Below are 53498 nucleotides of genomic sequence, written 5' to 3'. Positions count from 1 at the left end.
GCATTAGGAGTGAGTGGGTCCTGAGGACCAGCCAAGTCTCGGATGAGGTGGGGCCTTGTCCAAATTGAGGGGGGTGGGCAGCATGCACAGCAAGCTCTTTGCACCAGAGGCCAGGAATTAAATGTGAGAATCGAGAAGGGGAAAAACGATGCTAGAAATCGTTTTTATTCAGCATTGAAGGGGCTGTCTGATGATCTCCCCCTTACTGTCGCATGACCTAAAGCCCTTAGATCCTGGCTCTTTGCACTGAGCTGTTACTCTTTGCAGCTGTGGGGTCTCAGCAGGTGAGTCTCCCAGTGGACACAATGGTATTTCCAGGTCCTGATGCTCTTGGGGAACTTCGTCCTCCAAGCAGGTCGCCCTCTCTGGGAACCCGGTGAGGTCTGGTGCCATCTTGACGTCAGGATAGGAGGCAACGGTTGTGTCACTGGGGTCCGAGGTCAGAACAAACGTGGCCTTCATCCTCCTGGAAATCTACCTCTCAGGACATACGCCCTTGGATCCCAGCCGCCATGTTGTAAGGAAGCCCAGGCCACACGCAGTGGTTCCAGGCACCCGCATCTGCCTCCCAACACACATGGGCAGGGGGTGCTGCAGACGCTGGGAGCTGTGCCCTGAGTCGGGCTGGCTGCTGGACTTGGGAAGTGTGAGCAGATGGACATCCCCATTGCCTGACGCCACTGGGGGGTACCCACCTGAGTGGCCTTTGCCCCTGTGCTCTGCCGTGCCGTGCCCTCACGGGGCCTCCTCTCCACCGTGTCGGGCACCATGGACCCAAGAGAAGAGCGAGTCATGTTAGTCTTGATGCTGGCTCTGGATCCAGTCACTAGCCTTCCCCGATGTTGGTGCTGGGCCCCAGAAAGGCACCAAAAGGGCTGGGGTGCCCATGACCCATCTTGCCAGGCACCTCGCTCCTCCAGCAGACACCTGCCTCATCCAGGGTGTGAAGCTTACCTTTGACCCTGCGGTGCCGTCTTGAGCCTGACTAGGCCACGGGGGACATGCCACAAGGTGGCTCTGCCTCCCGCCCCCTCTCCCTCCCGACTTGGTAACTCACCCCTCACCTGTCAAGAGTGTACCTGGCCACGCACTGCCTTCACTGAGGCTGCAGGAGGCCCAGCGCTGCCTGAGATGCTGGTGATGTGACAGAGGCGGCCGACGGGCAGGGGACTTCCACACCGGCCACCCGGGCAGCACAGTGATGGAGGCTGGGTGTGCTACGCAGGGCAGGGCAAGTATGCTCCTGCAGGAGACAGTGGGCCGGGTGGGAAGCCACCAGGCCGCCTCCACGGAGGGACCGACCACCCTCTGACTCAGCTCTGAACCTGCTCCCCCGGCCCCTCCCCTGACTTGGAGAGCTTTTCCCACCCCAGGGCCTTTGCACCGGCTGTGCCTTCAGCCTGCTGGGCCCTTACTGGGCAGTCCCGCCCATCTGTTGGGATATGCGGCCGTTCTGCCCCCTGGGGCTCTTCAACCCTTTCTTTGATTTTCCTTTCTTTGTGAAATTGTGGTTAAGTACACATATCATAACATTTACCATGAGTGCACAATTTATTTCATTTCCCGTCACCCTGACTCTGCCCCTGGCCCCCACTATTCTCACTTCCCGTCTCTGGGAAGCTGACTCCTCCAGGGGCCTCTGTGAGTGGGACCTTTCAGTGTTTGTCCTTCGGTGACCAGCTTACTTCACTTGGCATCACGTCCTGCAGGCTCATCCACGTGCTGGGATGTTCAAGTCTGAATTCTCCTCCATGTGTGCACACTGTACTTTTTATCTGTCCTCTGTTGGTCTCTAGCCCTCTCCAGGTGTTTTATTTCTTGCATGACTCCTCCCACGAGCAAGGAAGCCCCAGTACCTGATCCCTGCCGGGAGCTCAGTGCTACCTGGTGCAGGAGGGAGCATTTTAAGGCCCTTGCTGCCAGGCCACCTTCTCCAGGGATTGTCCGAGTTTGATTTCCCCTGCTCTGGAGCTGGCAGAGGCCCGCCCCCGGGAAGGGGGCGTGCATGCCCAGCACCCCTCACCACTGCTTCTCTCTTGATACTGACTAATTTGGTAGATAAATCATGTTAGTCTGCACACCTCTGCATCCATGTGGAGGCATGTGAGCCACACCAGTTTTCTAAGGAATGAAGCACTGCAGTGGTTCAGTTGCTCAGTTGTGTCCAACTCCTTGCAGCCCTATGGATAGCAGGATGCCAGGCTTCCCTGTCCATCACTGTCTCCCAGAGTCTGCTCAAACTCATGTCCACTGAATTTATGATGCCATCCAACCATCTCATCCTCTGTCGTCCCCTTTTCTTCCTGCCTTCAATCTTTCCCATCAGGGTCTTTTCCAATGAGTTGGCTCTTTGCATCAGGTGGCCCAAGTATTGGTGCTTCAGCATCAGTCCTTCCAGTGAATATTTGGGAAGGTATTTCTGCTGAAGACGGTATTTCCATGTTAATAGGGGCAGGAGTCCTCCCAGTCCCTCCCAGACTGACACGGAGGACAGCTGCTTCCTTCTCCGACTGGCTCGGCTCCGGGAAGTGTGCGTTCTCCTGGAACCCACCCTGCGCTCAGCTGTGACATAGAACGCGGGCAGGATGGAAACCCAGCCATCCCTGGCAGTGGTGGTGGAAGGGACGCGCCACCTCAGGGCTTCTGCCATGACCCCCGCAGCCCGGGGCTTGCTCAGAAGGGGGACCGCCTGGGGGCCTGACTGGCAGGAAGCTGGAGGCAGGCTCAGACTGGCCGCCCACCCACAGCGGGTCACACCGGGCATGGGGAGGCTGTCATGCTGCTGCCACCTGCGGGTGGGGCGGTGCTGCCCTCTGCACGCCAGCCAGACCCTGTGGAGAGGCTCCACATCCCCCTCCCTCCTGGTGGCCCAGGCCCTGGTCCTGGTCAGGGCGGCGAGTCTCTTCTCCAAGCATGTCGGGGCCTGCACCTAGCTGCCTGGGTTGGTGGGGGAGGGACTGCTGCTCTGGTCCAGAGGTTGGGAGGTGGACTTGGATTCCCCCCAGGATGTGAGTCATGAGATGAGGCAACCACAGCCCAGGGAGACCCCTTCCTACTGGGTACCGCCAAGCGTGACCCATGTCCACCACCCCAGCAGGAAATGCCCATCAGCTGTGTGGAATGACCATGGGTTTGGACCCAAGGTACTACACCAGCTTGCCCTCTGGGCCCCCAGTGTCCTGAGCCAGCTGTCTGTCATTTGGGGTTTCATTTTAAAGGTTTGCTGGGGTGAAGGTGTGGCAGAGACTCAAACCAGCACCCTACTTTTTTCTTCCTTAGGACTTCTTTGGAACAACACCCCTATTTTAAGCTGAACCTTTGGCCACTGAATAGATTCCACTTCCCAGCCTCCCCTGCAGCTGAAATTGGCCATGTTCCCATATTCAGGTCAGGGGGCAGGGCAGCCTCCCGTGCTGACTACTACCAGCTGTGCCCAGTGTGAGAGTTTGGAGCAGAGATGGTGGGCCTAGAGAACATACCCTCTGCTTAACCTAGTGGGTCCCCAGCACAGGGCTGTGTCCCAGGTCTGCCTCGAGAAAGGATAGTGATGGACTAATTCACCATTTTTCCAGTTTGCACAAAGGCACTGTGGCATTGTCAAGCTGTGTGTCCTCGGGCCTGTGTCTGGTAGAGGGATTGCCTTTTTCAAATTCCCCCAAAGTTGCACTTGTTGTGTTGGCAGATGGATCAACCAATAGGCTCCAAGTGGAAGTGTGACAAAGGGAAAAGGGCACCCTTCTTTATCCCCTTCTCCCTGCTCACTGGAACCTACACATAATGGCTGGTGCATTAGCAGCCCTCTGGGATCATGAGGTAGAAGCCTGTGTTGAGATTGCAAGAGTGGCAAGTTAGAAAGGTGTTGGGTTTCTGCTGATGATGGAACTGCTGACCTCTGCACTGTGATTCGGTGAGAGAGAAAGAAACTCCTCTAACTTGAATGGAGCCATTGTCATCTGGGGTTTCTATCACTTGCAGGAGAACTGAATTACAGCTGATACACAAGAGTCTTGAACCAGCTTCCTTGTGGCTCAGACAGAAGAATCTACCCACAGTGTGGGAGACCTGGGTTTGATCCCTGGGTCAGGAAGATCCCCTGGAAAAGAGAATGCAACCCACTCCAGTATTCTTGTCTAGAGAATCCCATGGACTGTAGCCTGCCAGGCTCCTCTGTCCATGGGATCCCAAAGAATTGGACATAAATGAGTGACTAACTTTTTCACTTTCACAGAGAGTCTCGATGCTCATTAGCATATTGAAGGCTCTGAGAAGTCCTGCAGAAAGAAACTTAACTGTTTTCCCAGTGCTAGCAAACAGTCAACCACAGAGCTCTTTCATCAGCCATCTCTTCACCCCTGAGGACTCCCTTTGTTCACAGGAACAGTGATTGGAGGTGACAGCTCCATACAAATTATGCTCTTAGTAATTATGTCAAAGCATGCTTTCTAAAGAACTTAATCCATGCTGATTGGTTGGAGACCCTCTGGGTTCCTGGGATCCCATTTCTCGATAATGGGTGGAAGAGGGAAACAGTCTTAGGAATAGATACAGGGAGGTTCAGGCTCTCAACTGAGTTTTAAAAATCTGTTCTCAAATAACTAGCTTTTGGAACTGCTCCCAGAAGAGTTTAAATCCAGTCCCATTGCACATTGATGGGTTGATATAAGTCTCAAGGGTGTGCAAGTCCTGGGAAACGAGTGCATGTGAGCACAGAGCCATGTCCCACGAGGCAGAGCCTGGAGAAGGAGGAGACAGGGAAGAGGGTCAAGGGAGAGGGGTGGTGCTATTACCATGCTGAGACTTACCGTGACAGTGGGTGCACCTGATCCCATTTGACTTGATTCCATACCTGTAGTGTTGATCTCATCTCCGTCTTATAGACTGGAAATCAGGGCAACCTGCCCAAGGACCCTGCAGTCAACATTCCAACCCCGCCTGAACTGGGTCCTGACCCTGCTTTCTGTCAGACCCAATGCGTGTCAGGGTGGAGCTGTCCCAACACTGGGAGGCTGTGTCGGGGGCTGTCAGGGGCTGGCTGAGTCCCCTCCAAATCCACGCTGAAGTCCTAACCCAGCACCTCAGAATGTGACCTTATCTGGAATAAGGTTGTTCTAGATGCAGTTAATTAAGATGAGGTCATTAGATTAGCCCTAACGTAATGACCTGGCTCCTTATAAAAGGGGGTGACATGGAAAGAGATACATACAGAGGGAGGAAACTGTGTGAAGATGGAGGTGGAGGTCAAAGCGATGCTTCTACACCCCAAGCAACCTCAAGAATTGCCAGCAGACCTCCAGAAGCTAGGAGAGCCAGAGACAGACCCTCCCCCTAGCCTCCAGAAGGAATCTGCTGCCCACACCCCAGCCTTGGCCCCCTTCCTCCAGAGCTGCCCCCTCCTCCTGCCTAAGCACTCCTGTGAGCAGCCCACACCCAGAATATCAGCAGCTTACACAACAGAGGGGTGAGTTTCTTTCTGTCTGGTAGAAGCACAGAGGTTAAGTCATGAGACCTAAACTGAAGGAATATAGATGAAATGCTGAGAACAGTGGCCAGTTCATAATGGTGATCCGTAAGGATCAGCCTCTGTGTTCAGAAATGTTCATGTCTGGGCTTCCCTGGAGGCTCAAGTGGTAAAGAATCCGCCTGCCAATGCGGGAGACACAAATTTGATCCTGATCCGGGAAGATCCTGCATGCCACGGGGCAGCTCAGCCCGTGTGTTGCAACTACTGAGCCTGTGCCCTAGAGCCGCAATTACTGAAGGCTGCACCCAGAGGCCTAGAGGCCACTCTCTGCAACAAGAGAAGCCAGCACAGTGAGAAGCCTGCACACCACAACTAGAGAGGGGCCCTCGCTCTCCACAACTAAAGAAAAGCCCTAATGGCAACGAAGACCCAGCACAGCCAAACATAAATAAAATTGTTTTTTTTAAAAAGTTAGTGGCGGTGCTCGCTTCGGCAGCACATATACTAAAATTGGAACGATACAGAGAAGATTAGCATGGCCCCTGCGCAAGGATGACACGCAAATTCGTGAAGTGTTCCATATTTTTAATACGTGTAAATCCATGGCTGATTCATATCAATGTATGACAAAACCCACTGAAATGTTGTGAAGTAATTAGCCTCCAACTAATTAAAAAAAAAAAAAGTTAGTGGCGGCACCAAGGGTCACAACAAAGTACTGGAGACAAAAGCCCATCAGTGTGGGTGCGCAAAGCCGCCGGATGGAAAACGACAGGGATGCGGATGAGCCGGAGCAGCACCTGTCAACACCGCCGATCTCGGAAGTGCAGAGCCGAGCGGAGAAGGACGGCTGTACCACGACACGTATGACACTGCAATGCCGTCTAGGGACACACGCGTGTGCCGTGAGAGGGCACAGGCAGGGTCCGGCTCCCTCTGTGAGGGTTTCTTTCTTCAGTGGGGTGGTTATTCTTTCCACCTTTTTGTATGTCTGAAATATTTTATTAAAAGCAGCAGAATATTGAGGACCTTCCTGGTGGTCCAGTGGCTAAGACTCCCCGATCCCAGTGCAGGGGGTCCAGATTCAATCCCTGGTCAGGAAACTAGATCCCACATGCTGTGACTAAGACCTGGGGCAGCCAAAAAAAAAAAATTTTTTTTAAATTATTTGTTAAAAAACATTCAGAAAAAGAAGATCATGACATCTGGTCCCATCACTTCATGGCAAATAGATGGGGAAACAGTGGAAACAGTGAGAGACTTTATTTTTGGGGGGCTCCAAAATCACTGCATATGGTGACTGCAACCATGAAATTAAAAGACCCTTACTCCTTGGAAGGAAAGTTATGACCAACCTAGACAGCATATTAAAAAGCAGAGACATTACTTTACCAACAAAGGTCTGTCTAGTGAAGTCTATGGTTTTTCCAGTAGTCATGTATGGATGTGAGAGTTGGACTGTGAAGAAAGCTGAGCGCTGAAGAAGTGATGCTTTTGAACTGTGGTGTTGGAGAAGACTCTTGAGAGTCCCTTGGACTGCAAGGAGATCCAACCAGTCCATCCTAAAGGAGATCAGTCCTGAATATACATTGGTAAGACTGATGCTGAAGCTGGAACTCCAATACTTTGGCCACCTGATGCGAAGAATTGACTTCTTGGAAACGACCCTGATGCTGGGAAAGATTGAAGGCGGGAGGAGAAGGGGATGACAGAGGATGAGATGGATGGCATCACTGACTCGATGGACATGAGTTTGAGCAAGCTCCAGGAGTTGGTGAAGGACAGAGAAGCCTGGCGTGCTGCAGTGGGGTGGCAAAGAGTCAGACACGAGTGAGCAACTGAACTGAACTGATTTGTTAAAAAAGGGACTTTCTTGGGGGTCCGGTGGTTAAGAATCTGCCTTGCAAAGAAGGGGATGCAGGTTTGATCCCTGGTGGGAAAGCTAACAAGCTCTTCTGCTGAGAAGCAAGCCAGAGCTAGGGAGTCTGAGTGTGGCAATGAATAATCTGCATGATGGAACGTAGATCCTACATGCTGCAACTAAGACTTAACACAGCCAAATAAATAGATAGATTTTTAAAAAGTCAGCAGAATATTGTGTTGAGTGAAAGAAGTGAAACACCCAACTGTATCCTGATGATTCCACTGACAGGAATCTGCGCTCGTCTTGGGATTGCAGAAACGAAGGATCACTGATGGGGACAGAAAGCAACGGACCGTCATCCCCCTGCAGCCAGGGAGTCACAGGGCTGTGCTCCCTGGAAAGACACGGGGTGGGGCTTCCTGCCTCTCCCGGCTTCCCAGGTCCCTGGCGGCGCTCCTTGGCGTGTGGCCGCGTCCACCTCCTGTCCACGTCTCAGACCTCCCCTTGCTTCTCCTGTAGCTGGGCCCTTGTTTCTCGGTACGTGAAGGCATTTAGGCCTGTCTGGGTGACCTGGGATCCCCCGTGCATCTCGAGCCTCAATCTGTTCGCATCTGCAAACACTTCCACCTGGGGATTTGCAAATGCTTCCACCTTGGGATCTGAAAATGCTTCCACCTGGGGATCTGCAAACACTTCCACCTGGAGACTGACAAACACTTCCACCTGGGAACATTCTCGGGTTCCAGGATTAGGACCTTGCATCTCTGGGGCACATTATTTGTCCTACCCATTCTGTTGAAAAACACTTTTAAAAAATGTTTTGCTGTTCTCAGTCAAATCGTCCATGAGCCACCCCCAAGGTCGGAGTTCATCTCCCGCCAGCTCTGGGTGGTCCCGGGGCCTGGTTGGGAAAACCTCTGCCTGCCGGCCTGTCTCTGGGCCCGAACAGCCTCGGGGGGGGATGTTGGTGTGACCTTCTTGTGGCTTTGGGAGACCCCAGGCTGCAGGACACATGGTCCTCTAGTCTTGGAGGTGAGTAGTTGATGACTAAGGGACCAGCCGCCCACACAAGGCATACCCCGCTGTACCCGGGATCCTCCCTGAGGAGCGAAGCCATGTCCACAACAGGAAGCCTTTCCCAGAAACCGCGCTGCTCTGAGAGGCAGCCCCCCGGAGATGGACGGAGGGAAGGAGGCAGCTGGGACGGGGCGGGGCAGGGGGCAGCTGTGAGCCCCCGCCGCAAAGCTCCCGAGGGACAATGGCATTGCCCACCAGGCCGTGCCCTCCGTGAGGAAGTGTTTCTTCACCAAAAGAAGAGCCACACAAAAGAAGGAAGCTGGACCCTGGACTCCCTCGAGGTACAACAATTAATTCAAGGTGGACCAATGAACTAAAGGTAAGAGCTACAATGATAAACTCTTAGAAGAAAATATGACCTTGGATTTGGCAGCGGGTTCTTAGATATAATACCAAAGCAAAAAAAATAAATTGGACTTCATCACAAACAAAACACTGCTAGGACTTCCCTGGGGGTCCAGTGGTTAAGACTCCAGGCTTCCAATGCAGGGGTCATGGGTTCAATCCCATGACCAGGGAACTGGTCAGGGAACTGAGATCCCTCATGCCGCAGGGGGAGGCCAAATAAACCAAAAACAAACAGAACAACAAAATACTGTTGTGCACCAAAGGTCACTATCAAGAAAGGGGAAAAGATACATCACAGAATGGGAGACAATGTTTGCAAATCACAGGTCTGATAAGGGCCTGGTATGCAGAACAGGCGAAGAACTTCTACAACCGAACAGAAGACAACCCAACTTGGAAGTGGGCGAGGGACTTGAACAGACACTCCTCCAAAGACGATACACAAATAACCAAAAAAGCACATGAAAAGATGCTCAACATCTGTTAGTCATTAAGGGAACGCAAATCAAAACCAGGGTGAGCTACCACAAGCAGGGAATGGCAACCCACTCCAGTATCCTTGCCTGGAGAATCCCATGGACAGAGGAGCCTGTAGAGTCCTCTGTAGACTATGGCTACAGTCCATAGGGTCGCAAAAAGTCGGACATGACTGAGTGACTGACATACACATCACACCCACTACCTCGGCTGTAAAAAACAAAAGCCAGGGACTTCCCTGGTGGTCCTGTGGCTGGAATTCCATGCTCCCCATACAGGGGGCATGGGTTTGATCCCTGGTTGGGGAACTGGATCCTGCAGGCTAGAGATCGTGCATGCCACAATGAAAAGATCCTGCATGCCTCAACTGAGACCCGGTGCAGCCAAATATACGTATAAAAAGTCAGAAAATAAAAGTGTTGGCAAAGACATGGTGCATCTGGAGCCTTTTTGAGCTGCTGGTGGGGATGTAAAATGGTGTTGCTGTGGAATACAATCTGGTGGTCCCTCACAAAAAGAATTGAAACAGAATGATCACATGGCCCAGCAATTCCAGTCCTGGGCATATAACCAAAAGAATTGAAAAGAGGTGTTCAAACAAATAACCTATCCATGAACGTTCATTGCTCTACTAGTCACAATAGTCCGAGATCAGAAACAACTCAAATATCTACCAACTGTGGTCTACCCATATAAGGAATACCATTCAGCCACAAAAAAGAAATCTTCCCTGGTGGCTCAGTTGGTAAAGAGTCTGCCTGCAACGCAGGAGACCCGGGTTCAATCCCCAGGTCAGGAAGATCCTCTGGAGAAAGAAATGGCAACCCACTCCAGTATTCTTGCCTGAAGAATCCCATGGACAGGGGAGGCTGGCGGGTTATAGTCCCTGGGGTTGCAAAGAGTCGGACACTACTGAGCCACCAACGCACAAAAAGAAATGAAGTACTGATTCATGCTACCGTGTGAATAAACCCCAAAAACATAACGTAAGATAAAATAAGCCAGACACGAGAGGTCACAGACTGTATGATTCTCTTTATATGAAATATCCAGAACAGGTAAATCCATGGGGACAGGAAGCAGAGTGGTAACTGCCAGGCGAAGCGGGGAGATGGGAGTGACAGTTTGAGAGGCGGATGAAAGGTTTTGGAATTTGACAGCGTTGGTGGCTGGACAACCTCTAACAAACACTACTGAATTACACATCTAAAAAGCAATCATTTTAGGTTAAGGGAATATCACCTCCATTAAAAAACCCCAAGCACTCCAGCCACTTCAACTGACCCAACTCCGAGTGGACTGTTGCCCCGACCCACACTTCCTGGGCAACAGGACCCCACTCTGGACTCCTTGGCAAGGCCCTCTCACCTCCACCTTCAGTCTCTCTACCCTGGTCATTCAGGGGTCTATCTGCCTGGCTGGGTTCTCTTTTGATAGATTTGCTTGCTGAAAATTTTTAAAAGAAAGTTAAAGAAAAACACATCTAATGGAATAAACCATAAATAGATTCATTTAGGGGGACAAGTGTTAAAGACGGGGAAACTACAAGATCTCTGCCGGCCCCGGGCTAAGCTGTAAGCAGTCTTGCTACTGGTCTAGACAGAGTGACACCCAGCACCAGGCAGCTAAAAATCACCCATTTGTTCGGTATTTACAAAAGCAAAAGAGAACAACCAAGCAGGCTCGCAGTGAGGAGTCAGAGCTGGGCCTCAGCCCCCGCGCCTCCGAGTTTCAAAGCACCTTCTGGCTTTGTCCTCTGGTTCCGCTCGTGGGCGGCCACGAAGTTCAGCAAGTCGATGGCAGTGACGACCCCGAACACCATCTGTCTCTTACTGGACTCCCCGTGGCAGCGGTCTGAGGAGGGACAAGGCCAAAGGTTCAGAGGGGCCTCTGCCCAGAGCAGAGCTGGGGTCACTGAGCCCATCCCCAGGCATGGGCAGGTGGGCCAGCCCTGAGGCTGCCCCATGTCCATGGGCACCTCTGTGTCTGACCACAAGTGCCCTCTCCTCCCAAGAGTATCCATACAGGTGAGGCTGTAGAGAGCAGGGCCTGACCCCTCTGAGTCACACCCATGGGGGCAAGCCTGAGGGTCAAAGTCAATGGGAGCAGCTGGTGCCCAAGGTCTGAGTCTTGGCCTGAAATCCCAGTCCCACTCACACCCACCACCACTACCAGCTCACATCTCTGGCTTACAATTCTGTGCTCAAACCCACGCCTTTCTCTCAGGCTTAGAATGAACTCGGGCTCCCTGCCCTGCAGCCCAAGGGTAGAAAGGGTGGCTGAGATGGTTAATTCAACATTTCAACCCAACTGGGCAACGGAGTGCCCCCCTATATTGGGTCGAACGTCATTCTGGGTATCTTTGGATGTGAACAACTCTTGACTGGATGGACCCAGTAAAGCAGATTGCCCTACCCAGTGTGGGTGGGCCTCGTCCAATCAGTTGAAGGCCCAAATAGAACAGAAGAGCTGACCCTCCATGAGTAGGAGGAAAGAGTCCTGCCTTTGGGCTTGGGAACATTGGATCTTGGGGTCCCAGGCCTGCCCACTCGCCCTGCAGGTCTTCTTGGGGCATGCCAGCCTGTAAGCCGATTCCTTACAGGGAATCTCTATATGCACATGTCCTGCTGGCTCTCTTTCTCAGGAGAATGCTGACTGACAGCTGTGGAGAAGCCCACAGAGGGTGGGGCAGAGCTGAGCAGTGGGTGGGAAATGACCGGGGTGCATCCCATTCCACCAGCTCCCTCCTCGGTCTGTTCCTGACAACCTTGAGGGCAGAGGTCGACAGGATGGGGGCGGGGAGGCACGGATGTGCCAGCTTGGAGCACCTCAGAAAAAAGCACAGCGGCCCAGAAGAGACCAGGGGCTTTAGGCAAAGGGGCAGCTTTGGAGGAGCACTGAGCCCTCAGCGGAGGGCAGTCGGAGTGGCCTCCAGGCCCCCTGGGGACACCGTCCAACACCAGGTCTTTAAACTTTCTGCAAAGGGCTGTTGGGTGTCTGTTGTGACCACTCAGCTCTGCCGACACAGCACAAACGCATCTGTGGCCGTGATTCCAGGAAGGGCTGCGTCCACGGAAACTACTCACAGACCCTGACACTGGATCCCCGGTCAGGGTGCGCGGGTGTTCAAACACGAGGATACGGTCAACACAGAGGAGGACCCTCCCAGCCGGGCTCAGGGTCCGGGGGACGCCCTCCCCCTGCGCTCGGAGGCTGCGGTACTGACCACAGCACCACTTCCGAGCTCCAGGGGCGGGCGGGGCGTACATACCTGCCGGCCCCCCCACCTCTCCCGACAAGGCCAGGTTCTGCGCTGTGGAGCCAAGGACGGGAGAGGGGTTAGAGCTGGCGCCCAGGCTCCTGGACCAACCCTCAGCGGGAAAGTGGGTGGGCTCCAAGGCCCCCACCCAATTCTTGGGATTTCTACAACCTTGTTGTAGCTTAGAACCTGAAGGACAGCACCAGCCTCTGGAGAGGCAGCGAGGAGGCCTGGGTTATAAAGTCCACTAGCTCATTGGTAGCCAGCACCCAGACCTGGCCCACAGCAGAGTCCCTCTGGGATCTGCATCCAAGGCAGGAAAGCTCATGTGTCGGAGGCTCGGCAGCCAGCGTCTCACAGATCTCCTGCCCCTGCCCCCCCTCCCCCAGCCCCCAGGGGACCCAGCTTACACTGGATCTGCTCATGGACCACCAGGGCGAAGTGGTCCATCTCCAGGATGTGCGAGAGCTTGCCCAGTGGGTCCGTCAGGCGGATCTGGAAGAGAAGCCATGGTCAGTGCTCGCCGGCTGGAGCCCAAGGAAAGGAGCGACAGAGAGGCTGGCGTCCCCACAGGGCTTCTTCTGGAGCCTCCTGCTGACCCAAGAGACTGAACAGGACTCGACACTTGTAAAAGGACACCTGGATGAACTGGAAGAATTGATGCTTTTGAACTGTAGTGCTGGAAGATACTGTTGAGAGTCCCTTGGACAACAAGGAGATCAAACCCATCAATCCAGATCAAACCAGTCAATCCTAGAGAAAATCAAGCCTGAATATTCATTGGAAGGACTGATGCTGAAACTGAAGCTCTAGTATTTTGGCCACCTGATGCAAAGAACTGACTCATTGGAAAAGACCTCCGGGAAAGACTGAAGGCAGGAGAAGGGGACGACAGAGGATGAGATGGCTGGATGGCATCAATGGACATGAGTTTGAGCAAGCTTCGGGAGTTGGTAATGGACAGGGAAGCCTGGCGTGCTACAGTCCATGGGGACGCAAAGAGTCGGACATGACTGGGTAACTGAACAACAGAACTGCAGAACCCAACGACTGGACCCTCAGTGAACTAGGGGCTTCAGTTATGAACAACGCAGCATCCACCGTCCATTGGCACGAATCCCACCTCAGGACAAGACGTAGTGCTGCAGGGCACAGGGAGGGGAAGGCAGCATGGGGCCCTCTGCTCTATCTGCTCGACAGACACATGCTGAGAGCCTCCAAGAGAAAGAAGGAAGCACACTTAGGGGCCATTTTCAACCCCCAAGGTGACCTCCAAAGCAGTGAGCCCCCGGAAACCCCACTGGGTACGCTTTCTAGTTTGGCTCCAGTAACAGAGGCAGGTTCCCTGGGAGAAGATGCAAGCTCCAGGGCGGGAGGAAATAGGCCAGCAGAGCTTTCACCTGTGTGAGGAGGGCCGGGCCCACCCGCCCGCTGGGCTTGTGTGCATGCTGAGGGGCACACAACACAGCCATGCTGGGCCGCAGAAGCAACTTCCCCAATGCTTGTCTCCATGAGGTCAGACGCTGGACGGTGTCAGACCACGGGGGTCAGGATTCCTCCTCCCCTCTGGGAGAACCGGGTCATCAGGGGAGCCAGAGCTCCACGGGGACCTCTTCGTATTGCTCAGTGATGGCAGCCAGCCCCCCGAGGTGGCGGTGGTGAGAAGGGGCAGCCCTGGGCAGGGAAGGTGTGCCCAGGAGACGGGACCCGCCCGGGTTTCCACAGTGCTGCATTCTTCTTGGGACACTATCTGGACAGGGACGGGGATGCGTGGGGCCACTGAAGGACCTCCTGAGTCTGCCTGCACCCACCCAGCACCTCAGTGGCAAGGCACCGAGACCCCCCGAGGATCTGAGTGGCCCTGGAGCCCAAGGTACCGGGACTTAGACACCCCCTGGAGGAAGGGTGTGGCTGCAGGCCAGCCTGGGACACTAAGGGAGGGGGACTTCAGAGGCTCAGCTCTTCCCTGAGGGAGGGGAGGGGCATGCACACATCGAAGAATCAACAGGAAAGGCCAGAGACAACGGAACTGGAATCAGGCATGGAAGGGTGGACGGTGTGCAGGCCACACCTCGGAGGGACCTTGAAACACTCTACTGCATAAAAGCAGCCAGACAAGGGCACACACATTGGAGCTGTGTGCACATGAGCCCAGAAAGGGCACAAATGGGAGGGCTGTGTGCACACACGAACTCAGGGAGGGTACACACGGGGCTGTGTGCACACGAGCCCAGGGATGGCACACATGAGCCCAGGGAGGGCACACATGGGGCTGTGTGCACGCGAGCCCAGGGATGGCACACACGGGGCTGTGTGCACACGAGCCCAGGGATGGCACACATGAGCCCAGGGAGGGCACACATGGGGCTGTGTGCACGCGAGCCCAGGGATGGCACACATGAGCCTGGGGAGGGCACACGGGGCTCTGTGTACACGAGCCCAGGGAGGGCACACATGGGGCTGTGTGCACGTGAGCCCAGGGGTGGCACACATGAGCTCGGGGAGGGCACACACAGGGCTGTGTGCACATGAGCCCAGGGATGGCACACATGAGCCCAGGGAGGGCACACACAGTGGGTCTGTGTGCACACGAGCCCAGGGATGGCACACATGAGCCTGGGGAGGGCACACATGGGGCTGTGTGCACACAAGCCCGTGGATGGCACACATGAGCCCAGGGAGGGCACACACGGGGCTGTGTGCATGCGAGCCCAGGGATGGCACACATGAACTCGGGGATGGTGCACACGGGGCTGTGTGCACACGAGCCCAGGGATGGCACACACGAGCCCAGGGAGGGCACACACGGGGCTGTGTGCACACGAGCCCAGGGATGGCACACATGAGCCTGGGGAGGGCACACATGGGGCTGTGTGCACACAAGCCCGTGGATGGCACACACGAGCCCAGGGAGGGCACACATGGGGCTATGTGCACGCGAGCCCAGGGATGGCACACATGAGCTCGGGGAGGGCACACGGGGCTGTGTGCACACGAGCCCAGGGAGGGCACACATGAGCCCAGGGAGGGCACACGGGGCTGTGTGCACACGAGCCCAGGGATGGCACACATGAGCCCAGGGAGGGCACACACGGGGCTGTGTGCACACATGAGCCTGGGGAGCATGCACTATCTGTGGGACAGGGTGCACACCTGCGGGCCGGGAGGGGAGGGGCGAGGAAGCCTTCGGGTGTGGACGTGAGTGAGACCTCGCTGATGCTGGCCTCTCCCCACCCGGGGCTTCTCACTTTGTGAAGCCAGATTTATGGATCTGATGAGGTGAGCGTCAGGGATCCGGCACCCTCGAGAGGGGACTCCCCGCCCCATCTTCCAGGACAGAGCTGGTCTCCGCACCACTTGCTTGGGTCACGCGGGGCGCGTACCTGTTTGAACTGCTTGTAGATGACTTTGCAGACCTGGTCCGATGGCTGAACCTTCCCTGCGAGCAGGGACGACAGCATGTTCCCCAGGGTCACCATTCCTAGGATCACCCTGGGGAGTGGACACAGGGCAGCAGTCAGCGCTGGCCCCTCCCCTACAATATGGCAGAATTCAGCACAGCCGCCCTCAGGGTCAAACCCGGACTCCTCTTGGAATCAACAACTATCTGCCCTGGTGGCTCAGATGCTAAAGAATCCGCCTGCAATGTGGGAGACCCGGGTTCGATCCTTGGGTTGGGAAGATCCCCTGGAGAAGGAAATGACAACCCACTCCAGTGTCCTTGCCTGGAGAACCCCATGGACAGAGAAGCCTGGCAGGCTGCAGTCCATGGGGTCGCAAAGAGCTGGACACGACTGAGCGACTCACACACTAACATTATCTGCCCAGGGTCTCCGTGTGACACAGCGGTGACCCGACGCCCCGCCCTTGGAGCTGACTGTCCGGTGCGGGCAGACAGCAAACCAGTGGGTGAATCCTTTGGGCATCGCCATTCTGACTAGTGTCAAGGGTCACCAACTGGCCCGCATCCTGGGATATGGGCCTTTTGGTGATAGAATTGGGATAGTCCTGGGAGAGTCAGACGGTAGGGCAGAGCACTGGATGGAGGCTGAGACTGACCCCGACTCATCCACCACGGGCGCCTGGTCGAAGCCCTTCTCCCGGAGGATCTCGATGGTGTGCTCACAGGTGACGGTGGGCAGCACGGTCAGTGGGGCTGAGAGGCTCAGCTCCTGAACCTGGAGATGCCACCACCTGAGGGAAGAGGGCGGGCCAGGGAGTCCGTGAACTGAGGGGCGGGTGAGAACAGGGAGCCTGCGGGGGGTGTCCAGCCAGGTAGGGGGCCACACACGTGCCGCTGGGGACCAGGCACTTGAGTCCTGAGCTCCACCCGGGGGGTCTCTGCCCAGAGCTGTCCTCACCATGGTTTCTTCACCGAGATCTCCTCCTCCTTCATGAAGCCCTTCTGCAGCATCCACTTGTCGCTCAGGAACTTGGACCTACAGCATCAGAAGCCACAGGGCTGGGCGGAGGGTCTCAATACCACCCCCACCCCCAAAGAGGGCAGAGGGGCTCAGAGAAAGCCCAGATCCTATCCTCCCCAGAACCCACAGTCCAGCACAGACCCCAAGGGGCTGGCTGGAGGCTCCATGAAGAGATCTGAGGGCTGGATGCCAGAAAGACTTCCTAGGGAATAGTGGTCAGTGTGAGTATCTGGCCAACCAGACCTGAATAAGCCCAGAGCACAGCAAAAGGTTCTGTGATGGGCTGGGACCTGGGACCCGGGACCCTCCGCTGCAATGCCTGCACCTGGACAAACATCTCTTCCAACAACAGATACAAGGAAACAAGAAGGGACTAGAAGTAACCATGGGCATGTGCGGATGGGACAAATTATGGACAAGATACTAAAAGACCCAAAACCCGACTGCCACTTCCGAGGTGTCAGGAGCAAAGGCAGGGCCTTGCTCATGCCCCCTGCACACACCACCACCCAGCAGTGGACAGACCACCCAGACCACCCTCCGGCCCGACCCCTGGACCCACCCCATGTAAGGACCCAGCTCACCACCCCCCACACTCAGGGAGCAAGTCAGGGGACCCGTTATTAATATTTGCTTTTGCTCCCGCTGCTGCAGCACAAGTCCCGGTAAAGCCCTGCCTGAACTTCCTTCTGGCCTCAGATCCATTTCTACTGATCAAAGGGTCTAAGACCCCGGTCAGTAACAGTTCTGTCCCAAACCTCGTGTCATCACAGCCCCTCAGGGCTTCTAGCAGGGGAAGCCTGTCCCACCAGGGGTCAGAGGACACCAGGCCAGACTTCAGGGGCTGCCAGGAACCTGCCCCAAAAGGCAGATGAGGGCCAACAAAGTAGGGGGCAGAGAGGCCCCCCAGGCCAAGCCCAGACGTCTGTGCCCAAGGACACAATCACTCACTCACTCCAGCCATCTCTCTCACACACACACAGGCACACGTGTGTGCCCACACAGCAGGCCAGCCAAGCACATGGGGAGATGGCCATTCTCATGCACTGTGTAGTGTGGGTGGGTAGCCAGGCTCAGGGCAACTCGGCAGTGGACACCCAGAGGTGACTCACCCCCAGCTGGAGTCCTAATTACGGATGCCCCCTGGGGGAAGCTGAGCTCACTTGAGGTGTGTAACCCATCACTCTTGGGTCAGGGAGGACACCAGAGGGTACATGCATCCATGGGGGAGGGCATTAGCCCCCTGTGACCTCCCGCCCACACTCCAACCTTGGCGCTTTCGGCCAGTGACCCGAGGTAGGGCCATGAGCCCAGAGGAGCCGGCGAGCTCCAGGTGCACATGAGGCAGGTGCAGACACTCAGAACCACTGCACTGGAAGGGGCCTAGGGGGGCACTGACCCCAGCCTGGGTTCCCCCAGTTCAGGGCCAGACGGTGAGTGAGCAATGGATCCAGTGGGTGGGGGTGGGGAGCTGCTCTCAGGGCGGCCACATCCTCATCCTCCTTGGCTGAAGGGAGGCCTTGAGAGCTCGAAGGAGTGAGGGGGCACACAGGGTCCCTTCCCTGGGGAGTCCCTCCAGGCCCCCCGGTGCTGCCACGATGAATGCACACAGACTTCCAAAGGCATCTAGGAGACCCAAGCTGGGGACAAGCCAGCCGAGAACGCGTGAATTCCAGGGACGCGGAGAGGGGCTGCAGACCCCAGGCTCCCTGGCCCCCACTGTCAGATCTGGGGGGAATGGCCAGGAGCAGAGACAGCTCAGGCACTGGAAGCTGGGGGGGTGCGGAACGGATGCCTCACATGTAGTTCCGCACCGAGTCCGGCAGGATCACCACGCAGCGCTGGCCTTCCTGCAGCTCCTGGGCGGCCTTCACGGCCACGGACATGGTGCTGCCGGAGCTGCCACCTGCCGAGAGGGCGGGAGGGGTCAGGTCCGCTTGGGGGGAGCTGCGTGTGCACCCAAGCTCGGGCACGCCCACACTTGCTCTGGAGAGATCGTTGGTGGAGGAGCTGGGCGTGGGGTGCTGGGGAACCCCACTTTTCACTGTCCATCCACACCTTGCTCCGTCTCCCATCTGCTCCGCATTGCACCACCAGAGCCTTCCACGGAACTCAGAGCCCTGGGGGGCAGGTGGCCGGGCGGCCAGAGCGAGGGCATCCCTCACACGCTGGACGGAAACCAGCAGGGGGGAGCGCGGTGTCCACTCACCACACAGAAGCCCCTCCTGAGCGATCAGCATGCGGGCGAAGGAGAAGGCCTCCTCGTCGTTGCTCTTGAACCACTTGTCCACCACCTGCGGGAAGCCGAGGGCAGTGGTCAGCACTTGGCAGTTGGGTGAGGGGTGGGGGTGGGCATGGGGCCCACGGCCCAGTTTGCAGTCTCACAGACGATGGTGGTCCAGGTGGCCGTGACCTTCAGGGAGGCGGCCCAGCATCTGTCTGGGATCCAACACTCACTCTACAGACCTAGATCGTTCCCCCTGCCCCTGCCCAAGGGTCTGGCACAGTGTGCCCACGGCGTCTAAGCCGCCCGCCAGCCCTGCACCATGGCCTCACTCTAGTCTAGGTCTCTCTGCCTGAAGCTTCCTTGAGGGTCCTTAAAAGGAGCCTTCTCTGTGCTCCTCACATCTCCCTCCTTGGCCGCTCACCTGCCCCAGCCGCTCTGCAGGGAGGTCTGTGCACAGACAGGATGTGCCGTACCCCCACCCACGGCCTCTGTGTCCACGGCAGGAGCTCACTGATCACAGTACCGCGAGTCACCACGCAAGGACCCCTGGGACGGCACCTCGTCTACCGCCTCTACACAGCTCGGAACTCACTTCTCTGCTCCCGCTGGGCCGGCCACCTGTGCCCAGCCGGACAAGGCTGAGGCTGGCCCCGTCACTGCCGCCCTGCCTACCGTGCGGTCCAGCACCGTGGGGATGAAGTCGTAGCCGATCCCTTCCACCTCGTAGGCCGTCTGCTCCGTCTGGTTCAGCTCCTCGGGCTCTGCGAGGATGGAGCCCTCGGGATCCACGCCAATGATCTGCGGAGTGGGCGTCCTTAGGGCTCCAGTCTCACGCGCCCGGCTGGCATCGGGGTGCAGCCCCGCTCCCAGGCCTCAAGACTCAAAACCCAGAAGCCCAGGCCCAGGTGCTGGGAGATCACATGTTGACTGTCCAGCTCGGGGCACTCAGGGTGGGGGCAGTGGGAGGCCGGGGGAAGTGGATTTCCGGGAAACTCCTCCCATGCAGGGCACCTGGGACAGCCCCGGAGAGACGCCAATGGACAGTGGGAGCCTGGGGTGAGGGGCAGTGCTGGGATGACCTCTCCTGGACATCAGAAACGGGCAGCAAGAGAGGATGCGTGGGCACCACCAGTGGGGTCTTTCTGAGCCCCTCCCCAGGCCCAAGTGCCCCTCCCTGATCTCAGAGCCCAGGACCTGAGCCTGAGCGCTTATGGCTCTGAGACGATCCTGGGAGGCCCCCAACAGGACTCTCCCACCCCAGTCCATCTGGGCACCTGGGTCACGCACTGCTGTCCTTTATCAGCTGGCAGGGACAGGTACACACAATCTACAAGTCAAGGCTATCTAGGCAGAAGTGACAGGAACCAGAACTTTCAGCTCTAAAGCAGAAGGCCGCTCTGGGTGCTCAAGGCCAAGCAGACTGATGGCTAAGCCTCTGGCTGCAGTTCAGGCCACAGGTGGGAAACATGCCCACGTCCAGGTCCCCATCTCCATGCAGGGCAGGGCGGGGTGTTGCCCATGCCCCTGGCAGTCCCTCACCTTACACCCAGGGCACTTCTCCTTCAGCTTCCTGGCCACGCCTGTGATGGTCCCACCCGTGCCCGCCGACGCCACCAGCATGTCCAGCCTCCCTGCGGGTGGAGAAGTGTGTCAGGGAGGACATCCCCGGGAAGGAGTGGCCGTGCCCCCCCAACTCTTCATAGGAATCAAGAACGCTCTCGAACATGACAAAGGCACGTCATCCAAAGGGCAAAGGCAGACCTGTTCTCACGTTGAAACCGCTCATCACATCCTCCACCTTATAAGCACTCACCATAATGGGGACCCAGGAAGTCCCATTTAATCTAAACAGCAGCCAGTTGCTAAAACCCCCAGGAGTTGTGAATCTGTGAGCAGGGGACCTTCCTGCAGGAGCTGGGGCACAGGGGGCTGTCTGGTCTCAGATGACGTGGGTAAGTGAACTGAATTATCAACGGAACTAGAATTAAACGCTCAGCTCAGCTCTGACGTTGTCTGGGCTCTCTCGGCACCTGGTGGCCAGCTCAGGCACCCAGCAGGCAAGTCAGCACGGGAATCCATGCTGAGGCAGACTCACTGTTTTTGCCAAATGAGAGGATTCTCACATGTAAAACCTGGGTGAGCAAATGCCTGGACCATGCTGCCTGGCTCCTGGGCACAGCATGAGGGCCCTTAAGCCAACACCAGGCTCCAAACAGGAAGCCAAAGGTGCCAAGCCCCTGGCAGCCGCTCCCAGGACTCTCAGGAAACAGCCCTTAGAGAACATTGCAGCCCCCATGGGGCTTGGCACCAAGTGTGCAGAGAGCTTTCAAGAAGCCAAGCCACAAGGAGCCACCCCAGGTCTGCACACGAGAAAACCCAAATGCTGAATTCAGTGCCCACACTGGTGTTTGGGGTCAGTGCTGTTCAGCAATGTGAAGTCCCCACTGTGAGCCCAGCACTTGTTCCCTGCACTCAGGAGCTCCTACAGGTCTGGAGGAAAGACTACTAGGTAAACAGATATGACTGCATGATAAGTTGGGTGTTGTAGGCGAGGCACGGGCAGAGTCCAAGAGGGCAGAATGGAGGGTGGAAACTGCTCCTGGGAAATATTCCGGATGGCATTTCACAGAGAAGGGATATTTGAACTGGGTTTTGAAGGATGAATAGGAGTTTACCAAGGAGCGGGTAAGTGTACACTCCCACTCAAGATGGACAGCAGAGTTAGAGGTACCCACCGTCACACTGCTGCAGGATCTCCTCGGCCGTGATGTCATAGTGAGCGAGGGGGTTGCTGGCGTTGCGGTACTGCCAGGAAAGAGCAAAGGAGCCATGATGAGGTCAATGCACAGAACTGGCAGCAGCCACAGGGTACGAGGCAAACAACTCAGTGCCAGCCAGAGAGGATCCTGTGGCTCAACAGACACCAAGCATCAAAACCAGCTCTCCGGAAGGTGAGATTTCTGAACTAACCCAAAAGTGGAAGAATGACAAAGAAGAGCGTCCAGTTAAAAGCTCTGCATGCATTTCATGTCTTAGAGAGCTCCCAGGGTCCTTTGCAAGGGGTAGCCCAACCCAGCACGCTGAGCTGAGCCCTTGAAGCCGGCACATGGGCAGCAGAGTCAAAGGCTCGCCGACCCCATCAGCCACACACTGGGCCGGGAGAGGGCAGGCATTGCATGCCAGCACATCGGTCACTCTGCACCCCGCCCCTCCTCCTGCAGAGGCGACACCACCCGCAAGCCCCAGAGATTCCCCAGGGAAGGCCCCACTCGGTCCAAACCTCTGGGAGCATGCACACCCCCCAGGCCTGACCTCACCTGGTCCAGGATGTGAGAATTGGGGATCTCATTCCTTAGCCTCCAGGCCACCCCTACGTGCGACTCGGGGGAGTCGAATCTGGCATTGGTGGGCGTCCTCACGATCTCAGCTCCCAGGGCCCGCAGGACATCCACCTGCAGAGGCACGTGGCAGCCTTCACTTCCCCGCCAGGCCTGCAGCGCGGGGACAGAGGCCCGGGAGCCGCCCCAACCCCCGCCCACCTGCCTACCTTCTCTGTGCTCATCTTCTCCGGCATCACGATGATGCAGCGATAGCCCTTCACAGCAGCGGCCAGGGCCAGCCCGATCCCTGGGGACAGGACATGGGGTGAGAGGGGCCATGGCACCCTCCAGGCCCCACCGCCAGCCCCAATGGCCCAGGGGAGAGGGCGCTGGAAAAAGGCCCTCCATCACCTGCTTCTGCCCTCGAATGATGGGGTGCATGTCATGAACCCCAATTCCTCCAGCTCTTACTGGGAGCCGGGGAGGTGATAATAACAGTGGCTAAGACTCCAAGCTCCCAATGAAGGGCGCCTGGGTTTGATTCCTGGTCAGGAAACTAGATCCCACATGCCGCAAGTAAGATCCACATGCCACAATTAAGGCCCAGCACAGCCAAATGAGTAAGTAAATATTTCAAAAAGCAACAGCAGCAGACACTGTAGGGCTCACTGAGGACCCAGGGGCTGCTGCGCCGGGAGAGTGACCCTGAATGCAGCCAGAGGGGGGCACTGCCACTCCCACCCCCACCGCGGGCCAGGAGGAGGCAGCACCCCACCTGTGTTCCCCGACGTTGGCTCAATGATCGTGTCCCCAGGCTTTAGGGTCCCCTCACGCTCAGCGTCCTCAATCATCCGCAGGCTGATACGGTCCTTCACGCTCCCGCCCGCGTTGAAGAACTCGCACTTGGCCACTGGGAGCCAGAGACACATCAGGAGAGGAAGAGGCCCTGAGCCCTAACTGATGCTTGCCATCCCCTTCCCATCACCCGATACGCCCGGGATGCAGCAGCAGGCTTCAGGGGTTCTGAAAATCGTCACCTTCCCCTGCGCCTCCCACACCTGACCTGGACGAAGGTGCTCACCCACTGTGGCTTCTCTTAGCTGTCCATCCCACCCACCATGGACGATGTGGTGACTCCAGGTGAATGAGACAGAGGCGCCAAGGGGGCGCCCCACTGGATGGACAGAGCAGAGCCACCCCCATGGGCCAGCACCGTCCCAAAGAGACATGCTGGGCATGCGCAGGGGCGGGTGACTGGAGCTCAGGAATGCTGGGGGTGGTGACTGGAGCCCCAGGCTTAAATCGGGCCCAGTGGCCCTGCCAAATGACCTCATATCCTGAAGTAACAGCCCCCCATCTGGTTGTGGCCAGACCACAACCGGCAGACCTTCCGCACCCGAGTCCCCTGGGCCTCCTGGCCCAGCGGAGCTCTCTGCCATCCTCAGCATCCTGCAGACAGGACCACCCTTGCTGTGCCCAAGCCTCTGCTTGTCTTTCCGAAGGGGCACTCCCTCCCACCTCTGAAAACTACACCGTGTCAGTAAAAGGGGCGATGTGGCTCCAAATGTGACTGGCAGGGCCTAGGCCGGCCTGGAAGGCCCATAGATCGTGCTCTGCCCTGGTCTGCGCTGGCTTCTGAAATCCCACAACCAGAGACAGGTTTTCTCCCCGGGGACTGAGAGAGGCCCTGCTGGGACAGTGAAGCGGGGGCTCTCAAGTGTCTGACCGCTGAGGAGGCCTGCACCCTGGACTCTTTGTGGCCACACACTTGAATTAGTTAGAAAATTCTAACGAGCCCATGGAAAGGCTGGCAGGAAGGCAGGGATTCCAGCTGATCGGCCATGGGCAAGCCACGTAACCAATCTGAGCCTCGGTTTTTCCACCTGTAAAATGGACACAATAAAGTCTGTTTCAAGGGCTCCTGCCGAGCTGAGGGGCAGCAGGCCCATGCCTCCAGGGTACTAGGTGATGGCTTCTATTATCTGACATGAGAGCACAGATTCCACTGTGGCACAGCCCCAGCAGCGACCCCCCGAAACCCGGTGGTGTGTTCTGTTCACTGCTCTGGAGGAAACTCTTCACTGCCCGGGGAGGGGATGCAGTGGTGGGTGGAAGCAGGAAGGCTCTAATGATAATGCTTCTGGGGTGAATCGACCACAGGGCCTCGGTCCCTCTAGGGGGCACCAAGCCCCTAGACCCCTACACTCTCCCCTCCCCAGCTCTCTGCTCCAGCACTGGGCCTGGTCCCCTTTCCCCCCAACCAGGACCTCTGCACCTGCCACTTTCTCTGGGTCAAGGCTGATGTCTACCTGGGCTCCGGGCACCCTCCCGTGTTCCTGGTGATAGCCTCCTGCAAAGATGCCCCCTCCCCACAGGACTTGGAGGAGACTCAAGGGTGATCCCCTTGTGTACAGGGCCCAGGCAAACACAGCCCCCAAATTCCCACTGCGTCTCATGAGTGACAAGTGTCTGTCTAAGCCCCAAGGAAGCCACTTCCTGCCGGGCTGATGGCTGAGACTCTCCTCACTGTCATGTCAGCCCGTCCAAGCCACGGCGTGTCTGCTCCTCCCTGGGACTGTCCAGGACAGAAGGGTCCCACTCTGCTCCTGGGGTCAGGCCTCCTCCTCCTGCAGCTGCCGGGTTACATCACCCGCATTCCCCGCTCGGTTACCACCCCGACATCTGCCTGGACACGCTGCTCTCCACACTCAGGTCTCGGCTCTCTGACACCGACGACTCCAGAGCGGCCTCGGTCACCCCGCAGCTCCCCTCCCTGTTGTGTATGCTTCTGACCTTACCGGATGTGGAGGGACATCCGCCCAGGGTCCGAGGGGCCCACCCACCCCCCAGGCCCACAAGCCTCACACAGGGCAAGGAAGCCGGCACTCACAGAGCTCACACTTGAGGCCAAAGTTCCTCCCGATCTTGTTGATCCTCACCATCGGGGTATCCCCGATTTTCTTCAGGATATCCGGCAAGATTTTTGGAGATTTTGCCCTTAGACAGAGGAGGAGTCCGTGATTATTCAGATAAAAACAAAACCGGCTTTGGCAGCCCAGCACATTCTTTTAAATAAATCAACGAATTGGCTTTCACAAGCATCAGGATGGCGATCACACAAATCCACACTTGGTAAAAGGTGTGCACGTGCACACACACACACACAGACACACAGACACAAACACACACACACACACACGGGCAAGTGCACCTCAAAACCCATGAAAGCGAATGTGACTTAGTAACAGCTGCACCGGTGTCTCCAGGGTTTGAAAATGCTCTGCGGTAACAGACAGTATCAGTGGGGATCTGGGTGAATGTCCCCCCGATCTCTCTGTGCTACTTCTGCAACTTGTTTTGAGTGTTAAATTATTTCCAAATAAAACAGTTAATAAACACTGGCTTCAAAACAACAGCGGCTCGGACTGTAAAGAAATTGCCTGCCATGCCAGAGACCTGGGTTCAATCTCTGGGTCAGGAAGATCCCCTGGAGAAGGGAATGGCAACCCACTCCAGTATCCTTGCCTGGAGAATTCTCTGGACAGAGGAGCCTGGCAGGCTCCAGTCCATGGGGTCGCAGAGCGTCAGACATGACCGAATGACCAACGCTTTCGCTTTTCAAAACAACAGCATGTCCTGGTCTATCTTTTTCAGGGTTCTGTTTGTTCATTTCTGGCTGCACCACATGGAATGTGGGATCTTAGTGCCCCAACCAGGGATGGAACCTGTGCCCCTGTACTGGGAGTGTGGGGTCTCAGACACTGGACCACCAGGGAAGCCCCAGGCTTTTTAGGGTTTTTGATATTCGTCTCCTCTCACAGCTCCTGCCTCCTGGAATACCTCCTTTCCTTCTCTTTGATGGAAAAACTGGTGGGGACCTGAGGGCAGGGACCCCTCAGAGGGCCTGGCCACCAGACAGGATCAGTGACTGCAGAGCCCGCCCAGGCATCACTCAGGCATCTGGCACAGGTGGTGGGAAGCCCAACTTGCAGGTCAAAGAACAAAGGCTGGTGACCCCTGTGCTTGGGGCCAGGGTCAGATGACTCCCGGGTGGGCCTCCAGGCTCAGAGTGGGATTCGCTTCTCATGGGTCAACGGTCCCCCTTCAATTTGAGTGACCACCCCTTGCAGCAGTTCTTCCAGCTGAGAAGCTGGTGACAGGTGACAGGGAATGTGGAACAGCCCAGCAGCTGCTCAGCTGTGTACACAGCTTGAACCTGCGTCTCTCAAGTGGCCCCCGTGATGCACCCTCCATCTTCACCCTGGAGGAGAGATTCAGGTCCCACACTCTTGCCCCGTCTGCGCCAAGGAGGTGCCACCAGATATTCTTCCCGGAATATGCAAAACTGAGCTGAGTTCCAAGAAACACAAAGGCTTCCTATGCCCTGGATCTCTCCTGCACCATCCCCATGGCTCCCACAGCTGAAGGTGCCCCGGCCCCCACGGCAGGAACCCGTTATCCGTGTGGATTCCTCACCCGCCCCCAAGGTGGTGAGCCAGCTCCCCAGGAATGCTGCCGTCCGCCCCCAGCCGAGACAGGCGGCAACATGGCCCGGCTGGAACCCTTGCATCTTCCAAGGTGGCAAGGAGCTAAAACAGACGCCCTGGGCTGCCTGGGAGGCAGGCTCAGCCAACAGAGGTGAGGGCATCCGGGTGAGGGGAGAGAGCCTTGGCAGGACAAAGGGCTCCTGACCCCAGCCTTGGAGGGAGACCAAGTCCTAGGTGCAACCCTGGGGTTGACTAATTAACTAGTTAAAGCCAAGGCAGGAGAAGTAAACACCTGGGGAGGGAAGGAGGGGTGGCTGAGTCATCCACCCCCAGCAGAGGCTGATGGACTAGAAGGAGCGGGAGGCCTGGCCTGTCTGTAACCCCCCCACAACCCTACCCCTGCCCCAAGTAGGGGCTGATGGGCAAGTGGAGAACTTAGGGTTCCCGACTCAGCACCAGGCCCTGGGGGCCAGAAAGTCACAGGAGAAGTTGGCCTGAGGTGACCAGGGCAGGAGCCTAGGGGGAGGCTTATAACACCTCATCTCAGTTGCTTTCCCTTCTTCCTGGAGGAGAGCCCACAGCACCCTGGAACAAACCTGACACCCCTCACCAAGGAGGGGCCTGCTTTCCCCTTCCCCTCTGCAGCTTTTCCCCTGGCCCAGTGCTCCCACTCTGTTCCTCTTTCTAAGTCCACCTGACCTGGGAACCATCTGGAATCCCCTCCCCCAGATACCCACATGGCTAGCATCTCCTGCCCATCCAGGTACCAGCTCCGAAGTCTCCCCAAGTCGCCCAGCCACGCCACCCAGTGGCCACATCACCGTCGCATCACCCTTGTGCTCTCCCCACCAGGACCCCCAGGCTGTCTCCTCTAGGGACCCAGGTAGGAGTCCCACAGTAGGTAAGCCCTAGTGCCTCGGGCCCGAGCCCAGCTCCTCATAACAGTGAACCTGAGCTGTGTCAAGCGGTTTGGGGGGGACAGCAACCCTGCAAGGGCGCTGGAGGAGGGCCAGGCCACCGCGTGGAGTGCAGGTGTGGTGCCAGGTTACAGCCTGGGTACAATGGTGTCCAGGCCCGGGAGAGATGCTCACAGAGCCGTCGGGAATCCGGGCCTCCCCAACCCCAGCCTCACATGGGCCCTTCACCTCCTGCCCTGGTTTGCTTTGGCAGCGAGGGCTCGTGATGTATGGCCAGTAGCCATCTTGGCCTCCTGAGCTCCCAGCATCGAGACATGTTTAATGTTGGGAGTTTCTGGGTTTGTACATGTCATTTCTGTCCATTGATCCCACTTCAGAGCACACCCCCTGCACATCCCCAGTTCTGAATCTAAAATCAATAATCATTGGCGTTGGCATAGCAGTGTATAAGTAGGAACCAAGCACCTAAAAGGTACTTTCTTATGACATTTGTACTGTTGGGAGGTTACACCAGGGAAATAAAGATAATCCTAAGATGTAGTGGACTTGATTTGAGTTTCACAATAGGTCAGGGATTTTTGCCTTTTTGTCTTTCCCACTGATTGATCTCCTGCACCTAGAACAGGACACAGATATAGGAGGTGCCTAATTAAGATGCATGCACTAAATGAACTCTATTTTACACTGCAGTTCTTCAAACCGAGATCACTGCAGACAGTGAATGCCTGAGAGCGCTTAAAATCATGGTTTATTCATCCAACAGTCTCAGTCCAACCACAAAAACCCCACTATAGAAAAATATTTCATGACCTGGAGTTAAGTAGAGAAGGCAGACATGGTCCTAATTATAGGAATGTGCAGTCAGATGGATCTGGATTAGAAACCTCACTCCCTCCTGTCACTCAGAGTGTGTGACTTGGGCTCATCCCTTAATTTATTGAGGATCTGCTCTGGGGGGGGGTGGGGGGGAGGGCACCCACCTAGGTGCTAGCATGTGGGCATACTCAGCCACTCAGCCGTGTCCGTCTCTTTGCAACCCCATGGACTGCAGCCTGCCAGGCTCCTCTGCTCATGGAATTTCTCAGACAAGAATACTGGAATGGGTTGCCATTTCCTCCTCCAAGGGATCTTCCTGACCCAGGGGTTGAACTCGAGTCTCCTGCATTGGCAGGCAGTTTTTGTTTTTTTTCATCACTGAGCCATCAGGGAAGCCCACAGACATCCTTAGCATTGCAAGTGGATTCTTTATCACCCTACAAGCCCCACCTAGGTGCTGGGCTATAGCACAAACAAGCCTTGGCCTCTCTGAGCCTTGGGGGACTCAGCTATGAAATACCTCCCACCTCAACTCCCCATCCAGCTAGAGTGACAGCAAAGGATGGAGCGGGGTGGGGGCGGGGGGTCATACCCCAGGTCCACATGACCATCTGGCTTCCAGGAAACAGACCCTCCCCCCCAGGGTAACAGATGGACCATCTTATGATCATTAGCAGGACTCACAAGGCAGCGTGGCAATGTGGGGAGTCGGTGACCGGCCTGCCCAGTTGCCAGGAACACCTGCTTGGGGCATCAGGACGGATCCACAGCAGCTCCTTGGCTTCCTTGTCCTCCGGAGGCTCCTTCTCCAGGCTTCCTCTCCCCAAGTGTGCCCCTGAGAGGTGGTGGCACCCTGCAGACCTGCGGAGGGTGTCTGCGGGGGGTGTCTCAGAAGGCATGGTGGGACCTGCCAAAGGGAAGGGGAGGAGAAGCTGTCAGTTCAGCCTGTTCCCAGAGTCCTGCAGAAGAGGTTGCTTTACAGCTCTCATCTGGGGACTCCTGCTCACCCGGCCTCCTCTGGGTGTGGGGCTCCTCTCACTCAAGAAGCTGGACAAGGAGAGGATTAACTATGCAGGCAGCAGCTGCTGTGGAAAACAACTAGGCACTTTCCCAAAAGGTTAAACATACAGCTACTGTGTGCCCCAGCTATTCCATTCCTACACATCTACCCAAAAACGTGGAAACAGATATTTGTCCACCACATTCATAACAGCACTATTCCCAATAGCAAAAACATGCAAACAAACCAAATGTCCCTCAGTGGATGAACGGATAAACAAAAGATGGCTTATCCACACAGTGGAATTGTATTTGATCACAAGAATGGAATGAAGGTTTAACTCTCAACATATGAACACACACACACAGCAGCTATGTAGAGGTAACGAATGTTATTTATCTTATAGGTTGATTGTGGTGTCTTTTCACAATGTATATGTAAATCAAAACATCAAGTTGTATACCTTAAATATACACACAACTCTTATACATCAAAGATATCTCAACAATGTTGTGTTAAAAAGACTACATTTAATGATGGAAATAATTGGAGGAAGATGAAGATAATAATAAATATATTTTTACCCTAAAAAAAGGAAACATTCTGCTGAGTCCAGTAAATCAGACAAAGAAGAAACACTGCATGACTCCACCTGTATGAGGTGCTCGGAACAGACAGAATCAGAGACAGTGAGAACAGAGCTTTCCAGGAGCTGGGGAAAGGAGTCACTGTTTAACGGGCAGAGTTACCATGAAAAAGTTTGGGGTACAGATAATAGTGATGGCCGCACAACACTGAGAATGTAGGTATTGTTACCAAATTGTACAGTTATGAACGGTTAAAATAAACAACATATTACATGTATTTTATCAAATTTTTATAATCTCATGGAACCTTAAAACAGATGACCAAAAAAAAAAAAAAAGGAAAGAAAGAAAGGGGAATGGACAGCCATCACTCTTCAGGCTGACGACTGAAAACTTATCACGGCTCCAACTCTGTTAAGGCGCAGTGAAGACTAAATGGAATGAGGTCTCCAGAAGGGAATCCCAGAACAGAAAAGGGTACTAGGGGAAACTAAGGAACTCTGAGTAAGTATGGACTTTAATTAACAGTAATGTTCATTGACTGCAAAAAAAACCCCAAGATGATAATAAGAGGAGGAACTGTGCCTATGTGTGTGAGGTGGTGAGGGCGGCGGGGAGGGGGTGTTGGGTTGTGAGAACTCTGTTCCATTCCCAACTTTTTTATAAATCTAAAGTTCCCCTTCCCCAATGTACCTGGAGCCCTGGGGGTTTGGAAGGCCCCTGAGAGGAGCTCAAGGTAGGGATGTGGCTCCAGGTGATTTCTGAGTGAAGCCCCACACCCGCCCTCCTCCTAGAAGCTAGAGGGACCCCAGCCCCCGGCCCTGTGCCTCTGCTCCCCAGGAGGCTTAGGAAGGCAGTTATGCTGTGAAGAGGTCCGGTAGTCCAGGAAGAACTGGGCCCCATGCTTGGAAGTATACATGGAGGGTAACAGACCGGCTGGCTCTCTCCTCCGGAGCGGGACCTGTGGGTGCCACTGCCTTCAGCAGGTTAGAGGCAGCCCCAGCTGGTTCCCTGTCTCCCAGGGCAGGGTCAGGTGCAGACCAGCGCCCAGCAAACAGGTCGCCCCAGATGCTCAGGCCGAAGCCTAGGGAGGCGGAGACCCCAACCCTTTGCAATCACATCCATTTCAAATACCCGAGGCCCTTTCAAAATTTCCCCCGGCTTTCCGGGGCAGAAATCAGTCTTCCAGCTCCTCTGCGCGAAACGTGCCTGAAGCAGTGGTTTCTTCAAACCCTGGGATCAGCAAGCATTTTTTCAGGGGTTTAGGCCCCCTCATGAAACCCTGCAAGTATATCCTACGTCATTCTTGCTCCTTATCAAAAAACCCCTGCGGTAAGCGGGACACTGCCTTGGCTCCACGGGGCGCCCGCCGAGCGGGGGTAGGTGGTTCTTCCATCACGCAGAAGCGCCCCTCTCGTAGACCTCTCTCCCCATCAGAGGCCCACAGGCCGGCAGCCCCAGGCTGTGGCCAGTCCCCCGCAGACGCAGGCAGCCCCGCGCCTCCTAGGTGGCGACCTACCTCGCCTCGAGCAACCTCCGGAAAGGTAAGGAGCTACTGGGAACTCAGACCGGAGCCGACAGTCTCTACAGAACCCACAGGCACTCGGCGCGACGCTCGCTGGGCGACTCGGTCCCGAACCCGCGAACTCCGTCCCGCCCAGCCTGGCTTGGCTCCAGGTGGGCCCAGTTCCACGTAGGCACAGCGCCCAGCGCGCCGACGCACGTGCGTCCGGGGCAGGCGGGCTCACTTAGCGCCGCCCTGCGGGCTCCTGCGGCACCTCAAACCGCAAGACCCTCCTGGGGTCACGACCCCCGACAGCACCCGCACCCCGCCCCCCCGCACCGTGCACACGCGCCCCAGTCGGTCCAGGAGTCCAGTCAGGACCAAGGGCGCGGGAAGTAGTAAACTCCTGTTTCCTAGTGAGACTTTCCAGGCGGGAAATCGAGCCTCTCCGTGGACCTGGAGACAGCGGGTCACCCGGCCTATCGGAGGGGCATTTGGGGACACCGTGTGGGATAAACACCCCCAAGTAACCCTTGGGAGGCTACGTTTTGCGCTCCCGCCCCTCCTCCTCCTTCACTTCCCCTCCCTACTGTCACTCAGCCACCCACCCCGCCTAGGGCTCAAAGTATGGGGTCGAATGGCACCCTCCCCCATTCCCTTGGTTTGTGCCGGGGGCGGGGCCCTGCGTGCCCTGCACTCCCTCGCCACCCTACCCCCGCCCGCGGGCAGCCAGCGCTCTAGAGGCGCGCGCAACCACATCAATATTTTACACACACACACCCCAGTTCATAGAATAGATGGAAAAGAGCAATTTACGAAACGACCATTTTTCATCCAAAAAGCAGCAAAAAATCAATGATGGCACGCACCATTAGAGGGCACCTTCCGAAAGTCCCCTCCCCAGGTCTCGGCCCCACGCTCCCCGGCTCGCGCCCCCCGCCGTCCCCTGCTCAGCCTCGGGAGCTAGAGCGGAGGCCCTACGCCACGTGGGCGCGGAAACCCCTGCTTCAGGAGCGTCTGGACTCGCGCTAGGAGTGGGTCTGGGACGCCCCAGGCGCAGCCCCGGCTCCGCGGCGAGCAGATGAAGATGATGCAACACTGGCCCGGGGTTGGGCGGCGGGGACCCTCTTCCGAGAACCCAGCCAGATCCCTCCGCCTATGCGTGAGGCGAGTCTCGGTCCTACAGGTGCTCACCTGGACCGAGACCCGGAGAGAAAGGAGGGCTGGGCGCGTCCGGGAGCGGCGAGCGGCGGCCGGGAAAGCTGCGACTCAGAGACGCGACCCTACCGCAGGCTGGCTACCCAGCACCAGGCGGCCAGAGTGAGAGGAAGGCGATTGGCCGAGAGAAGGGGGGCGGGGGACGGCACCCGGCCAATCCCGAGTTGCAGATCGAGGCCCCTCCCCCACCTCGCTCGTACCCGCCCCGTCGCCACGCCCCCGGCGCACCGCCCCCCTCCCTCCCCCACGGCCTCACCCCCACTGCCCCACCCCGAACTCTGGTTAGACGCCACGAGGGGCCGGTGGCCCGTGTCTTCTCTCCCCTCGCTCCCGGGACCCCCGCCCGCCCCGCCACCCCTTCCCTTCCCGCGCTTCTCTACCCCGAGACCCCAACCTGAGCGAAGGCTCTGTACCCAGTGTCCCGATTCTGTTTTACTTGGGTAACTCCTTGCTCTGCGGGAATTTAATATTTTTTGTTGAGTTACAGGCCTGCTGTCTGGAGAGAGGAAGGACTTGAGGATGAGCCTCAGCACGTATCACGCGGGCCCCAGTCCGCGACCACCCAAGGTTCTTTCTGGTCCCGGGACCCCAAGGGGCCGAAAGCTGGGGGCCCAGCGTGCGGACAGTAGGCGCTCTGCACCCGGGCTTCGGATCCATCACCGCTGGTTTGTCCTGCCCCTCATGGTCCAAGGGTCCGGCACAAACAGCGCTTCGCCGGCCGAGCCCCGCTGTGTGCCGAGCCCGGTGACCAATCCCATCAGGGAGGAACCTGAGCGCTCGTGGACATGGCATAAGCCACAAAGCGTTGTGAGCCGGGCTGCTGGCAGGCTGTCCCCAGCCCCGGGAGCCAGTGGCTGACCGCCAGGATGGCCCTGGCCGTTGGGAAGGCCGCCGCTAACAATAGTGTTCCAAACTGGTTGCTCTCGATTTTTAAAGAGCCTGCCTTTCTCTTAAGGTTCCTGAGCTGAACGGAGGAACACTGACCCTTGAATTTCTCCTGCACCGTAGTGAGTAAGTCAGGGGCGGAGCCGCCAGGCTTGGGCAGAGGATGGAGTTACTGCGCTCAGTACCCAACTGTTTACTGTCCGGCCACGTGCCCGCACTGCACCCGGGCCTGCGCGGGGAAACCGAGGGAGTGCAGATGGGGCCTCTGCGCCTGCGCGGTTGCTGTTCTAGGGGAGCAGGCTCCACAGACATCATTTTGTAAGAAACGTCCACTGAGACTGATACGAAGAATGACAAAGTGAGAGAGAGAAATGGAGAGAGACAGGAATGGGAGTCCCAGATCAGGTGGTCAGCAGGCTCTCTGGACAGGTGACCCTTGAGCAGGGAGCTTAAGAACCACACCTTGTTCCGGGGAAGGATGTCCCTGGCTCAAGTCGGTCAGGGCAAAGGCCGGAAGCAGGGGATCCAGAGAAGGTCAGTGCCGCCAGAGAAGGAAAAGGAGCGCCCAGAGAGTGAGAGGGGTGGCTGGGTCCACACCTGGGTTCTGACTTCAGCCTCGATGACCTGGGGCACTTGAGAGGGTTTCCCGTGGGGAGTTTTTGATTATGCTCAAATTATTTTCTCTGGGCATAATTTCAGATCGCCACAAAAGTGGCAAGAATAGTGTGAGAATTCCCAGATTTTCACAGATTCCCAGATGTTAAACTTTTACTAAGAGAGTGTGAGGTATCTGGAAATGGGGTCTTTGAGGATGTGATCAACTCAAGATGAGGTCATACTGGACAAAGAAGGGAGTTCTAAATCCACTATGACTGATATCCTCATAAGAGGGAAATGTGGCCACAGACTCACCAAGGGGAGACAGCCACATGCAGACAGAGGCACAGGCTGGAGTCATCTGGGCAAAAGACAAGAACATGGGCAACTGGCAGGAGCTGAAAGAGACCCCTGTCTCTTTCTGCCAGAGCCCTCAGAGGGAGTGAGTCCTCCAGGATTGTGAGAGGCAGTAAGTTTGTGTTGTTTTAAAATGCAAGCGTTAAAATTTAAAAAAATTTTTGGATATAATTTTATTTGGTCACACTGCACAGCTTGTAGGATCTTAGTTCCCAACCCAGAGATTGAACCTGAGCCCTCGATAGGGTAAGTGCCGAGTCCGAACAACTGGACCATCAGGGAAGTCCTCAACATAATTTTAGACTCTCAGAAAAGTGGCAAAATAGTACAAAGAATTTCCAGATGCCCTTCATCCAGATTTTCCAAATGTTAAATTTGTATTACATTTGCTTTACACTTCTCTCTGTATGTATATCTCTCTCTTAGAGTCTTACACATTTTCAAATGGTATTCATTGCCATTATGTAGACAACATCCTGTATTTCTTGATTTATGAACTTTAGACCATATCTATTTTAATGATAAAAATAAGTGCTCTTTCCCACCACAATGAGAAGCCTGCACATTGCAACTAGAGAAAGCCCACAAGCAGCAATGAAGACCCAGCACAGCTAAAAAAAAAAAAAAGCTCTTTCTTATGCCGACAGCTTTTTATATTTGCAACAGTTTGATTTTTAAAATTTATTGATTTGGCTGTGCCAGATCTTAGTTGCTGCATGTGGGATCTAATTCCCTGACCAGGGTTGAACCCAGGGTCCCTGCATTGGGAGCCTGGAGTCTTAACCACTGGACCACCAGGAAATCCCAACAGTTTTATTGAAACAATTCACATAGTCTACAACTCACCTGTTTAAAGTGTACAATTCAATGACTTTTAGTATATTCACAGAAAAGTGCAGCCATCACCACAGTCAATTTAAGATGTTCTCATCACCATAGAAACCCTAGTCCCTTAGCTATCACTCCTACACCAAACTTTCCAGACCCTTTCCATACCCTCCAGCCCCTGGCAAACTCTAATCTACTTTCTGTCTCTCTAGATTTGTCTGTTCTGGACATTTCATATAAATGGAATCATATAGCATGTGGTCTCTTGTGACTGGCTTCCTTCACTTAGCGTTTTTTCAAGGTACATCCATGTTGTTGTACGTATCAGTACTTTTCTTTTTATTGTCCAATAAAATGCTGTTGTATGGCTATCTCATATTTTGTTTACTCCTTTGTCAGTTGATGGACATTTATATTGTTTCCACCTTTTGGTTAGTATGATTAATGTTGCTATGAATACTCACGGACACGTTTTCGTGTGGACATATGTTTTCATTTCTCTTGGATAGACAGCTAAAAATAGAGTTGCTTGGTCATATGGTAATTTTACGTTTAACCTTTGAGAAACTGCCTGTTTTCCACACGAGTGCACCATGTTACACTCCCATCAGCAATGTAGGAGGGTTCCAATTTGTTCACGTACTCACCAACACCTGTCATCATTCCTTGTTTTGATCACAGCCATCCTAGGGCGTGTGAAGTGGTATCTGGTTGTGGTTTTGATTTGCAATCGCCTGATGACAAATGACATGAAGCATGTTTCATGTGCTTGTTGGTCATTTGTATATCTTCTTTGGGAAAATGTCTATTCAGATCGTTTGCCCATTTTTAATTGGGTTGCTTGACATTTTGTGGTTGAGTTGTAATAGCTCTTTTTATATTCTGGATACTGGACCCTTTATCAGATATGTAATTTGCAAATATTTTATCCCATTCTGTGAGGAGTCTTTTCATTTTATTGATAGTGTTTTTTGATGCACAAAAGTGTTCAGTTTTGATGAACTCCAGTTTACCTACTTTTTATTCTTTTGTGCGTTACGTTTTTGTTGTCATATCTAAGAAACCACTGCCTAAATCCAAGGTCATGAAGATCTACTGTGCTGTCTTTGATGAATTTTATGGGTTTAATTATAATGTTCAGATTTTTATCTACTTTGAGTTAAATTTCAAATTATTAGTTAATTTATTTATAAATGTTCTGGCTCTTCGTTGCTGCGCAGACTTTTCTCTAGTTGCCACAAGCAGGGGCTACTCTCTAGTGGCGCTGTGCGGGATTCTCACTGAGGTGCTTCTCTTGTTGTGGAGCTCCGGCTCTAGAGCACAGTCAACCGTTATGACCCACGGACTTGGTCGCTCTGCGGCATGTGGGATCTTACTGATCAGTGATCAAACCCATGTCTCCTGCATTGGCAGGCAGAATTTGTACCACTGAGCCACCAGGGAAGTCCTCAGTTCAGTTCAGTTCAGTTCAGTCGCTCAGTCGTGTCCAACACTTTGTGACCCCATGAATCACAGCACACCAGGCCTCCCTGTCCATCACCAACTCCCGGAGTTGACTCAAACTCATGCCCATCGAGTCAGTGATGCCATCCAGCCATCTCATCCTCTGTCGTCCCCTTCTCCTCCTGCCCCAATCCCTCCTAGCATCAGGGTCTTTTCCAATGAGTCAACTCTTCGCATCAGGGGGCCAAAGTACTGGAGTTTCAGCTTCAGCATCAGTCCTTCCAATGAACACCCAGGACTGATCTCCTTTAGGATGGACTGGTTGGATCTCCTTACAGTCCAAGGGACTCTCAAGAGTTTTCTCCAACACCACAGTTCAAAAGCATCAATTTTTCGGCGCTCAGCTTTCTTCATAGTCCAGCTCTCACATCCATATATGACCACTGGAAAAACCATATCCTTGACTAGATGGACCTTTGTTGGCAAAGTAATCTCTCTGCTTTTTAATATGCTATCTAGGTTGGTCATAACTTTCCTTCCAAGGATTAAGCGTCTTTTAATTTCACGGCTGCAATCACCATCTGCAGTGATTTTGGAGCCCCCAAAAATAAAGTCTCTCACTGTTTCCACTGTTTCCCCATCTATTTGCCATGAAGTGATGGGACCAGATGCCATGATCTTAGTTTTCTGAATGTTGAGCTTTAAGCCAACTTTTTCACACTCCTCTTTCACTTTCATCAAGAGGCTTTTTAGTTCGCCTTCACTTTCTGCCATAAGGGTGGTGTCATCTGCATATCTGAGGTTATTGCTATTTCTCATGGCAATCTTGATTCCAGTTGGTGCTTCTTCCAGCCCAGTGTTTCTCATGATGTACTCTGCATAGAAGTTAAATAATCAGGGTGACAATATACAGCCTTGACGTACTCCTTTTCCTATTTGGAACCAGTCTGTTGGTCCATGTCCAGTTCTAACTGTTGCTTCCTGACCTGCATATAGGTTTCTCAAGAGATGGGTCAGGTGGTCTGGTATTCCCATCTCTTTCAGAATTTTCCACAGTTTATTGTGATCCACACAGTCAAAGGCTTTGGCATAGTCAATAAAGCAGAAATAGATGTTTTTCTGAAACTCTCTTGCTTTTTCGATGATCCAGTGGATGTTGGCAATTTGATCTATGGTTTCTCTGCCTTTTCTAAAACCGGCTTTAACATCTGGAAGTTCGCGGTTCACGAAGGAAAGTCCTACTTTGGGTTAATTTTTGTTTATGGTATGAGGTGAGGATCCAGCTTCATTCTTTTACATGTGTATAACCAGTTGTCCCGGGGAAGGCAATGGCAGTACTCTTGCCTGGAAAATCCCATGGACGGGGGAGCCTGGTGGGCTGCAGTCCATGGGGTCACTAAGAGTTGGACACGACTGAGCGACTTCACTTTCACTTTTCACTTTCATGCATTGAAAAGGAAATGGCAACCCACTCCAATGTTCTTGCCTGGAAAATCCCAGGGACAGGGGAGCCTGGTGGGCTGCCATCTATGGGGTCACATAGAGTCAGACACGACTGAAGTGATTTAGCAGCAGCAGCAGCAACCAGTTGTCCCAGCACCATTTGTTAGAGACCATTTTATCCCCATTGACTGGTCTTGACACTCTTGTCAAAAGCAATTGACCATAGATGTTAGGGTTTACTTATGGACCAGTAAGCAATTCTGTTTTGAAGAACTGACTCACTGGAAAAGACCCTGATGCTGGGAAAGATGGAAGACAGGGAGAGAAGGGGACGACAGAGGACAAAATGGTTGGATGGCATCACCAACTCTATGGACATGAGTTTGAGCAAGCTCTGGGAGTTGATGATGGACAGGAAAGCCTGACGTGCTCAGTCCATGGGCTTGCAAAGAGTCAGACACGACTGAGAGACTGAACTGAACTGAATTCTATTTCATTGATCTGTACATCTATCCTGGTGAGGATATGATGAGGAACAGGGAGGCCTGGTGTGCTTCAGTCCATGTGGTTGCAAAGAGTTGTACACAACTTAGTGACTGAACAACAACAGCATACATCTGTCCTTATGCCAAAACCACACCACTTTTATTACTGCAACTTTGTACTAAATTTTGAAATCTGGAAGTGCAGGTCTTCCAACTTTGTTATTCTTTGAGATTGTCTTGGCTATTTGGAGTTTCTTTTGTGTGCTTAGTCTCTCAGTCATGTCCAACTCTTTTTGACCCCATGGACTGTAGTCCTCCAGGCTCCTCTGTCCATGGGGATTCTCCGGGCAAGAATACTAGAGTGGGTTGCCATGCCCTTCTCCAGGGGATCTTCCCAACTCAGGGATCCAACCCAGATCTCCGGCATTGCAGGTGGATTCTTTACCATCTGAGCCACCAGGAAAGCCCAGGGTTCCTTGCGATTCCATAGAATTTTAGAATCAGCTTTTCCATTCATGTAAAGAGGTTATTAGGATGATGAGAGGGACTGATTGTACCTGTGGATTGGTTTGGGGGAGTACTGCTATCTTAACAATGTTAAACCTTCTAGATCTGTGAACAAAGGATACCGTTCCACTTATTTAGTTTTTGTTGTTGTTTTTTTTTTTTTTTTGGTTTCTTTGCAATTTTTTGGTAATTTTCAGTGTACAAGTCTTACATTTCCTTGATTAAGTTTCTTCCTAATTCTTTTATTCTTGTGGATTTAGGGAGTGCACATCAAGTCTTCTGAAACATGCTGCCATGGCGAAGAGGAGAAGGAGTGGCAGAGTGTGGGTTTAACTGCTGATATTAATCGCTGCATGTGGGCTTGGGGGCAGATGTCTCCCTCTTCTGTCACGTGTGCACGTGCAGGAGTTTCCCCAGCCCGTCTCCACTGCTTCCTCTGTCCTAGCTAAGGAGGAGCGATGTATCGGATTGGTCAGTTTGGAAGAATACGTGGGAATGTTCGGCCCAGCCAGGGGAAGAGTTAAGTCTTCTGGTCCATGAACATGGGATGTCTATTTATTTAAGTCTACTTTACTTTTTCCCCACAATGTTTTGTTAATTTCAGAGTGTAAGTTTTATACTTAGTAAGTTCTTTTAAAAAATTTTTACTTAAAAAAATTTTTATTGGATTACAGTTGGTCTACAATGTTGTGTTAATTTCAGGGGTACAGCAAAGTGAATCAGTTATGCATATACATATGTCCACTCTTTTAGATTCTTTGCCCACATAGGCCTGTACTCAGTAACTTCTTACAGCACCTGTCAAGTCCTCACTTTGTAAAGGAAGCCTATTAGGGTTCCTGGTCATTCCTCTGCTCACCCTTCCCCACACCACCATGTCCCACCTTCAATTACTAATACCGTTACCACTAATAACAACAGCTTAACCCTGCTTAAGCACATACCTGGCACTGTTCTAGGAACTTGGCCTACAGTAACTAATGGAATCTTCATAACTATCCTAGGAGGGGAGGCCAGTGACTTGCCCAACGTCTGCAACTAATGGGGAGCAGAGCCAGAATTTCACCCAGGCTGTCAGACGCCTGCATCTCTGCTTTTCTTCATTGACTTCCTTGCCTGTTTTGCAATGGCAGTTGGGATATGTGAGGTTGGCCCCATGAAGCAGCTGATGTTTGACCACTTTTTAAAATTAATTTATTGGGATTTCCCTGGTGGTCCACTGGCTAAGACTCCATGCTCCCACGGCAGGGGGCCCTGGGTTTAAACCGTGGTCAGGGAACTGGATCCCACATGCTGTAACTAAGAGTTCATATGCTGCAAGTAGAGATCTGGTGTGCCCCAGTGAAGCCAAATAAGTATATAAATAAATGCTTACCAATAATTAATTTATCTATTTTTGGCTGCGCTGGTCTTCGTTGCTGTACTTGGGTTTTCTCTAAATGCAGTGATCGGGGTTACTCTTCATTGTGGCTTGCCAGCTTCTCATTGCGGTGGCTTCTCTTGTTTCAGAGCATGGGCTCTAGAGCACAGGCTCAGTAGTTGTGGCTCATGGGCTTAGTTGCTCCGAAGCCTTTGAAATCTTCCCCTACCCAGGGATCGAACCTGTGTAGTGTCCCCTACATTGGCAGGTAGATTCTTAAACCATTGGACCACCAGGGAAGTCCACCATTTTTAGCCTAAGAAACACAGCAATTTCATTTGATTCAACTTCTTTTAAAAAAAAGAAGACCTGGGGTTTGAGGCAGGTGCTGGAATGTTTGCTCACCAGTACAGGTGGGGATTTTCTGAGCTTAGGGCTCTGCTGTGAAAGGTTTGAACATGCTCCCCAGAGGAAGCAGCAGCTTTGAGGAAGCCAGGCTTACCTGGAGGAACCTTCTGAACAAAGGACTGAAGTCTGCCTTGAGATGGGGGTGCCGTTTTGGGGGTGAGCTCACTCCAAGTCCAAAGGTGTGTTGAGGTAGGAAGGTCCCCCCGAGAGCCAGGCTCTACATCTGCATGAGTCACCCAGCCTCCGGGAACCTGCCACCAGGGCCAGGCGCAGCTCCGACATTCCTGGGCAGGGCTTGCCACGTCGACTGGCAGGGTTGTGTTTCCAGGCCTGTCCTGCGGCTCCCAGGACCAGTGACAGGAGCAGGGAGGGCAGCCACCTGGTGGCCTCGGGACTGTTTGGTTGAGGAGCCTCCAGTATGTAAGAGGCCGTGGGAGGAAGAGACCTTGAGCTTCAATGTCTTTGAACTTTAAAGGAGAAGGAGAATTCAGCTTTGGACGTGCCCTGACTTAGGGGTTTGACATGGGAGGAGCGTTACATTTCCCTGTTCCAGCAGTTTCAGACTGCTGAAACTCGTTTGATCTCCTGCCCAGCTGCTGGGGAGCCTCTCTGGATGGTAGGACTGAGCCACAGAGGAGACCGATGGATGGGGAGTGAGGTTTCAGCCTTGACCTCAGGGCAGCCCTTGAGTTGATTACCACACAGTTCTTACCTGTTCAGACTTTCTTGGGACAGAGTCAGCCATCCAACAGGAAGGTTGGGGAGGGGGTACTGGGGACATGGCCTGTGTGTGAGGGCAGGTAGTCTTGAGGGACGTTCCCCCTCCAGCCCCCTCTGGACTCCCCTGGCCTCTGTGCATTGGGCTGGGAGAGAGCACTGGGAATCCTGGGGTGGGGAGTGGCAACCCTTCAGCTCAGCAGCAGCACCCACCGCCTCTCCCCTCTCCTCCCAAATCCCCTCTTTCTCCGGAAAGGAGAGAGGCGTGTCTGCTCGGAGGAGGACCGTAACTTGTCTGTATCTCCTGACTGCAGGACACTGGTCAGTGTAAGAGGGGCAAACCCTGGGGACTGGCTCTCCTGTCTCCCTCCCCTGGCTGGACAGGAGACCCTGGAAACACACCCGTCTATGTGTGTGGTCACCTCATCTACAGAGGCCCCCTCAGTGTGGCAGGGGAAGGTTGTGGTTATTTTCACTTTGAAAGATGCTGGAGCCATGGGCTCTCCATGTAGAAAAACAACCAACCTTACACCCTACACACAAAGTGATCAGAAAAGAATTCTAGCCCTAAATGTGCAGGGAAGATAATAAGCTTATGGCAAAGCCAGTGTATCAGTGGGGGCTCAGGAGCACAGATGTCCTAAACTGAACCCAGAAAGCATTGTCCTTAGAAGAAATACTGCTGAATAGGACTAGTTACGTTTGAAGACGTGTGTTCATCAAAATATGCCATTGGGAGGGAAAAGGAAGCCTTAGACTGGGATAGATGTTTGCAACGCACGTCAACAAAGGACTCAGACTGGGTAAAGATCTCCTAGAAATACACAGGAAAGAGATAAATTACTGGATTTTAAGATGGGCAGAGACTTGGGCAGGTGCTTCACAGAGATATGCAAATGGCTGGTGGTGTGAAAGGTACCAGCCTCATCCATCCTTCGGGGACATGCCGGGTAAAGCCAGGGACCTGCCACTGCAGTCCCAGTGGAAGAGCTGGAAACAAAGGGGACTGAGACTGTCTTCCAGCCTCCCCCCATCCCCATGCCTGGTCCCACAGCCCCACCTGCCCTCCCCACTAGCCTGGACCACAGCAGCAGCGTCCCTTTTGGTCCCCACCGTCCACTCTTTAGTCTCTTCTCCAGCCTGCAGTGAGACGTCACTTTAAAAATATAAGTCAGAACGCTTTGTCCTCCCCACGACTCAGAGGAGCTCCAGTCCTACCTGCCCAAGCTCACAAGGCCCTGTGTGATGTCCCTCTTTCCCACCTGCTGGGCCTTGAATGCCCCCTGGAGGGCGCTGACCCGGCATCCCAGGACCCCTTGCCCTCCCTCTGGCGCCCCGACCGACTCCTGAGAAGCCATGTGACTTGCTTTGACCCATGAAATGTGGAAGATCATCCACTGACCTGATTAGAGTTGAAGAACCAGCAAGGGCTTCCCCTCCCTCTGCACTGGCGACTGGCAGGGCTCCATGCAGGCAAGGCCTGCCCCGCCAGCTGTCCCGAGGGAAGACGACAGCGGTGGGGGTCACGGCGGCTGGCTCTCAGTGGACACATGGGGTGAGAGGGGAATGGGCCACGTGTTTCCAAGTATGGGCTGGTGCTAGCCTGTCCTGATCCATGCATGTCCAAGCTCATACCTGCTTCGGGGAACTTGCCCCCACTGACCTCTCCTCCTCCTCCTCCTGTTCCTCCAGGTGGTCAGCTGTGCCAGAAACACATGTGAACTACTCGATTCCTTTCTTACCACATTCTTCTTTTTTAAATTAATTAATTAATTTATTTTAATTGGAGGCTAATTACTTTACAATACTGTATACAATTACTGTACAATATTGTGATGGTTTTTGCCATACATTGACGTGAATCAGCCATGGGTATACATGGGTTCCCCATCCTGAACCCCCCTCCCACCTCCCTCCCCGCCCCATCCCTCAGGGTCATCCTAGTGCACCAGCCCTGAGCACCCTGTCTCATGCATCAAACCTGGACTGGTGATCTGTTTCACATATGATAATATACATGTTTCAATGCTATTCACTTAATCCTCAAGGTGCAAATTCCAAGTTCACTGAGTCCAAAAACATATCGAATGCCTCAGACAAGCTGAGCCAAAGCGAGACAAGGGGATACAGAATGATTCCATTTATATAGCATTTAAGAACAGGCAAAACTGTAATGTTCGGTGAAGCCTATGTAGATTGTTTCTTAGTTTTGTTTTCATCATTATTTTAAAATGTTGTTTATTTTTGGCTGCATTGGGGCTTCGTTGCTGCTGCGTGGGCTTTCTCTGAGTGTGACAAGCGAGGGCTACTCTCTGGTTGCAGTATGTGGGCTTCTCATTTCGGTGGCTTCTCTTGCTGAGGCTCTTCAGCTCGAAGAGTCTGAGCTCAGTAGTTGTGGCACACAGGCTAAGTTGCTCTGCCATGTGTGGGATCTTCCAGGACCAGGGATCAAATCCATGTTCCCTGCATTGGCAGGAGGATTCTTAACCACTGGACCACCAGGAACGTTCCTAGTTATACAACAAAGTATTTCAGTTATACAGATAGATACATGTATATATATATTGTTGTTCTTTGCCACTCCATGGACTGCAGCACGCCAGGCCTCCTTGGCCCTCACTGTCTCCCGAAGTTTGCCCAAGTTCATGTCCATTGCATCACTAATGCCATCCAGCAATCTCATCCTCTGGCGCCCTCTTCTCCTTCTGCCATCAATCTTTCTCAGCACTGGGGACTTTACCAATGAGTTCGCATCAGGTGACCAGAATACCGGAGCTGTGGCTTCAGCATCAGTCCTTCCAATGCGTATTCAGGGTTGATTTCCTTGCTGTCCAAGGGACTCTCAGGAGTCTTCTCCAGCACCCCAGTTCAAAGGCATCAAGTCTTTGGCGCTCTGCCTTCTTAATAATCCAGATCTCACAAGTGTACATGACCACTGGGAAGACTATCGGTTCAGTTCAGTTCAGTTCAGTTGCTCAGTCGTGTCCGAGACTCTTTGTGACCCCATGGACTGCATCATGCCAGGCTTCCCTATCCATCACCAATCTGGGAGACGGCTCAAACTCATGTCCATTGAGTCACTGGTGCCATCCAACAATTTCATCCTCTGTTGACCCCTTCTCCTCCTGCCTTCAATCTTTCTCAGCCTCAGGGTCTTTTCCATTGAGTCAGTTCTTTCCATCAGGTGGCCAAAGAATTGGAGTTTCAGCTTCAGCATCAGTCCTTCCAATGAGTATTCAGGACTGATGACCTTTAGGATAGACTGGTTTGATCTCTTTGCAGGCCAAGGGACTCTCAAGAGACTCTCAAGAGACTCTCCAACACCACAGTCCAAAAGCATCAATTCTTCGGTGCTCAGCTTTCTTTATAGTCCCAACTCTTACATGCATACGTGACTACTGGAAAAACCATAGCTTTGGCTAGATGGACCTTTGTTGGCAAAGTAATCTCTCTGCTTTTTAATATGCTGTCTAGGTTTGTCATAGCTTTTCTTCCAAGGAGCAAGCGTCTTTTAATTTCATGGCTGCAGTCACCATCTGCAGTGATTTTTGAGCCCAAGAAAAAAGTCTCTCACTGTTTCCATTGTTTCCCCTATTTCCATGAAGTGATGGGACCAGATGCCATGATCTTCATTGTTTGAATGCTGAGTTTTAAGCCAACTTTTTCACTCTCCTCTTCCACTTTCATCAAGAGGCTCTTTATTTCCTCTTTGCTTTCTGCCATAAGGTTGGTATCATCTGCCTATATGAGGTTTTTGCTATTTCTCCCGGCAGTCTTGATTTCAGCTTGTGCTTCATCCAGCCCAGCATTTCGCATGATGTCCTCTGCATAGAAGTTAAATAAGGAGGTGATAACATACAGCCTTGATGTACTCCTTTCTCACTTTGGAACCACTCTGTTTTTCCATTTCTGGTTCTAACTGTTGCTTCTTGACCTGCACACAGATTTCTCAGGAGGCAGGTAAGGCAGTCCGGTATTTCCATCTCTTGAAGAATTTTCCACAGTTTATTGTGATCCACACAGTCAAGGACTTTGGCATAGTCAATGAAGCAGAAGTAGATGTTTTTCTGGAATTCTTTTGCTTTTTCTATGATCCAATGGATGCTGGCAATTTGATCTCTGGTTCCTCTGCCTTTTCTAAATCCAGCTTGAACATCTGGAAGTTCTTAGTTCATGTACTGTTGAAGCCTTGCTTGGAGAATTTTGAGCATTACTTTGCTAGCATGTGAGATGAGTGAAATTGTGTGGTAGTTTGAAACATTCTTTGGATTGCCTTTCCTGGGATTGAAATGAAAACTGACTTTTTCTAGTCCTTTGGCCACTGCTGAGTTTTCCAAATTTGCAGGCATATTGAGTGCAGCACTTTAACAGCATCATCTTTTAGTATTTGAAATAACTCAGCTGAAATTCTGCCACCTCCACTAGTTTTGTTCATAGTGATGCTTCCTAAGGCCCCCTTGACTTCGCATTCCAGGATGTCTGGCTCTAGGTGAGTGATCACACCATCATGGTTATCTGGGTCATGAAGATCTTTTTTGTATAGTTCTGTGTATTCTTGCCACCCTTTCTTAATATCTTCTGCTTCTGTTAGGTCCATACCGTTTCTGTCCTTTATTGTGCCCATCTTTGCATGAAATATTCTCTTGGTATCTCTAATTTTCTTAAAGAGATTTCTAGTCTTTTCCATTCTATTGTTTTCTTCTATCTGTGCATTGATCACTGAGGAAGGCTTTCTTATCTCTCCTTGCTATTCTTTGGAACTCTGCATTCAGATGGGTATACCTTTTCTTTTCTCCTTTGCCTTTAGCTTCTCTTCTTTTCTCAGCTGTTTGTAAAGCCTCCTCAGACAACCATTTTGCCTTTTTGCATTTCTTTTTCTTGGGGATGTTCTTGATCACTGCCTCTTGTACAGTGTCAAGAACCTCCATCTATAGATCTTCAGGCACTCTGTTTATCAGATCTAATCCCTTGAATCTATTTGTCACTTCCACTGTATAATCATAAAGGATTTGATTTAGGTCATACCTGAATCATCCAGTGGTTTTCCCTACTTTCTTCAATTTAAGTCTGAATTTTGCAATAAAGTGTTCATGATCTGAACCACAGTCAGCTCCAGGTCTTGTTTTTGCTGACTGTATAGAGCTTCTTCATCATCGACTGCAAAGAATATAATCAATCTGATTTTGGTATTGACCATCTGGTGATGTCAATGTGTAGAATCGTCTCTTGTGTTGTTGGGAGAGGGTGTTTGCTATGACCAGTGTGTTCTCTTGGCAAAACTCTGTTAGCCTTTGCCCTGCTTCATTTTGTCTTCAAAGGCCAAATTTGCCTGTTACTCGAGCTATCTCTTGACTTCCTTCTTTTGCATTCCAGTACCCTATGATGAAAAGGACATCTTTTTTGGATGTTAATTCTAGAAGTTCTTACAGGTCCTCATAGAACCATTTAACTTCAACTTCTTTGACATTAGTGGTTGGGGCATAGACTCAGATTTCTGTGATATCGAATGCTTTGCCTTGGAAATGAACAGACATCATTCTGTTGTTAAGATTGCAACCAAGTACTGAATTTCAGACTCTTTTGTTGACTTCGAGGGCTACTCCATTTCTTCTAAGGGATTCTTGCCCACAGTAGTAGATATAATGGTCATCTGAATTAAATTCGCCCATTCCAGTCCAGTTTAGTTCTCTGATTCCTAAAATGTTGATGTTCACTCTTGCCATCTCCTGTTTGACCACTTCCAATATACCTTGATTCATGGACCAGGTTCCTATGGAATATTGTTCTTTACAGCACTGGACTTTACTTCCATCATCAGTCACATCTATACCTGGGTGTTTTTTTTTGCTTTGGCTCCATCTCCTCATTCTTTCTGGAGTTATTTCTTCACTCTTCTCCAGTAGCATATTGGGTACTGACCTGGGGAGTTCATCTTTCAGTGTCCTATGGGAAGACCACAACCTCGACTATATGGACCTTTGCTGTCAGAGTAATGTCTGACGACAGTGTCTTTTCAACACACTGTCTAGGTTTGTCATAGCTTTCCTGCCAAAAGCATTCGTCTTCTGATTTCATGGCTGCAAGCACTGTCCACAGTGGTTTTACAGCCCAAGAAGAGGAATCTGTCACTACTTCCGCCTATATGTGTGTGTATATGCATATACTTTTCCAGATTCTTTTCCATTATAGGTTATTACTGGTATTGAATATAGTTCCCTGTGCTGTAGAGTAGGTCCTTGGTGGTTATCTTTTTTTCATGCTTGTTCTTAGCAGCATTTAAAAATTTTTAATATATTTTAATTGGAAGTTAATTGCTGTACAATACTGTTTTGGTTTCTGCCATATGGTTATCTATTTTATGTGTAGTATTTTATATCTAAACTCCAAACTCTCAATTTATCCCTCCCTCAACCTTTTTCCATTTTGGTAACTGGAAGTTTGTTTTCTAAATACATTCATTTGTACTATTTTTTTAGACTCCACATATAAGTGATGTCATATATTTGTGTTTCTCTGTCTGAATTACTTCATATCGATGTAGAGTTTTTAAGATAATAAAGCAAGACCATGACCATATGTTGAGATGCCCATTTCCTCCACGAGGGAGGAGGAACTCTGTGGCCAGGAGGCTGGGCTGGGCGTTGGCCCACACAGCTTCTTCTTGACTGGGCAGGACCTACTCGGGGGCTCATAACCTTGTAACTGTTTCCAAAATATTGTGCTGTAGTCATCATGCAGCTCATGAAAAATACAATGCTTGAGCTGGCTAAGGGATACAACACAAATGTGAATGGGAGTCTCCTAAGAAAACTTAGAACCAATTAAATATTTGTTATCATTCATCCTTAATTCCTAGACTAAATCCCACTTAATTTAGCATGTTTAATGTGCTGCTAGATTGTTTGCCAGTATTTTATTTAGGACTTTTACATCTCTATTTAGAACTGAGACTCCCCTATAGTTTTCTGTGTGTGTTCCATCTGTGAGGTTTTATCAGTATCATACTCATTTCATGTGAAGAATTAGGAAGCTGTTCATTTTCTGACAGAAAAATAAGCAGCACCAGTTTGGGTCAATGAGCTTTGAAATGCTGGGGGTCCTGGGGAAAGGTGTCCTTCCTCTGTCAGCGTGAAGCCTGGAGAAGCTGCAGCCCGCTTGTTATTGGCTTGAAGCAACACAAACCCCTAAGCACTGGGACAGGAGCTGGTGGAGAAATACAGCTGGAGCCCGGCTTTTTCATATTGTTGGCCATGTGGGGACTCGCAGGTGCTCCTCAAGGCTGCCTTCTCTGCAGAACCCGAATAAGCCCATCTTTGCTGGAGAAATAACCAGCAGCCTGTCTGTTGTGGGTCAGCGCAGCCATTGCATCATCCTTTATCGTTGTGGCTGGAAGGCCGTATCTGCTGCTACTTGTCCTGGGAGCGAGCACCTTATCAATTTACTTACGTTTCCGAGCAGTTTCATCTTATTTCTTAAAAGGTTATGTGGATTACCTGGGATAAGAAGCTTGCTCCAACAAGATGCTTTCTCTTCCCAGCGTGCTCTGTGTTGCCTGTGTCTGGCTCGGCAGGGACAGGAATCCAGCCCCCAGGGCTAGTTCATGCTGCCCTGTCCAAAGCCCTCAGAGAGTCTAAATCCTCGTGCACCTGGGCAGAGCCTAGCCTCTTCCCAACTTGCTGGTCAGGACCTACCAGTTCTCAGAGTGCCTGGTCTTCTGAACCACCTCTTCTGGTTGACCATACTTTTCTCCAGGGTAGAGCCTATTTCTACCCTGAAATGCCAGGTGCCAACAACGCACTTATTCCATCTTGCTCATGCATGTACACACAAACACAGCGAGATACCCTGATGGATGCAGCCGCCACACCCTGACCCAAGGAGATGAAAGGCAAGGCAGGCAGGGCACCTTTGGGGGTGGAGCCAAGCTTACTGGAGGGCTGTGCTTTGCGGAGAAGGTAACATGGAAAAGTCAGGGATGAGGACATTACATACACAAGGTTTAAGTATATCAGGCTTCGCCACAACTTCTCTACTTTTGAGTATATTTAAAAATCTTTATGATAAAAACTTGAAATGTTCTTTCATGAAATGATGGGTGGACTTTAATGAGAGCAATCTAAAAAGTCCCACGTAGAAAATCAGAAGTTGATAATCCTATGTTGATCACAATCCTGTTTTCTTTAGGGAAATCTACGTGGTCTGTGAAAAACCCCAAGTCTGGGAACTGTTGGACACAAAGCTAACCTCACCAGGGTCAGCCACACTGAGTCCCACGTGACACCAAGTGCCAAGACCCCGCTGACTTTGCATCACGAAGGCTTTAGAAGCACATTTCTAACACCAGTTTTCAGCGTTTTGCATAGACGTTTTTTAAAAAAGAAATCATTTGCTGTTTCACCCCCTTTGGTAAGAACTCCTGAACTAAGAAAGGAGGAAGTGGCACTGCAGGGACCCCACCAGCAATCCTTTCTCCAGTGTTGTCTCGCTCAAAAGGAGTGCGGTTTCGCTAATCAACAGAGCAGTTCAGTTCAGTCGCTCAGTCACGTCTGACTCTGTGACCCCAGGGACTGCAGCACGCCAGGCTTCCCTGTCCATCACCAACTCCCGGAGCTTGCTCAAACTCACGTCCATCGAGTCGGTGATGCCATCCAACCATCTCATCCTCTGTCGTCCCCTTCTCCTCCTGCCTTCAATCTTTCCCAGCATCAGGGGCTTTTCCAATGAGTCAGTTCTTCCCATTAGGTGGCCAAAGTATTCAAGCTTCAGCTTCAGCATCTGTCCTTCCAACGAATATTCAGGACTGATTTCCTTATCAGTTTCATCTCCTTGCAGTCCAAGGGACTCTCAAGAGTCTGCTTCAACACCACAGTTCAAAAGCATCAGTTCTTCAGTGCTCAGCTTTCTTTATAGTCCAACTCTCACATTCATACATGACCACTGGAAAAACCATAGCCTTGACTAGATGGACCTTTGTCGGCAAAGTAATGTCTCTGCTTTTTAATATGCTGTCTAGGTTGGCATAGCTTTTCTTCCAAGGAGCGTCTTTTAATTTCATGGCTGCAGTCACCATCTGCAGTGATTTTCAAGCCCAAGAAAACAAAGTCTCTCACTGTTTCCATTGTTTCCCCATCTATTTGCCATGAAGTGATGGGACCAGATGCCATGATCTTAGTTTTCTGAATGTTGAGTTTTAAGCAAATTTTTTCTCTCTCCTCTTTCACTTTCATCAAGAGGCTCTTCAGTTCCTCTTCACTTTCTGCCATAAGGGTGGTATCATCTGCCTATCTGAGGTTATTGCTATTTCTCCTGGCAATCTTGATTCCAACTTGTGCTTCTTCCAGCCCGGCATTTCACATGATGTACTATGCATAGAAGTTAAATAAGCAGAGTGACAATATACAGCCTTGTACTCCTTTCCCAATCTGGAACCAGTCTGTTGTTCCATGCCCCGTTCTAACTGCTGCTTCTTGACCTGCATACAGATGTCCCAGGAGGCAGGTAAGGTGATCTGGTATTCCCATCTCTTGAAGAATTTTCCACAATTTGTTGTGATCCACAGTCAAAGGCTTTGGCCGAGTCAATAAAGCAGATGTTTTTCTGGAACTCTCTTGCTTTTTCTATGATCCAGCGGATCATATGATCCAACGGATGTTGGCAATTTGATCTCTGGTTCTTCTGCCTTTTCTAAATCCAGCTTGAACATCTGGAAGTTCATGGTTCACATACTATTGAAGCCTAGCTTGGAGAATTTTGAGCATTACTTTACTAGCGTTGAGATAAGTGCAACTGTGCGGTAGTTTGAACATTCTTTGGGATTGCCTTTCTTTAGGATTGGAATGAAAACTGACCTTTTCCAGTCCTGTGGCCACTGCTGAGTTTTCCAAATTTGCAGGCATATTGAGTGCAGCACTTTAACAGCATCATCTTTTAGGATTGAAATAACTCAACTGGAATTCCATCTCCTCCACTAGCTTTTTTTTTTGACTTCGCATTCCAGGATGTCTGGCTCTAGGTGAGTGATCATACCACCGTGGTTATCTGGGTCATAAAGATCTTTTTTGTACAGTTCTGTGTATTCTTGCCACCTCTTCTTGGTATCTTCTGCTTCTGTTAGGTCCATACCACTTCTGTCTTTTATTGTGCCCATCTTTGCATGAAATGTTTCCTTGGTATCTCTAATTTTCTTGAAGAGATCTCCAGTCATTTCCATTCTGTTTTCCTCTATTTCTTTGCATTGATCACTGAGGAAGGCTTTCTTATCTCTCCTTGCTATTCTTTGGAACTCTGCATTTAGATGGGTGTATCTTTCCTTTTCTCCTTTGCCTTTAGCTTCTCTTCTTTTCTCACCTATTTGTAAAGCCTCTTCAGACAACCGTTGTGCCTTTTTGCATTTTTTCTTCTTGGGGATGGTCTTGATCACTGCCTTCTATACAATGTCACAAACCTCCGTCCATTCCTCAGGTACTCTATCAGATCTAATGCACTATTAATACATCAGTTATTTCAAATGGCCGTTTTCTTTAAATTTAAATGAAAATCCCCTTGGACCTGGGACCCATCCTGCTTTCAGGCTTCTCTACTGAGCGTCTCTTTCGACTGGGTCCTGAACACGCCAAAACCAGCAGCAACATGTGGGGGCAGCTTCGGGCCCAAACTGCCCCTCATGTGACTTGCACTAGGGTGTGGAGGGCGGGCAGCAGGCCTCTTTTTCCTTTACTTAGTAAGTTCTTCTCACTTCAGTGACATTTTCAAGACACTGTGGGTGGAATTTTCGCTTACATTTACTTCCTTTCACAACAAACGGGGACTCAAAGTTAACACAAGTTAAACTCTACCACATTCCCTCTTTCAGATGGAGTGGCAGTGGCAGTATTTCTGCAACTCTGACCAAACTCAGTAAGAAGCTCTGCAGTACTGGTGTTTACTTTTTTAGAAGAAAAATTAAGATGACTTAAAACTTCCTAGACTACCTAGTCAAAGTGCCACTAATTTATCCAAAATCCTCTACTATTATGAAAAAAATAGTTATTTCAAGACAGCAAACTTGAACAAAACTATCTGCCACTAGAATCGCTTTACAATCAAATAAAAATTGATGAAGCAAACTGATTGAAGTAGCGTATTTCCTGGCAGACCTCCCATGAACAGGATCTGAGGGGATCAGACGGGACACCCCTGAACTCCTGTCACCGAGCTGCATGCGGGCGAGTGCCTGGAGGACTGCCATGGACAAGCACAGGGACGCGGTGTGCTGCCCTGAGATGACCACCCAGAGCCATGTTTTGGTCGGTCTTTGGGTTAAGACTTTCTCTTACAAACTCTGTGCCCCTAGCAGAGGTGTGGCCATGGCAGGAACCTGGAACAAGTCCATGGCTGCAGCGAGTTACACTGCCCTCATCGTCAATGACCAAGGTCTGGGAAGGGGACAGCAGACACAAAGGCTCTGCAGAGGCGGATGGGACGGCAGGGCTGTGCTCCTGTT

General features: G+C 52.4%; 2 protein-coding genes and 1 non-coding gene across 6 annotated transcripts; 1 reads left to right on the top strand and 2 right to left on the bottom strand.

The window, feature by feature from the left end:
* Positions 1 to 5941: 5941 nt before the first annotated feature.
* Positions 5942 to 6048, top strand: LOC122676299. Its single transcript, XR_006335559.1, has one exon. It is a non-coding gene; the product is annotated as a U6 spliceosomal RNA (small nuclear RNA).
* A 4199-nt stretch (positions 6049 to 10247) lies between these two features.
* CBS (cystathionine beta-synthase) lies at positions 10248 to 33112 on the bottom strand. Of its 4 annotated transcripts, none has more exons than XM_043874846.1 (16): positions 32963 to 33112; positions 29362 to 29584; positions 25348 to 25454; positions 23233 to 23367; positions 22685 to 22764; positions 22455 to 22589; positions 21873 to 21942; positions 20677 to 20768; positions 19810 to 19935; positions 19120 to 19204; positions 18711 to 18816; positions 16848 to 16925; positions 16546 to 16680; positions 15870 to 15978; positions 12897 to 12981; positions 10248 to 11081 (listed from the first exon to the last, which is right to left on the bottom strand). In XM_043874846.1, exons 2-16 carry the CDS (start codon positions 29574 to 29576, stop codon positions 10924 to 10926), a joined length of 1716 nt encoding a protein of 571 aa, XP_043730781.1. In that variant the 5' UTR covers positions 29577 to 29584; positions 32963 to 33112; the 3' UTR covers positions 10248 to 10923. The 4 variants fall into 4 exon arrangements, with proteins under 4 accessions (XP_043730781.1, XP_043730784.1, XP_043730782.1 ...); XM_043874849.1 differs by lacking the exon at positions 32963 to 33112 and adding an exon at positions 32638 to 32848; XM_043874847.1 differs by lacking the exon at positions 32963 to 33112 and adding an exon at positions 31784 to 31930.
* On the bottom strand, positions 13437 to 15857 carry LOC122675772 (DBF4-type zinc finger-containing protein 2 homolog). Its single transcript, XM_043874851.1, has 2 exons — positions 14792 to 15857; positions 13437 to 14752 (listed from the first exon to the last, which is right to left on the bottom strand). The coding sequence occupies exons 1-2, from the start codon at positions 15500 to 15502 to the stop codon at positions 14522 to 14524; spliced, it is 942 nt and encodes a 313-aa protein (XP_043730786.1). The 5' UTR covers positions 15503 to 15857; the 3' UTR covers positions 13437 to 14521.
* Positions 33113 to 53498: the final 20386 nt, after the last annotated feature.

Source organism: Cervus elaphus, chromosome 19 (assembly GCF_910594005.1).
Source record: "Cervus elaphus chromosome 19, mCerEla1.1, whole genome shotgun sequence".
Classification (NCBI taxonomy): Eukaryota; Metazoa; Chordata; class Mammalia; order Artiodactyla; family Cervidae; genus Cervus; species Cervus elaphus.
This window is presented reverse-complemented; position numbering and strand designations above follow the sequence as displayed.

Coding starts and splice junctions, on each gene's coding strand:
- LOC122675772 (XM_043874851.1), bottom strand. CDS start 15,502: ATGTGTGCCCTCCCTGGGCTCGTGTGCACACAGCCCCGTGTGCCCTCC. Junction 14,753..14,791: donor GCTCGTGTGCACACAGCCCC/GTGTGTGCCATC, acceptor ACACAGCCCCAT/GTGTGCCCTCCCTGGGCTCA.
- CBS (XM_043874846.1), bottom strand. CDS start 29,576: ATGCCTTCTGAGACACCCCCCGCAGACACCCTCCGCAGGTCTGCAGGG. Junction 23,368..25,347: donor TGGCCTCAAGTGTGAGCTCT/GTGAGTGCCGGC, acceptor TCTGGCTCCCAG/TGGCCAAGTGCGAGTTCTTC. Junction 11,082..12,896: donor GGTCCATGAGCAGATCCAGT/GTAAGCTGGGTC, acceptor GTCCCTCCTCAG/ACCGCTGCCACGGGGAGTCC.